Here is a 72,089-nt window from a genome sequence, read left to right on the forward strand (position 1 = left end):
GGGAGGGGACGGTGGGGAGGAGCTGGGTGGGGAGGGGCTGGGTGGGGAGGGTAGGGCTGGGTGGGGGGTGGGAGGGGTGGGGCTGGGTGGGGAGGGTGGGGCTGGGTGGGGAGGGAGGGTGGGGAAGGGCTGGGTGGGGGGGGGGTGGGGAGGGGCTGGTCACCCCGTGGTGCCCTTATAAAAATCAACGTTTAACCTACTCACGCCGGCTTGTGCCCGCCCTCACAGTCGGGCTTATTTGCGGAATACACCACGCCGCCGTTGACCCTGGCCATTGACCGAGCAACCCAACGTTCCTACCAGCTCCCTCCGCAGGAATGTGTTCTCGATCCAGTTGGTGGGATCGACCCCCCCCCCCCACCCACTGCTCTACTGCCACCTGCTGGCTACCCGCAAACAGTGCCGGAGTGCTTGTTTGCGAGCACCTATTTATTGTTATTACACGCTTTTATTTAACTCACTCTGTTGTTGTAGTTGTTGTTGTTGTCGTTGTTGTTGTTGTATCCTCAAATATTGTAACTCAATTTTTACCCACTTCCCAATGTGGTATCGACTGCAAACTTGGTATACTTATGTCATACTGGTGACAATATTATATACTATCATTAAAAAAAAACATATATTTTGAAACATTCATTTTAATATGTTATGTTTCGGCTTGGGTCTAATTGTCCACGCTCAACTGACGTTGGCTGTAATTGGCCACGGTCCCTTACGTTGTGGCAAGCTTCGGGGCCACTTCCTGGAGTCGTGGAGTTCTTCCATTACTAGTACATTTCATTAAAGCGTGTTTTAAAAAAAGTTTTTTAAAACATGACTTATGCACTATATATATACCAGTGTTCTTCACTGACTACATATATATAACCCGTTGGCGACTCTGGTCTCATTCCACGAAACGTCGCCCACATCAGAGACGATCGAAACATCGCAGTCGATCAGAGGTGAGAGGGCACAACCCTGTATCACCTGCCCTTACATGGGCCTTCTGATGCGTTCGCGTCACCCGAGGTCACGTGTCACCCAAGGTCACGTGTCACTCGAGGTCACGTGTCACTCGAGGTCACGCCCCACCCGAGGTCACGCCCCACCCGAGGTCACGTGTCACTCGAGGTCACGCCCCACCAGAGGTCACGCGTCACTCGAGGTCACGTGTCACTCGAGGTCACGTGTCACCCGAGGTCACGTGTCACCCGAGGTCACGCCCCAACCGAGGTCACGCTCTACCCCTGGTCACGTGCCACCCGAGGTCACGCGTCACTCGAGGTCACGCGTCACTCGAGGTCACGTGTCACTCGAGGTCACGTGTCACTCGAGGTCACGCCCACCCGAGGTCACGTGTCACCCGAGGTCACGTGTCACTCGAGGTCACGTGCCACCCGAGGTCACGCTCCACCCGAGGTCACGTGTCACTCGAGGTCACGCCCCACGCGAGGTCACGTGTCACTCGAGGTCACGTGCACGCTGTGCAACTGCCCTTTGCGCTGCCGGTACATGCAGCTCAATCCATGCGTTTGGAGTATTTGGCCGCTGTAAATGTCCACGCGAAGATAAGCCGCTTCATTGTGATAGCCAAGTCGCTTCTGACAAAAGAGGGGACCTTACATGGTCAAATACATTTTTTTAATGCCATACCGTCTTTGTCTCTCTCTGTCTGTCTCTCTCCTCAACAGGTTTCATCTGGCAGTGACTGCGCCGTGACTGACCCGGACGATTTCCAGTAGCTCAGTGCCTGAAAGAAAAGAAGAAGAAAAAAAATCACGACACTCAGTGACCGAGAACTGCTTCTCCTTTCTGGGAACCGCCGATGGGTTTACTTTTTTTCTGTTGCACAATTTGCAAAAGGCCGAGTTCCTCGTGAACAATTTTTTTAAAATTCAAAACCTGTCACAAGACGATGGATAATCCTGGCCAGTGACAGATTACGAGCCCGTCGGCGCCTCGCCACATCTCTCCGGGCGAGCTAATCCGCCTGCCCCGCTTGCCTGGCTGGCTTTCCTGCCCGCCTGTCCGCCCGCCTGCCTGGCCACAACTTTTTTGCGGCCTTTGGTTCCTGAGCGGTCGCGGGTGTTGGCGGGCGACTGTTGTTGTTGTTGTGCGGTGAGCGGTTTGGTGAGCCGTGAGAGGGAGAGAGTGGTTGGGAAGGGGGAGGGAGGGGAGGCAGTGGTGAGCGATGGCGGTGAGCAGCGGTGAGCGTTAAGCGGGCCCGGTGATTGTCGGCGAACGGTGGCTGGGGTGGGTGGGTGTGGGTGGTGAGTCGAGCGACAGCGACGATGGCACGGCGAGCGGTGCCGGCAAACGATGACGGTGGGCGGCGGTGGCAGGCGGTGAGCGGCGGACTGGTGGTCGCTGTCTGGTGAACACCGAGCGGTGGAGGAGGGCCGCTTGGCATCGCCGGTGAGTGGCGGTGGCCGCCGGAAGAAAAAAAAAAACGTTTTATTTTATTTTTTTATTTTACATCAGGTTAGGCCCACTGAGCTCTCCCTACATAGCAAATTTTTTTTCTCTCCCAAAAGTGACCTCTGGCCATCAGCAAAAAAACCGAAAGCTCCGTCGAAGCGGGCTCGACCGTCGCGCGGAAAGCTCGCGGACGCTCGGAACCTCGCGATGCCGACCGCAGACACGGCGGGAGAAACCGCGCGGCCGCCACGCGAAGAGGGAGAACGCGCGACCTCCCGCACACCGGGCGAGGGAGATAACATCTCGACGATGGGACGTCCGCTCGGCACCTCGGCGCCGTCGCACCGCCGAGCGCCGGCGCTGCTCGTGGCTCTGGTGGCGCTGGCGGCGCTGTGCCAGCATCCGGCCGCCGCCTGCCCCCGGCAGTGCACCTGCTACGTGCCCACGGACGTCCACTGCACGTTCCGCTACCTGGCGGCCGTGCCGGATGGGTTGTCCGCCGGAGTGGAGAGGATCAACCTGGGGTGAGGTGGGGGGAGGTGGGGGGAGGGCTCGCGCAGGGTGGTGGTGGTGGGGGAGGGGGGGGTGCGACCGACTCGTTCGCTCCCTCGCTCGCTCACCCACCCACCCGCTCACCCAGTCACTCACCCACCTACTCACCCACCCACCGACCTGCTCATTCACCCACTCGCTCACCTACCCACTCTCTCATTCACCCACTCAGTCATTCACCCACCCTCTCACCTACCCACTCACTTATTCACCCACTCGCTCACCTACCCACCCACTCAGTCACCCACCTAATCAGTCACCCAACCACCCGCTCGCTCATTCACCCACTCACTTATTCACCCACTCACTTATTCACCCACTCGCTCACCTACCCACCCACTCAGTCACCCACCTAATCAGTCACCCACCCACCCGCTCGCTCATTCACCCACTCGATCGCCTACCCACTCTCTCATTCACCCACCCACTCAGTCACCCACCCACCCGCTCACTCACTCGCTCACTCACTCATTCACCCACTCACTCAGTACTCACTCACCCACCCACTCACTCACTTGCTCACTCATTCACCAACTCGATCGCCTACCCACTCTCTCATTCACCCACCCACTCAGTCACCCACCCACCCGCTCGCTCATTCACCCACTCGATCACCTACCCACCCACTCAATCGCCCACCCACTCAGTCACCCACCCACCCGTTCGCTCATTCACCCACCCGATCGCCTACCCACTCTCTCATTCACCCACCCACTCAGTCACCCACCCACCCGCTCACTCACTCGCTCGCTCACTCATTCACCCACTCACTCACCGACCCACTCATTCAGTACTCACCCACCCACTCACCCACCCCCATTTAATCATTTGGTGAACATCTGAACCAGTGCAGGCCCTTCCCTAGCTCGACCCAGCCTTGAAACGAGCACCTGGTCCAGTGAGTAAACGTCAGCACTGGGGAGACAAAGGCGGCCGGGCCTGGTGCCGGCCACCCAACCCCCCTCGTGTGTGCCACAGTGCCGGCCCTTCGTGGGTGCTGTCACTCGCCAAGCAGCACTTGCCCAATCGGCCTATGAGAGGCTATACGGTGGCGGGGGGGGATCTTTATCTTTAGATTTGAAGCTTTCGTGACTGCAAGGATTCATATTCTTGGGGTTCTTTTGGTAAAGTCACGTAGGTAAAAAAATTAAAATTTAAATTAATAAAAGTAAAAAAAATCACGACGTTTCGGAGGCAACACAAGCTTCCGTCTTCAGGTGGAACCGTCACAGCACGCTCGCTGTATCAACCAGTATATATACGGGGTTGGATCTCTTGGAATTTCTCATTTACTTGATACAGCGAGCGTGCTGTGACGATTCCACCTGAAGACGGAAGCTTGTGTTGCCTCCGAAACGTAATTTTTTATTTTATTTTACTTTTATAAATTTTAATTTTTTACCTACGTGACTTTACCGAAAAAACCCAAGAACATTTTTATCTTTGCCTTGTACGCGTGTTCGCCGCATGCAGCTACAACAGCATCGCGCAGCTCGGAGCCGAGTCGTTCGCCAACCTGGGCGCTCTGGAGCTCCTCATGCTGCACAGCAACAACATCCAGAGCCTGCCCGCCAACGTCTTCAAGGACCTCGGGTCCATGCAGGTAACCCCGACCTCGCCGCTGACGATCGTCGTCCTCCTCCTGAGCGTCGGCATCGTGAGCCGCGGTCAGTCCGCCGCTGGGTGATGGTCTCCCCAAGCCGTCGCCGCCGGTGCTGCCGCTTGTGGTGGTTCCCGGCTGCAGAGTGAAGGGTCCATCCTGGACGTTGAGGGTCCATCCTCGATGTTAAGGATCCATCCATGAGGTTACAGATCCATCCTTAAGGTTAAGGATCCATCCATGAGGTTACAGATCCATCCTCGAGGTTAAGGATCCATCCATGAGGTTACAGATCCATCCTTGAGGTTAAGGATCCATCCTCGAGGTTAAGGATCTATCCATGAGGCTACAGATCCATCCTTGAGGTTAAGGGTCCATCCTCGATGCTAAGGATCCATCCATGAGGTTACAGATCCATCCTTGAGGTTAAGGATCCATCCTCGATGTTAAGGAGGATCCATCCTGCTACTGCTGCTGCTTCTGGCTCGCCATCGAACAAAGACGACAGTCTCCGTGTCGTGCGGCGCTTTCAGGCGCGCTTCTGCGTCCGTCTGGAATGCTCCTCATTCCGATATCAGGAAAGCATTGGGAGCTCTGAACTTAAAACATCGTCATCCAGATTGATAAGATCATTTTATTATCACCGCTTTTCTGCGTTGAGTTTGTTGTCCGTCCCCCTGAACACCTCCGATTATCCGCGGCAGGTCTACGTCACGGCGCGAAAGGAGTTCAACATACTACGCATGCATTCCATGCGGAAAGACAATGCATGCAATAATGCTTGCAGAGGCCTTCATCCAGCAGTGGCTGACGATGATGCTGACGATGACGACGTGAATGATGAACGTTTTGCGTGCGGCGGGAAATATAGAGAAGGTGACGCATAGCGTTATTTAGTTATTCTTTAACACCGGCATGGAAACGTTTTAATGGTTTAATTGTTTACAATAGTGTTGTATAAATTAGTCGTATTTTTACTTTTTTCCTTTGACTTATACTAACCACCACCCGCCCGCCAACCCCCCCCCACTCCCCCGCCCTCCCCCCCTGCCCCACCGCCCCCGCCCACCCACCCCGCTCCGCCCACCGCCACCAGGTCCTGAAGATGAGCTACAACAAGGTGAAGGTGATCAACCGCGAGACGTTCCACGGCATGGGCGCCATCGTCCGCCTCCACCTGGACCACAACAAGATCGAGTTCGTGCACCCGGACGCCTTCGGGGGCCTCTCCACGCTGCGCTTGCTGCACCTGGAGGGCAACCTCCTGCGCCAGCTGCACCCCAACACCTTTGTCACCTTCTTCCTGCTGGACCACGTGCGCGTCTCCGCCATCCGGCACCTGCACCTGTCGGACAACGCCCTCGAGTCGTTGCCGCGCGACATGATGGCCTACCTGGGCGGGCTGGAGAGCCTCTACCTGCACGGCAACCCGTGGGCCTGCGACTGCTCGCTGCTGTGGCTCCTCGAGTGGGAGAGGGCGCACGAAGGTCAGGGTCGCGAGGTTGTGGCGATCGCCGCCCCCGGTAACCCAAGAGGGCGACGGGAGGAACGTAGCGACCGTCGCCCCGGTAACCCAAGAGGGCGACGGGAGGAACGTAGCAACCGTCGCCCCCGGTAACCCAAGAGGGCGACGGGAGGAATGTAGCGACCTTCGCCCTGGTAACCCAAGAGGGCGACGGGAGGAACGTAGCGACCGTCGCCCCGGTAACCCAAGAGGGCGACGGGAGGAACGTAGCAACCGTCGCCCCCGGTAACCCAAGAGGGCGACGGGAGGAATGTAGCGACCTTCGCCCTGGTAACCCAAGAGGGTGACGGGAGGAACGTAGCAACCGTCGCCCCCGGTAACCCAAGAGGGTGACGGGAGGAACATAGCGACCATCGCCCCGGTAACCCCTGGGGCGACCGAAGGGTGCAGACTACGGTGAATCGTTGTTTAACATGCTAGTAGTAGTAGAGCGGGGTGCCGCGATGGCTAGGAGATGTTAACTACCTCGCCTGGTATACAGGAGGTTGTGGGTTCGATCCCGACCCTGACACCTGCTGTATATTCGGAGTTTGCGGTGTCTCTCTTATCATCATGGTAGCTAGGAGATGTTAACTACCTCGCCTGGTACACAGGAGGATCGTGGGTTCGATCCCGACCCTCTGACAACTGCTGTATATTTGGAGTCCTCCGGTTTTTCCCTCCCAGTTTAGAATTAACATCACGTTTTTAAAGTATTTGGCTGCTATAAATTCCCATGCAATGATGATAAGCCACTTCGTTGAGGTCTCATTCATGTTAGCCAGGTTCGCCCGATGTAGCTTGGTGGGCCTTACCTGGTAAAATTAAATACTTTTAGTTTCAGTAGAAGCGTTCCTAACAAGTGTGGCTTTGAGCGGAAGCAAAATTTCCCATTAATGATGTAGTAACGATAGAGTTTGGCGAGCTACGGTGTACTACTACGCACACCGCGCAGTGAGATGCCAGGACAAATAACTGAGGCTATGCCGCAGCGTTAATGTATCACTCTGCATTATCGTGTCACTGTTGTCACTCAGATGTGCAGCTCAAGAAAGTAGTTCGTCGTCCACTCAGAAACCGCATTGTAACGGCACGCGTTCTGCATTATCTGGCATGCCCTTCTCTATTGTTGAAAAACGTGGACCTCCCCCAAAATGGAACATCTTCGCCAGTTGGAAACATTCACGCTGGCCTGCCTATGATCCATCCTGGGTTTAACCAGGCTGGATTGTGTGAGGAGCTCACAAATCCTTGAAAGATCTGGGCAAAGTCCCATCGGTGAGCTACTCGGTCAGGCAAGGCTGCATTGACTGTGTCATGTAGCCGCACGCCCAACCACCGCATGCCTAGACAGCTTTTGTTTGGCCGAATCGAGGGGGCTAAATTAACCCGGCACAGGCTAGAGAAGAAGTATGTAATACAAGAGGATGTGGAGCCGCATTTACTTGTCGATGACTGGTACGCTTCAACACACCGGTGGGCTAAAGCAGTGAACTATTTGTCTTTTGTCAACGTGACACTTTTTTTGCTGATTGGCCATGTCGGGTGGTGGAGGGTTACGACACATTTATAAATAACGTGATATAAACCCAAAAACGTTGATTATGAATGGTACCAGTGGTCTCAAGATTGAAGGATGCCGCTACTAGGCAGTTGGAGGCAGTCACCCTCCAGCAACAACGGAGGGCAGAAGAGTGACGTTCACAACAATGAGCGGAGCGCTGGGCAGCTAAAATACAGCAAGTTGGCGCATTAGGGGGCATAGGTGGCGCATCTGCCAGTCATCTCAGTCAGTCAACCCATGCCACCTGGGTCTGTCTTGTGATGTCCTCTCAATAGGCGTTTGACACGTCTCGTGACCTTAAAGTTCACATAGCCTGGCACAAGCGTCACAACTTAGTGGTGAATGGCGGCTGTTGTTGTTGTTGTTGCTGCGTATATCCATCCGTGCTGCTCCTCACTAACAGCAACTTGCTCCAGCAGTCTGTTAAGGCTATACGGGGGGGGGGTGGTGGGATTTTTGTCTTTGTGTTGGAGCAGATGTGGTGAAGTGCAAGCGCGACCGGGCTTACCGGGGCGGCCGTCTCTGCGCCACGTGCGCCAGCCCGCCCGCCCGTGCCAACCAGGAGCTGCTCGGCAACGCCTCGCGGCTGTCCTGCAACCGCCCGGCGATCCGCTCGCCTCTCAAGCTGCGCAACAGCACCCTGTGGGAGGGCTCGGAGGGCGAGCGGGGAGCGCCGCCGCCACCGCCCCCCATCGACCTGCGGCGGCCCATCGGCAGCGTCGTGCTCAACGTGTCCGACGAGAACGGGAACCGCGCCGACCTGGCGTGCAACGTGCAGCGCCCGCGCGAAGGCAGAGGTGACGCCGGCGCCGGCGTCCCCCTGCCCCGGTGGGAGGTCGCGGACGGCGTCCTGTCCGCGAACCTCACCTACGCGACTTCCTTGGCCTGCGAGCTGGGGCCCGAGGAGATGCGGACGCTGTGGAAGATCGTCGCCTTCTACAGCGAAGCGCCACTCCGCCTCGCCAGGGAGATCATGCTGAGTAAGGAGCCCCACCTGAGCTTTCGCTACAAGCAGGCGGCGCCCGACGGCGAGTCGCGGCACTTCACCGGCGTAAGGGCGGCCGTCACGGCCTCGCCCTCGTGGCTCATGCAGGATGCCATCGAGCTGCGGCTCGACCGCAGGCGGACGACGCTCAAGACGCTCTACCTGGCCTTCACGGCAGAGGTGAGCGATGCCCGCCATCTCCCGGGCCAGGCGGATCGCAACGGTTGGGCCATGATCAGCCGCGACCGGGACGCTGGCACGGAGGCCGTGGCGCTGTCGGGCGGCGCCTTCGAGCTCGACTGCCGCGCCTTCGGCTTCCCCAAGCCGACCGTGCGCTGGATTCTGCCGGACGGCACCTTCCTGTCGGCGCTCGAAGGCGACGACGGCGGCGCTGACCGCGGCCGGGGCGACGGCCGCCCCTCCCGGGTGACGGCGTCGGCGGACGGGCGGCTCGCGGTACGGGCGGCGGTCGCCGCGGACGCCGGGACCTACCGCTGCGTGGCGACGGCGAGGGAGGACCACGACGTGCTGGCAGTGCGCGTCGAGGTGCTCGACTTCTCGTCGGGCCGCGACGTCAACGGCGCGGTCATCGCCAAGCACGCTGGTGACGCCTTAGCCCTGCCGTGCGTGGCGAGTGGCGCGCCCGACCCCTCCGTTCGGTGGATCCTCCCCGACGGGACGGCGCTGGGCAGGTCGAACGCCGGCGGCGGGCAGGCCAGCGGCGGGGCCCGCGTGTCGGCCAACGGCACGCTGACCGTCGAGGAGGTGGGCGACGGCGGCTACTACCACTGCGTTGCCGTCAACTCGCACGGCGTCGATCTGCTCACGCACCGGGTGGTCGTGAAGCACCGGCTGAGGCCGCCGCCCCTGCCGGCGCGCGGCCGGAGCACAAAGGCCCGCATCGAGCTGCTGCTGCCGGGCGGCGGCGTTGGGGCCGGCAGGGAGGCGGCGGTCGCGCCGGACGAGGGCTCCGGGGGGGCGGGAGAAGCGATCGACGAGGACGACGGCGGCAAAGGCAGAGCTTCGGCCGCCGTGGCCGCGGCCGCAACGACGACGGCGACGAGGGCGAGGCGGCCGCACGCACGGCCCGCCGGCGCCGCGGCACGGGTCCCGGCGGGGAGGCCGTTCCGCAAGGGGGCGGCGGCGGCGGCTGCCGGGCACAGGGCTCAGACGGTGGAGGGGAGGCGAGGGGGGTCACGGGAGGAGGGGGAGAAGGACGAGAATGAGGATGAGGAGGAGTCTGCAGCGAGGGTGAATGGGAGACGGACTCAGACGAGGCCATTCCGGGAGGGGACGTCGGCTGCCTCCGGCGGACGCAGGGCCCAGACCACAGCGGAGAGGCGACGGGGGTCAGAGGAGACCTCCCAAGAGTCCGGCAGCTCACGGAACGAGAAGCATGATGAAGAAAGAGGAGAAGGGGAGGAGGAGGAGAAGGAGGAGCAGGTGGAAGAGCAGAAGGCGGACGAGTCCGGGGGAAGAGCAAACGGCAGACGGACTCAGGCAAGGCCGTTCCGGAAGGGGACATCAGCTGCGATGGGTGGGCGCAAGGCTCAAATGGTGGAGGAGAGGCGAGCCGCATCACGGGAGGCTTCAAGGGGTAAGAAAAATGAGGAGGAGAATGCAGAGGATGGGGAGGATTCTGGAGGGAGGGCGAACGGGAGACGGATTCCGGCGAGGCCTTTCCTGAAGGGGACATCAACTGCCGTGGGCGGGCGCAGGCCCCAGACCGTGGAAGAGACCCCAGCAGAGGCCTCCCCAGAGTCTAGCAGCTCGCAGAACAGGAACGAAGAGGAGGAGAAGGAGGAGGAGGAAAAGGAGTCCGTAAGGAGTTCGAACAGGAGACGGATTCCGACAAGGCCGTTCCGAAAAGGGACAGCGGTTCCCGGTCGGTACCGGGCGCAGCCCGCCGAAGAGGAGGAGGAGAGGCGGAAGCCCCTCCAAGAGGGTAGAGGGAGCTCAAGGAAGGAGGAGATTGGGAAGGACGAAAATGCAGAGGAGGAGGAGAAGGAGGAAGAGGAGGGAGAGGAGGAGGAGTTTGTAAGGAGGGAGAATGGGAGACGGATTCCGACGAGGCCGTTCCGAAAGGGGGCGGCGGTTTCGGGTCGGCACCGGGCCCAACCCGCCGAGGAAGAGGAGGAGGAGAGGCAGAAGCCGCTCCAAGAGGGTAGAGGGAGCTCCAGGAAGGAGGAGATTGGGAAGGACGAAGATGCAGAGGAGGAGATGGAGGAGAAGGAGGAGGAGAAGGAGTCTGCAGGGAGGTCGAGTGGCCGCACGGATTCCGGGAATGAGCAGCGGACGCCCGGCAGGCGCTGGGGCGCTGGCGGTGGTGCTGGCGGTGGCGGCTCACGGATCAGCCAGCAGATCGGGCGGCTGGACCCGAAGAAGTGGGCAGAGATCCTGTCGCGCGTGCGCAACCGGAACGTGGCGCGGGCGCGGACCACGAGCGCACCGGGGCCCGCGACGACGGCGGGGGCGCCGCCGACGGCGGCCGTCACGCCCGGCGGGGCCACGACGAGCGAGCCGTGGCAGCTCGTGGAGTCTGAGTCGTCAGAGCGGGAGGAGTCGGAGGAGTCGGAGAGCGAGGAGAAGCGGGAGGAGGAGCGGGAGGAGGAGACGGTGGAGGAGCAGGAGGAGGGGCAGGAGGAGGAGAGGGTGGAGGAGAGGGTGGAGGAGACGGTGGAGGAGTCAGAGGAGTTTGAGAGCGAGGAGGAGCGGGAGGAGGAGCGGGAGGAGGAGACGGTGGAGGAGCAGAAGGAGGAGCAGGAGGAGGGGCAGGAGGAGAAGAGGGTGGAGGAACAGGAGGAGGAGCAGGAGGCGCAGGAGGAACAGGAGGAGGACCAGGAGGATGAGTCTTCAGCTTCCGGGCCTCTTAGAAACCTGGACCTGTCACAGGAAGAACTGCTGGACGCCGGAACGCTGACGCGAGCGGCGCTGCCGGCGTCCGTGCTGGAGATGTTCGAGTCGGAACACGGTGGCCGTGATGGCACCGGGGATGGGGCAGAGCGAGAGGAGTCCACGAGCGTGGACGGACTTGAGGAGGAGGTGGAGGAGGTCGAGGAGAAGGAATCAGAGCGAGGGGAGTCTGCGAGCGTGGATGAACTTGAGGAGGAGGTGGAGGAGGAGGTGGAGGAAGAGGTGACGGAGGAGGTGAAGGAATCAGAGCGAGTTCATTCCCCTAAGGAGCACGGTGGAGGTTCGTCGTCACAAGAGACAACGGCCGATGAGGACCGATCTGAGGATGGAGGTGGTGAAGAGAGACCTTCTTCTAAAGATGAAGATGAGGAAGAGACACTTTCCTCCTCCGAGGATGATGATACAAATTGGCGATCCCTTGAGGTTGAAGATAACGAACAGGCTCGTTCCTCTGATGATGATGATGATGATGAAAACGAAGAAAGGCATTCCACTGAGGTTGACGAAGAGGATGGTGATGATGATGATGATGAGATTCGTTCCTCTAAAAATGAAGGCGAGGAAGAGGGACATAAAGAAGATGATGATGATGATGATGACAATGATAATGAAGAGGATCAATCCTCTGAAGTTGAGGATGACAACGCCATGGCCCACCGCTCATCATCACGAGACAGCGTTGACCGTGACGGAGCTTCTCGTCATGACGTCACCACCACCGTCGTGCAATCGCCCACGGCAAAGACAATGACGGCACCACCAACGGATGATAGCGACGAGTTGGATTACGATTTACCGGGCTCGGAAAACGATGATGATGATGATGATGACGACAAAGATGATGTTTATGAAGATGGAAAACAACCATCGGAAAACGATGATGATGACGAAGATGGAAAACAATCATCGGAAAATGATGAAGATGATGATGATGAAGATGGAAAACAACCATCGGAAAACGATGATGATGACGAAGATGTAAAACAACCATCGGAAAACGATGATGATGATGATGATGACGAAGATAGAAAACAATTGTCGGAAAACGATGACGATGACGAAGATGGAAAACAACCATCGGAAAATTATGACGATGACGATGACGAAAATAGAAAACAACCATCGGAAAATGATGACGATGATGATGATGAAGATGTAAAACAACCATTGGAAAACGATGATGATGACGAGGATGGAAAACAATTGTCAGAAAACGATGACGATGACAAAGATGGAAAACAACCATCGGAAAATGATGACGATGACGAAAATAGAAAACAACCATCAAAAAATGATGACGATGATAATGATGAAGATGAAAAACAACCGTTGGAAAATTATGACGATGATGATGACGAAGATGGAAAACAACCGTCGGAAAATGATGACGATGACGATGATGATGGAAAACATCCATCAGAAAATGATGATGATGAAGATGATGATGATGATGATGGAAAACAACAATTGAAAAACGATGACAATGATGATGTCGATGATGTTAAACAACCATCAGAAAATTATGACGATGATGGAAAACAACCATCGGAAAATGATGACGATGATGATGGAAAACAGCAATCGAAAAACGATGACAATGGTGATTACGATGATGGAAAACAATTGTCAGAAAACGATGACGATGACGAAGATGGAAAACATCCATCGGAAAATGATGACGATGATGATGTCGATGATGTAAAACAACCATCAGAAAATTATGACGATGATGGAAAACAACCATCAGAAAATGATGACGATGACGAAGATGGAAAACAACAATCGGAAAACGATGACAATGATGATGTCGATGATGGAAAACAACCATCAGAATATGATGACAATGATGACAAACAACCATCGGAAAATGATGACGATGATGATGATGATGGAAAACAACAATCGAAAAACGATGACAATGATGATGTCGATGATGAAAAACAACCATCAGAAAATGATGACAATGATGGAAAACAACCATCAGAAAGTGATGATTACGATGATGATAGAAAACAACCATCAGAGAACGATGATGATGATGACGATGGCAATGATGATAACAACGACGAGGAAAATCAAACATCAGAAATTGATGATACAGATACAAAAGGAACCTCAGAAAGTGAAGAAACAGCCGAAGAGTCACAACCTCGCTATGAAACCACTCCAGACTTCACATCAGCGCCAGCATGGCCGGAGTCTGGGCTACCGGCCAAACCACAGGGGGGCACCTGGCACAAGTCGGGCACTTCTCGAGAAGGAGAGGAGGAGGAGGAGGAGGACAAGGAGGTGGAAGAAGAAGAGAGAGTGGAGGGGGAGGATGACGACGAGGTGGGAGAAGACCAGCCGACAGACTCGGCCGCGGAGCAGACAGGCGATGAAGGAAGCGACGAAGGAGGCGATAGGGGCACCCACCGCACGGAGCCCACGACGGCCGCTGCTGAAACCGTGGACGCGTGGCCGGACACGGCGGAGCCGACGGCCACCAAACCCGCCGAGCACGACTCGCCCGTGGTCACCCAAGCGGCCTCCTCCCCCGAGCGGCCCACAGCCTCTCCGGAGCGTGCGACGGCCGCCGGAGGCCGCTGGCCCTTCGCCGGGCGGCGGCGGCGGCCTCCCCAGCGGTGGAGGTTTCAGGAGGCAGGGGAGAGAAGCAATCACTTCGGCGATGCTCGCCGGCTGCCCGCGCCTGGGTCCGGTCCTCGGAGGGGAGGCTACGCGGGCCGAATGGGACCGGGTGACAACCGGGAAGGCGGAGGCCAGAACATCGGACCGATTGCCGTAGCGACAGCGAAGACGACGACGATGGCGGCGACGACGGCGAAACCGGAAGGTCCTGATCTGGCGGTCACGCTGGCGGACGAGACGATCGGAGCGCCGGAGGCCACGGCCGACGTACCACCGGAGGGTCTGGGGGAGGGTGGTGCCGACGCGGACGCAACGAGGGCAGGCGGCCGTGCGGTGGCGGCAGAGACGACGGAGAGCCAACGTGCGGAGGACACGCTCAGATCGCCCGGATCTGACGCCGTGGAGCCTCCAGAATTGACTCGCCTGGCGGAGGAGGAGTCGGGCAATCGCTGGGAAGGGCCGGGACGGCACCGCGAGGCCGATGGCGGATATGGTGAAGTGGTGAGTCGCGGCGGCGGCGTCGGTGGTGGTGACGGTGAGGATGGCAATGCCAGGGGAGTTCCCCAGGAACCTGACGGTGGTCGTGGCAATGACCATAGAGCAACCGCCTCGTCCACCATTGAAGAAATGTTTTCCGTTGATAATCACAACGACGGAGATAACAATCGTAGAAATGATGACAGAGGTAACGATCGAGGTGGTGATGGTGACGACGACAATGACGACAATCGTAAACAAGATGAAGAGTTCGAACAAGAGGAGGATGTAGAGTCATCTGAGATTCGGACCCCAGTTCACGAATCGACGAGGCGCGGCGGCTCCATCGTGGATGAAATCTTCACGGCGGCTGGGCGCAGTGGAAACGGCGGCGTTGGGGCGCTGCCAGCCGGCACATCGCGTGACCCGGAGGAGGAGACCGAGGCCGGGACGGTGGAGGCAGCCGAACCTGGCGCTGGTGTCACAGACGTCACCGAAACACTCGATGGGGAGGCAACGGCGTCAGAAGTGCCTTCGGAAAGCTGGAGACCCCGACCCAATGCCTACGGAGAGGTTGGAACGAAGGAGCCGCACCGCATGGAGCAGCCACGCGGAGGTCAACCCGAGGTCGGCGCTCACCCCCACCGACAAGGTCCCGGAGGAGAGCCGCCCGTTTCCGGTGGCTCCCCGGAGGGAACCCAACGCTCTAGAGGGCCGGATGAGAAGACGGGGCATGTAGAGTCCGCAGGGACGAGGCCCCCACCGCCACACCGCTCAGAAGGGGCCCAGCAAGGTCGCCGCCGAGGCCCCGGGGGAACCGGCGTTGCTCCCGATTCGCGCGGCGGAGAAACCTCAGGCGGAGGCACTGACCATGGAGCCGATGTTCCGGGAAGACCTCCTCATCCTCCTCATCCTCATCATCCTCTTCCTGCCGGCAGGGTTGCCGTCCCGGAACGGCAGCGGCCACGCTTGGGACAAGGGCCCCACGCGGGACGGCGCCGCATCTCGGCACGACCGACGCCGCCTGGCGTGGGCGAGGGGGGCGGCCGCACAGAAACTCCCGCTTCTGTCGCCGGGGCCGGGCGGCCCTCGTTCCACGACGGAACCGTCAGCGGTGCCACCAAGTGGCATCCTCCACGCTCGCACGAGCCGACAGCCAGCGGCGGCAGCCCGGAAGCATCCGCCGGAGTGCCTGAGTTGCGCAAGCCCTCGCCGGTGCCTGGCACGCTTCCCAACGGCGCTTCGAGCGGCCGCGCCGCGGAATCCGAGCAGAACCGCCTTGGGCCGTGGCCGTGGCCTCCTCGCGCCCAACCAGGCCCGGCGAGCAGCAACCCGCAGAGGCCCGCGCAGGTGCCGGCGAGCCCTTCCATGGGCCGTGACGGGGCCACCCCGCTCAACCGGTCGAGGGCCGGCGGGCGACGCCCGTGGGATGGACCGGGACCGAACGGGCAGTTGCGGCCCGCAGAAGGACTGGTGCCGCGGCGCGTGCCGGGTCGGTTGGGGCCGGAGGAGCGAGTTCACGGGGTCGGGAGTCACGGCAGTGGCGGCGGGGTCGGGCCCGCGATGCACGTTGCCCGGGCAGGCGACAGCCGCGACTCGCACGCGGAGGGGGTGACGTCGGCCGCAGAGGGCGTCCCGGGCTTTGGCGGCGGGCTGCACGCTGCATCGCCCGATCGTGTGGGCGGAAGCCAAGTGGGGCAGGCGACTCGGCGCGGAGAAAATCGGGAAGACCCGGCGCTGGAAACCTTGGAGCAGGTGGCTCCTCCTGCCCTGGTGCCACCTTTGCGGAGGCAACCGGTGGATCATCCGCACTCCGCGGGGACGACGGCAACGTTGGCGGACCCCGGGCGCCCAAGCGAACGCGTTGGGCAGCCGCCAGCAGGGCCCGTCCTTCCAGAGAGGCCCGTGAGCCCATCGTCTGGGATGGCCCCGGGGAGGTGGCCGGCGGTCGACCCAAGGCCTCGGCCGCCCCGGCCCGGCATGGGGCGAGGCCCGGACGTGGCCTCCTCGGGACAATCCGGGACCGTCCCCCGTTCCGGACTCGCGATCGCCGTGCCATTGGAAACGACGCGAGGTGGCGGTGGTGGGGGGCAACGCGGGGAAGCCGGTGAACCGGCACCGGGCTGGCCCTCTCCGCCGGGGCCAGGAGCCGAAGTTCCACCGCCGGGGCGCGGCGACGGCACGCCCGATGACCGTGCCGGGCGCACCGACAACTCCATCGCCTCCACTTGGGGAAGGCCGCACGGCATCCCCGCCGCCACCACGCAGAGGCCGCCCGGAAGGGAGCTGAACCGGCCGCAGGCACCGGGCGCGGTGGGCACCGGAGTCCTTTGGGGGCGGCAACCAATGCCACACGGCGCGGCCACGGAGAAGCCGCGGGTGGCGAAGACCACGACGCAGAGGCCGACGACGCTCAAGCCCGTCCACAACTACCGCTGGGACCATGCGCTGAGCCGCTACGTGCCTGTCTACCTCACGCCGAAACCGCCGCCACCGGCGCTGCGGCCGTGGCCCTTCTACGCGACGGTTCGGCCTCCGGCGGCGGGAGCCGGCGGCGTCGGCGGCCGCGCCACGAACCGCCCAGAAATCACGGCTTTCACCGCCAAGCCGAGTGGTACCACGACAACGGCGGCGGCGGCGGCGCCGACGGAGAGCCCGCACGGACGCTCCAAGGTCACCGTCAACTCCATCGTCATCCCCGGCTGGCCGTCGGGGGTCAAGCACCGAGGCTCCATCGTCATCCACCGCACGCCCGGCCGCTTCGGCTCCCGGAGTGGTCAGTTGCACGTGAGCAGCAGCAGCAGCAGTAGCGGCGGCGGCGGCGCTGGCGGCTACAACTACAACACGAACAACGGCGTCAGGCCCGGAGTCTCGATAATCGTCCACAGCGCCGTGGTAGGCCACAGGCCCACGCAGGCGCCGGCACAAGCTGCTGCCGGCGGTGGTGGCGGTGGTGTCGCGACGGGAGCCAGGACAACGGCGAGGTCACCCTTCGCCGGGAGGAGGGTGCCCGAGTGGCGGCCATTTGGGCGGCCGTACCGGGGTCCGACCGGAGCCAGCACGACTGTCGCGGCCGCCACTACCGCCACCACCGCCGCCACGTTGCCACCACCGCCCCAGCGCCACTATCCGATGTTCGACAACAAGGTGAGCTTGCGGGGTGACGAGCGGGTGAGTGGGAGGGGGGTGAATCGGTGAGCCGGTGTTAATTTATTAATTTCAAAAATTTCGTGCACCTTTTTTTATTTCTTTACATAATTTATGAGGGATTCTGCACCACAACCACCACATCTCACACCCCCCTCTCTCCTCGCCTGCTCCCCAAAATCTCTCCTCTCTACACTCTGTACCCCCCCTCCTCTATATCCTCTCTCTCCCCCATCTTTCTCTCTTCTACCATCGCTCTTTCTCTCCCCCTCCATCTCCATCTCCACCCCCCTGCTCTCCTCTCTCTCCCACTCCATCACTCTCTCCCCCATTCTCTCTCTTTTTTTACGATCAGAGGAAGCAAGGAGATGCTCGGTGTAGTCGGCACTTTGCTTCGTTCATCATTTCGTTAATGCTTTGCTTGATGTAACCCCCCCTCCCCTTTTTAAATTAGAGATTTCACAATAGATTTCACGCTCTCTCTCTCTCTTTCTAAAGCTCCAGCAGCCGCCACGGGAGCGAGGAGGGGACCGCCAGGGCCCGTCCGGCGTCGTTCCTCCCGACGTCGTTCCACCCGCGGCGAATGCGGTGCCGCAAGCCAGCGCTCCGCAGAAACCGCGAATCATCACCGGCGGCGGCGCGGGCGGCACCGTCACCGTCACCGTCGCGGCCGATGCAGACCTCTACGTGGACTGCCAAGTGGAGGGCAACCCCCCACCTACTGTCACCTGGATGAAGGTGTCCACAGGTGCGGGAATGGAGGGGGACGGAGGGAGGGGCTTGGGGGAGTGGCAGGGGGGAGGAGCGGGTGGTGGTGGTGGTGGTGTAGGAGGTGATGATGGAGGAAGCTGATAGATTATAGAGTTGGAGGAGGTTATGGAGGTGGTGGTGGTAGAGATGGCGGTGGTGGTGATAGAGGAGAAAGTAGAGGATGTGGAAGTGATAGATGTGGCGGTGGTGGTGGTGGTGGTGATAATATAGATGGAAGTGGTGGTGGAGGAGGTGGTGGTGGAGGCAATGGAGGAGGAAGTGAAGGAGGTGATAGAGATGGTGGCAGAGATGGAGGTGGTTGTGGAGGTAGTGGAGGTTATGGAGGAGGAAGTGGAGGAGGTTATAGAGGTGGACCACCGCTCACTCCGTGCGATTCACGCGTGGGCGGCTATGCCGATCCGAGCACCGTCCTCTTCCGTTCCGTCACGAGATGACGTCATAACCACCGCCCCCCCCCCACCACCACCACCCTACGGCAGGCGCCGTCATCAAGGCCAACTCCCGGCATGGCTCGCGCTTCGAGGTGTTCGGCAACGGCACGCTGGCGATCCGCGGCGCCGTGCTGCAGGACCGCGGCCAGTATGTGTGCACGGCGGCGAGCGCCCTGGGGGCCGCCCGGCTGGCGGTGGCCGTCGCCGTCAGCGCTCAGCCGCCGCGCATCCTCGTCGCCGCTCGCCACCGCGACGTCACCGCGCCGCTCGGCTCCATCGCCGAGTTGGCATGCCCCGCCGAGGGGCGGCCGGCGCCCCAGCGGGCCTGGGTGCTGCCCGACCGGACGGTGTTGCGCGGCGCGGCGGCGGGGTCAGCGGCCGTGCCGGCGACCGGAGGTGAGAGGCAGGAACCGGGAAGGGCGGGGGGGGGCACCGCCTTCCGTGAAAAATCCGTCAAAATCGTCCCGAGTGGACGCTGGTTGGCGTAAATCGGCAAACGCAGTTGATGGCAGATTGTAAATGTTTCCGCGGCTTTGCTCTCCAACATGCCGCCGGTGTGCTGAAGTTGCAACTAATTGGTACGTTTGTACTCACGTGGCAAAGCCCTTGCCCATTGGCTTTGTCGGGTTTCGGTGGGTTTAAACGACGCGTTTATATTCACGCGATGAACAGGGACTCCTCTACTGACGAACGAGTTAGGTCTGTTTGTAAGTCGATTTGTTCGTGAGTCCAACTTTACTCCTGTAAATTTCAAACGTGTTGTTATGACATGTGAACTAAACACGGGGAATAGCTTTAAAAGTTGTAAAATGTCCTGGTTCTTCACATTCTGCAGATGTAGATGTCATTAGTTATTCACGTTCTGCAAATGTAGATGCCACTGGTTCTTCACGTTCTATAGATGTAGATGCCACTGGTTCTTCACGTTCTGTAGATGTAGATGCCACTGGTTCTTCACCTTCTGCAGATGTAAATGTCACTGGTTCTTCACGTTCTATAGATGTAGATGCCACTGGTTCTTCACGTTCTGCAGATGTAGATGCCACTGGTTCTTCATGTTCTGGAGATGTAGACGCCACTGGTTCTTCGTGTTCTGCAGATGTAGATGCCACTGGTTCTTCATGTTCTGCAGATGTAGATGTTCCTGGTTCTTCATGTTCTGCAGATGTACATGCCACTGGTTCTTCACGTTCTATAGATGTAGATGCCACTGGTTCTTCACGTTCTGTAGATGTAGATGCCACTGGTTCTTCATGTTCTGTAGATGTAGATGCCACTAGTTCTTCATGCTCTGCAGATGTAGATGCCACTGGTTCTTCATGTTTTGCAGATGTAGATGCTACTGGCTCTTCACGTTCTGCAGATGTAGATGCCACTGGTTCGTCACGTTCTGTAGATGTAGATGCCACTGGTTCTTCACGTTCTGTAGATGTAGATGCCACTGGTTCTTCATGTTCTGCAGATGTAGATGCCACTGGTTCTTCACGTTCTGCAGATGTAGATGCTACTGTGCTGTTCACCTATTGGCATCCTCTGGTCTAACACTGTTTGAGACTAGGCTCTAAAAAAAGTTGTGTCTGGTGTGGCCCAGTCAGTTTCAAAGACAATGCATCATCATAGACTACCAGATCATGTGTTTGTTTGCATGTTCACCACAGGTACGTGTGGTTAATGCGGACATGATTCCTTGCAAAAGGCTTCGGTTTGCTGTTTTAACACCTTAACTGTTTTATTGCCATAAAGGGTAAAACTGATTCTCTTACAACAACAATAATGATCTTCTTGGTTCTTTCGGTAAAGTCACGTAGAATGGGAATAATAAAATAATAAAAATAAAACATAATAAAATATATTATTTCGGTAAAGTCACGTAGAATGGAAATAATAAAATAAAACATAATAAAATTATATATTTTATAATGTTTTATTTTTATTATTTTATTATTTCCATTCTACGTGACTTTACCGAGACAACCAAGAAGGTGAATCCCTGCAGTCACAAAAGCTTTAAATCGAAACAATAATGATTCTTACAACTCGCAATATTCATCGTCGCCGCCGTCTGCCTGCCTGGGCACCAGCTGGTGGGCGCGCCAGCCTGGACGCCAACGGCACGCTTCGCATCACCGACATCGCCTTCGCCGACCGGGGCCCCTACAAGTGCGTCGCGAGCAACTCGGCCGGCGCTGACACGGCCACGGTGCGCCTCCACGTCCTCGGCCTGCCCCCCAGCATGCTGCAGGGCCGCCGCTCTGACGTGACGGCTCGTGCCGGCGCAGCCCTGGCCCTGCACTGCGCGGCGCGCGGTACCCCGGCGCCGTCGCTGCGCTGGGTGCTAGCGGGCGGCGCCCAGATCCGCCCGTCGCAGTACCTGGATGGGCGCCTCTTCGTCTACCCCAACGGCACGCTGCTGGTGAAGAGCGTCGTGCCGGCCGATGCCGGCGCCTTCGAGTGCCTCGCCACCAACTCGCTGGGCGCCGACCGCAGCGTCTTCGTCGTCACCGTCGAGCAGGAGTACCGGCGGCCGTTACCGGATGATGTTCCGGCGCCGCCGCCGTCGCGGCAGCAGCAGCAGCCGCCGCTACCGGCGATCGGCCGGCAGGCCGCGGAGGAAGGCCGGGCGGCCAGGCCCGGCGCGGCCAGGATCGTGGCATCGACGCCGCGGCGCATGCAGGTCAGCTACGGCGCCACGCTGCAGCTGGCGTGCAACGCGAGCGGGACGCCCGCGCCCCGCATCCTCTGGAGGCTCCCGTCGAAGAAGTTTGTGGACATCTACTCGCGGTGAGCGGGGAGGCCTTGAGCACGTGGGTGGGTGTGGGTGGGTGTGGATGAGCGGTTGTGTGAGTATGCTGGTGAGTGGTTGTGTGTGTGGGTGTGTGGGTGAGTGGTTATCTGAGTGTGTGGGTGAGCAGTTGTGTGAGTGTGGGTGAGCGGTTGTGTGAGTGTGTGGGTATGTTGGTGAGCAGTTGTGTGAGTGTGGGTGAGCGGTTGTGTGTGTGTTGGTGAGTGGTTGTGTGCTCGCTAACAGCACTTGCCCCTACAGTCTGTTAAGGCTATACGGGGGATCTTTGTTTTTGTTTTTGTGTGGGTATGTTGGTGAGTGGTTGTGTGTGTGGGCGTGTGGGCGAGTAGTTGTGTTTGTGTGGGTACGTGGTTGTGTGTGAATGCTTGTGTGTCTGTGGGTGAACGATTGTGTGAGTGTGTGGGAGAGTGGTTGTGTTGTATGGGTGTGTGTGTGTGGTTGTGGGGAGCGGTGGTGTCGTGGTTACCGCGCCGCGTTACAAACCCGGCGACCCGAGTTTGACTCCCACTCACGGCCAACACCAGTGGCGGCTATCTGAACCGACCCTGGGCCTCCCCCGAGGTTGACTCGGCCTAGTACCTGGCGCGGCCAGGTGTCGTGTATGTGCGTTGAACTTCTTTCGCACCGTACGTAGCCAACTGTGCTAATCGGAGGTGCAGGGGAGGGACAATGAACCAAAAACACCAACAAGCAGTTCTCAAGAAATAACTTTTAGACGATAATTTAAAACTGCACAGCTCCCAGTGGCTTCCGAACATCGGAAGGAAGAGAGCGTTCCAGACGGCCGCAGAAGCGCGTCTGAAAGCGCCGCGCGATGCGCCGACCGCCATCTTTGTTCGACGGCCGGCAGCCAAAAGCTGCCACTGCCGCTGCGGTGGTGCCAGCCACCCGCGCCCCTTCCTGTGCCCTTCCCATCTTCTAAGCCAGCGGTCCACAACCTTTTGGTCACCAGGGACCGGTTGTGTGGAAGGCAATTTTTTCACGGACCAGGGGGGGGGGGGGGGGGGGGTTCATCATTGGGTCTTTCTCCCTTTCAAAGAAGCGGCGACGTTTGTTGTCTTACTCATTGTGGCTACTCGGGGTTAGCAGCTTGTGGGCTCACCAGAACCGTGACTGAGACAAGTCCGCAGTGCAGGAAAGAGGCACGGACGGAAGTGGTCAATAAAATAATGGGGGCGGGCCCCCGTTCTAAGCAACTGCTGCTCGCTAACTTCCGGCTCTCACCGCTCTGCACCCCACCCCTTCCCCACGGCCCACCGCCACCACCACCACCACCGCCACCACCGCCGCCGCCACCGCCGCCGTGACCGCCGCAGCTCAGACGAGCGCACGCGCGTGCTCACCGACGGCTCGCTGGTGGTGGCGGGCGCCAGCGAGGCGGACGCAGGCGACTACCTGTGCCTGGCGCGCAACTCCCTGGGCGACGACGCCGCCGCCACCAAGGTGGAGGTGCTGCTGCGGCCGGCGCGCATCGACGGCAAGGGGCCCAGCGGGGACCGGCGGGTGCGCTACGGCGGCGACTTCCAGTTCGACTGCGTCGCGTCGGGCGTGCCCAACCCCGAGATCTCGTGGAAGATGCCGGACGGCACCCTGGTGAACGGCGTCGCCGCCGGCGGAGGAGGAGGAGCAGGAGGCGGGGGCGGCGGGGAGCGCAGCAAGCGCTTCGTGCTGTTCGACAACGGGACGCTGTTCTTCGACAAGATGGGCGTGCGTGACCAGGGTGACTACACCTGCTACGCGGAGAACAAGGTCGGGCGCGACGAGATGGTCGTGCGGGTGCTGGTGGAGACGCGGGCCGCACGCATCGAGCACAAGGTCTGTGCACCGCTCATTCCTTCGCTGTTAAACGACGGACAGAACTCCTTTACGTTTTAATGAATCTATCGGGTTTTTAAAATTGTAATTTCTATTGCGTACATTTTATATTTTTTTCGTTCGATTATATTATTTAATGTCTTATTATTTATTTGATTTTAGCAGGTAAGGCCCGAGGAGTAAAACAGATTCTCTTTCAGAAGTGACCCTGAGCCATGACTTGTTTGCCAAGAGACAAAAGCTTCGTGTTCTTACTAAAATAATAATTGTTAAACTATTTGACGGATTTTTTTAATTCTCCCAGGTAAGGCCCCACTGAGCTGCACAGCGACCTGTCCATCGCAAACATTCATAGCAGCCAACTACTGCAAATGTCAACGGCGCAACACGACAATTTACGACGATGTATTAATTATGACGATTAATTGCGACGATCAATTATGATTACTTGCGACGATTAATTACGACGAATGAATTGCAACGAATGAATTGCGACGATTAACTACGGCGATTAATCTCTACGATTAATTACGACGAATGAATGAATGCCGAGCGGCGGTGGTGCCCGCGTCCCTTCCGCAGGAGAGGAACGCGCTGGTGCAGGCCTCGTCAGGCTCGACAGCCCTCCTCGAGTGCCTGGTGTCCGGCGAGCCGGCGCCACGCCTCGCCTGGTCGACTCCCAACGGCGAAGTCCTCCTTGCCCCCTCCTCGTCCACCTCCTCCTCCTCGTCCTCGTCCCCGCGCCTCCACGTGCTCACCGACGGCTCGCTGGAGATCCGGGCGGCGCGCCGTCGCGACGCGGGCGACTACACCTGCTCGGTGCGCAACGCCGCCGGCTCGGACGCTCGCACGGTGCGCCTGGCGGTTCGCGACCTGCCGCCGGCCATCAACGGCCTGGCGGGCGAGGCGCTGGCGGAGCCGCGGCGCGAGGCCGTGCTGGCGCACGCGCGCAAGCTCCTCGACTGCCGGGCCGAGCTACGGCCGCCCCCAGACGGCCGCGAAGACGGCGACGCGCGGCCGCCTCCTCGCGTCGCCTGGGCGGCGCCCGGCGGCGTCGTTCTGCAGGCGCCGTACCACGGCGGCCGGCTGGCGGTGCACGCCAACGGCACGCTGGAGATCCGCAACGCCCGGCCCTCCGACTCGGCCGACTTCGTGTGTGTGGCCCGCTCCGGCGACGCCGAGAGCCGCCTGACCGTCCGGCTGGAGGTCGTCGAAGCCCTCGAGGCGCCGTCGTTCCCCTCGGTTGGCGGCGGCGGCGGCGACGACGAGACGGTCGCGGTGGAGCCGGGCCGGCGCTCGGCGCTGCTCAACTGCTCCGCCGAGGGCTCGCCGCGGCCCCGGGTGGCGTGGACGCTGCCGGGGGGCGCTCGCCTCGCGCCGGGACGGAACGCCGGGCGCTTCTCGGCGGGGGAGGATGGCACTCTGCGGCTCTCCGAGCCCGGCGCGGGCGACGCGGGCCGCTACCGGTGCGCGGCCACCAACGCGGCTGGCGCCGCCGAGCGCTCCCTGCGCCTCGAATTTGGCACGCGACCCCGGATCTCGCCGTCGGCGTCCCGCCCCGGCGGGCTGGTGCGCGTCGTCGGCGGTGAGTCGACGACGCTCGACTGCGCCGCCTCCGGCGACCCTCCGCCGGTGGTCTCCTGGACGCTGCCCGGCGGCGCGGTGCTGGAGGGGGCGGCCGCCGCCGCCGTCCGGCACGCTGGCCGCTTCTCGCTGCTCCCCAACGGCTCGCTCGTGGTGAGCGGCGCCACGGTGCACGACCGCGGCAACTACGTGTGCCGGGCCCGCAGCCGCCTCGGCGAGGACTCGCAGCTGGTGCCGGTCGTCGTCATCGCCTACCCGCCAAGAATCACCGCGGGGCCACCGCGGACGTACCACGCCCGGCCCGGCACGTCCCTGCAGCTGTCGTGCCTCGCCATCGGAATCCCGCGGCCCGACATCACGTGGGAGTTGCCGGACCGCACGCGTCTTTCCGCGGTGGCGGCGCCGGCGGGCGGCGGCGGTGGCGCCGCTGGAGCGTCCGCGGCGAGACGGGCGGCAGGGGGGAAGTTCCTGGTGCTGCCGCAGGGCGCCCTGGTGATCCCGAGCGCCGGGCCGCGCGACAGCGGCGTCTACCGCTGCACGGCGCGCAACCTGCTGGGGAGCGACGTCAAGGCGACGTACCTCTACGTGCTGTGAGCCGCCCATGCCGGCGGCGGCGGCGGACGTGGTGATGGTGGTGGTGGTGGTGATGGTGGTGATGGTGGTGGCTGAGTAGGGGGGGCACAGCTGGTGCATCTGCCGGTCGTCTCGGTCGGTCAACACAACGGGCACCTTCAGGGTCTGTGCCCGTGACCGCCTCCTGTCCTGGCGGTCGGCAGCGACAGCCTTCGGACACTTCACGCGGCGGCCTCGAAGCGCATGCACCTAGCCTGGCACAGGCGCCACTGTGACGTCACCGCCAACTGAGCGACGAGTGGTGGGTATTGGTTTTGTTGGTGGTGGCGGCGGCGGTGGCGGTGGTGTTCGGTGATTCACTTTTGCCGAGTCTGTCTGGGTCGGACGATGTTTCTGCGACCGGCCCACCACGGTCCGGTATAACGTCTCGCCACGCACATGGGGTCTAGGGTTTTCGCCCTGCCTACCAGCAACTCAGAAGACGCTGTCGGGCGCGAGACTGAAACCTGGTGGTGGATTCCGAGGTGGCGACATTGCGATGAACTTCCCGCGTGCCCGTAGAGGAGTGGGGCTGCGATGACGTTGGCGATGTCGGTGATGGTGGAGCAATCGGTGTGTGATGATGATGATGATGATTTTACATTGAACACCTTAGCTACCATGGCAGATGATTGATGGGAATATATGTTGTCCACGTTGCCATGATCATAAAACAACGACGACGATTATGATGACGATGATGATCGCATTGAGAGTAGCGATGAAGACAATGATGATGATTGAACACTGCACAGAATTCTGGATGGTGATGATGATGATGACGATCACGTGATGATCAGTGTAGACATTGATTGAATCAGTGACGATGATGATGATCATGGTGGTGATTATGGAAACACTACACAGAAATTTGGATGATGATGGCGACGATGATGGCGATCACGTGATGGTCAGTGAAGACATTGATGGAATCAGTGATGATGATGACGGTGGTGGTGGTAATTATGGGAACACTACACAGAAATTTGGATGATGATGACGATGGCCATCACGTGATGGTAAGTGAAGACATTGATTGAATCAGTGACGATGATGATGAGGGTGGTGGTGATTATGGGAACACTACGCAGAAATTTGAATGATGATGACGATGGCGATCACGTGATGGTCAGTGAAGACATTGATTGAATCAGTGATGATGATGATGGTGGTGGTGGTGATTATGGGAACACGACACAGAAATTTGGATGATGTTGACGACCATGATGGCGATCACGTGATGGTCAGTGAAGACATTGATTGAATCAGTGATGATGATGACGGTGGTGGTGATTATGGGAACACTACACAGACATTTGGATGATGATGACGATGATGGCGATCACGTGATGGTCAGTGGATACATTGATGGAATCAGTGATGATGATGGTGATTATGGGAACACTACACAGAAATTTGGATGATGATGAGGGCGAGCAGGTGATGTTGGTCTGTACACGCATTGATGGGAACCAGTGGTGACGATGCTGCCCATGACAACACGATTAAACATGATCGCCATGAAGAGCACACACTGTGGACCGAAGCCGTGGCTCTGAAATGCTGACGATTCGCTTGACGAATGAACAACAACAACAACGACAACAACAACAACAACGCCACGGACATCCTCGACACGAGCAAAGAGTTGACGATTGAAAATCAATAACACGCTCATCACGAACAATTACTTAATTAGGGGCCGTCCATAAATGACGTCACGCACCTAAGGGGGGGGGGGGGGGGGTTAGACATTTGTGACGATGTGTGACGAGGGGGGGGGTGGTTGAGAAATGTGTCGTCACATCAAAATGCACAACTTTGAATAAACATAGACAACACGTTCTACTTAATTGAATATACTTTGTAATAAATGTTTTCTCCTACAACATCAGAGTGAAGCGCCGCATTAAACACGCACTACAATGACAATAGTTTAAAGCGATCTGAAGCATGTTTTATTTTCAAAAAGGATATATGGTTTTGGGAGGGGGGGGCAAAGCTTTGTGACGTCATATTTGAGTGGGGGTCTGACTTTTTGTGACGCCGTGTGACGAAGGGGGGGGGGGGATCGTCAAAAATCGTCCAAAATCACGTGACGTCATTTATGGACGGCCCCTTATGTGGTGAAAGGGGCCCACGGTCGAGTCGGAGGACGCTGCTTTGGCAAGATAGGGTCCTGCTCCGTCGGGAATGTTCCAGCAACACCAAGTTACATTGTTGCGTGGTCTGTTTACGCTGTGGGAGGGAAACGGGAGAAGCCAGAAACCCCCGTCCCCACCAGATTTTTGTAGAACAGGGCGAGAGAATACGCGTAAACAACTCCACGTGTCATTCTACACGTAAACAACTCCACGTGTCATTCTACACGTAAACAACTCCACGTGTCATTCTTCACACAAACAACTCCACGTGTCATTCTACACGCAAACAACTCCACGTGTCATTCTACACGTAAACAACTCCACGTGTCATTCTACACGCAAACAACTCCACGTGTCATTCTACACACAAACAACTCCACGTGTCATTCTTCACGTAAACAACTCCACGTGTCATTCTACACGTAAACAACTCCACGTGTCATTCTACACGTAAACAACTCCACGTGTCATTCTACACGCAAACAACTCCACGTGTCATTCTACACACAAACAACTCCACGTGTCATTCTTCACGTAAACAACTCCACGTGTCATTCTACACGCAAACAACTCCACGTGTCATTCTACACACAAACAACTCCACGTGTCATTCTTCACGTAAACAACTCCACGTGTCATTCTACACGCAAACAACTCCACGTGTCATTCTACACACAAACAACTCCACGTGTCATTCTACACGCAAACAACTCCACGTGTCATTCTACACGCAAACAACTCCACGTGTCATTCTACACACAAACAACTCCACGTGTCATTCTTCACGTAAACAACTCCACGTGTCATTCTACACGCAAACAACTCCACGTGTCATTCTACACACAAACAACTCCACGTGTCATTCTTCACGTAAACAACTCCACGTGTCATTCTACACGCAAACAACTCCACGTGTCATTCTACACACAACAACACCACGTGTCATTACACGCAAAGGCAATTCCACGTGTCATTTCTACACAGCAAACAACTCCACGTGTCATTCTACACACAAACAACTCCACGTGTCATTCTACACGCAAACAACTCCACGTGTCATTCTACACGCAAACAACTCCACGTGTCATTCTACACACAAACAACTCCACGTGTCATTCTTCACGTAAACAACTCCACGTGTCATTCTACACGCAAACAACTCCACGTGTCATTCTACACACAAACAACTCCACGTGTCATTCTACACACAAACAACTCCACGTGTTATTCTACACGCAAACAACTCCACGTGTCATTCTACACACAAACAACTCCACGTGTCATTCTTCACGTAAACAACTCCACGTGTCATTCTACACACAAACAACTCCACGTGTCATTCTACACACAAACAACACCACGTGTCATTCTACACACAAACAACTCCACGTGTCATTCTACACGCAAACAACTCCACGTGTCATTCTACACACAAACAACTCCACGTGTCATTCTTCACGTAAACAACTCCACGTGTCATTCTACACGCAAACAACTCCACGTGTCATTCTACACACAAACAACTCCACGTGTCATTCTACACACAAACAACTCCACGTGTTATTCTACACGCAAACAACTCCACGTGTCATTCTACACACAAACAACTCCACGTGTCATTCTTCACATAAACAACTCCACGTGTCATTCTACACGCAAACAACTCCACGTGTCATTCTACACACAAACAACTCCACGTGTCATTCTACACACAAACAACACCACGTGTCATTCTACACACAGGCAATTCCACGTGTCATTCTACACACAAACAACTCCACGTGTCATTCTACACACAAACAACTCCACTTGTCATTCTACACGTAAACAACTCCACGTGTCATTCTACACGTAAACAACTCCACGTGTGATTCTACACACAAACAACTCCACGTGTCATTCTACACACAAACAACTCCACGTGTGATTCTACACGCAAACAACTCCACGTGTCATTCTACACACAAACAACTCCACGTGTCATTCTACACGTAAACAACTCCACGTGTCATTCTTCACGTAAACAACTCCACGTGTCATTCTACACGCAAACAACTCCACGTGTCATTCTACACACAAACAACTCTACGTGTCATTCTACACGTAAACAACTCCACGTGTCATTCTACACACCAACAACTCCACGTGTCATTCTACACACAAACAACTCCACGTGTGATTCTACACGCAAACAACTCCACGTGTCATTCTACACGTAAACAACTCCCACGTGTCATTCTACACACAAACAAATCCACGCAGAAACTAAAAACGTGTTGCCCACATCGGGAGTCGAACCCAGGCGGCTCTTGTTGTGGTGGCGCCAACGCCTCCCCTGCCACCCGGATGTTGATGTCACGTCCACAGCATTTGTGGTCGATGAGGATGATGATGATGGCGATGGTGAGTGTGATTGTGATGATGCTGATGGTGAGTGTGCTTGTGACGATGGTGATGGTGAGTGTGATTGTGCTGATGTTGATGGTGATTGTGATGATGGTGAGTGTGATTGTAATGATGGTGATGATCGGTTTGATTGTGATTGTGCTGATGGTGAGGATTAGTATGATTGTGATGATAGTGATGATGGTGATGGTCGATATGATTTTGATAGTGATGAAGGTAATGATCACTATTGTTGCGATGATGATGATGGTAATGATTGGTATGATTATGATGGTGCTGGTGATGATGGTGATGATGATGACATCATCACATTTAGTAATTCACAAGGGGCACTTATTGACGCGCGGAGCGACGAGCCGAGTGACGTGGGGAGTGACGAGCCTAGTGACGCGCGGAGTCACGTGGGGAGTGACGCACTGAGTCACGTGGGGAATGACGCGGGGAGTGACGTGGGGAGTGACGCGCGGAGTCACGTGGGGAATGACGCAGGGAGTGACGTGGGGAGTGACGCGCGGAGTCACGTGTGGAATGACGCGGGGAGTGACGTGGGGAGTGACGCGCGGAATCACGTGGGGAATGACGCGGGGAGTGACGCGTCACGGTCTTTTGTAATGACAGCGATGAGAAGACGTTTGCCTGTCACAGCAAGTCCGGGTTTAACGCACTCGCTGGTAGCGTCCCGCGTTATAACGGCGCGTGCGTTATAACAACGCGTGCGTTAAAACGGCGCGTGCGTTATAACGGCGCATGTCCCGCATTATAACGGCGCGTGCGTTATAACGGCGCGTGCGTTATAACGGCGCGTGCGTTATAACGGTGCGTGCGTTATAACGGTGCGTGCGTTATAACGGCGCATGTCCCGCGTTATAACGGTGCGTGCGTTATAACGGTGCGTGCGTTATAACGGTGCGTGCGTTATAACGGCGCGTGCGTTATAACGGCAGCGTGCGTTATAACGGCGCGTGTCCTGCGTTATAACGGTGCGTGCGTTATAACGGCGCGTGCGTTATAACGGTGCGTGCGTTATAACGGTGTGTGCGTTATAACGGCGCGTGCATTATAACGGCGCGTGCGTTATAACGGCGCGTGCGTTATAACGGCGCACGTCCCGCGTTATAACGGTGCGTGCGTTCCGCGTCGCGCACCAAGTGTCCCCGCACGGGAGAAAGTGGCCGCGGCGACAACGCGTTAACGGTGCGAACGCCGCGCGCGCTAAGCGATCACTTGCCGTAGGTAACCTGTAATAAAACACATTTTTTGATACACACACACGCACATATATAACAACGCATATGTTTTTTGACCTTAATAACGAACGGCGATTGCTGATGATGATGATGGTATTCATTATAACAATTATTGTAATAGTACGTGCCTTTAGAAAATGTTAATCGCTGGGAATCTGACGTTCTGCGTCGTGCACGTGGCAAGGCGCTGGTTGTTCTACAGAATCTCGCTCTCTGCTACCGGTCACCCTCTGCACTGCGACATCACGGTCGAACCTTCTTCCCCCCCCCCCCCCCCCCCCCACTTCGTTCCTCCTCATCCCCTCCTCCCACTGTTGTCAATCTACGGACAACAACAACAACATCAGCTTGTCACTGCCGTAAATCTACCAACAACAACAACAACTTGTGGAAAATTCCTCTGCGCGTCACTCGTATCTCGGTGGTGGTGGCGGTGGTGGTGGTGGCGTTGGCGGTTGTGGAGGTGGTGGTGGTGGTGGCGGAGGCGGTGGTGGTGGCGGTGGTGGTGGTGGAGGCGGTGGTGGTGGCGGTGGTGGTGGAGGTGATGGCGGTGGTGGCGGTGGTAGTGGCGGTGGTGACGGTGTTGGTGGTGGTGGTGGCGGTGGTGGCGGCGGCGGAGGCTGTGGTGGTGGCGGTGGTGGTAGCGGTGATGGTGGCGGTGGCGGTGGTAGTGGCGGTGGTGACGGTGTTGGTGGTGGTGGCGGTAGTGGTGGCGGAGGCTGTGGTGGTGGCGGTGGTGGTAGCGGTGGTGGTGGAAGTGGCGGTGGTGACGGTGTTGGTGGTGGTGGCGGTGGTGGTGGCGGAGGCGGAGGCTGTGGTGGTGGTGGTGGTGGAGGCGGTGATGGTGGTGGTGGCGGTGGTGGAGGTGGTGGAGGTGGTGACGGTGGTGGCGGTGCTGCCGCTCGACAACCCCGTGTCTCTCTATCGAGGCCCATGGAGTTGGAACGTCTGACAACGCGACGCAGGAAGGGTTGCGCTCGGAGAGACGGTTGGAGCAATAAATATAAATATATTTTGCTTATTTTCTTCCATCGCCGTTGTGATCGTTCGTAAATCAGAGACCGCCACGGTGTCTGAGAAGATGTTAACTCCCTCGCCTGGTGTGCAGGAGGTCGTGGGTTCGATCCCGACCCTGACGCCTGTATAAAAAATAAACTATTAAACTATTTTTTTTTTGTATATACCAGGCAAGGGCCCACTGAGCTATGTAACTCTTTTTCAGAAGCGACCTTGTTTTCACAAATTATAGCTCAACAAATTGGCTCATCGCGTAACTAAATTTGCTAAATACATGTTTCTAAATGTGGAGGGAAAACTGGAAGAAGCGGGGAACAATCCACATGACTTAAAGCTTTCGTGACTGCAGGGATTCATCTTCTTGATTCTTCCGGTAAAGTCACGTAGAAGGGAAATAATAAAATAAAAAGAAAACATAATAAAATACAATTCTCACGACGTTTCGGCCACAACGCAAGCAGCCGTCCTCAGGTGAAGAACAGGTCTGTCGGAAAAACAGCGTCTGAATGAAACACCACCAGGTTTGGAGCGTATATTTAAGCTGGGTTAGAGGGGGAATATACGCTCCAAGCCTGGTGGTGTTTCATTCAGACGCTGTCTTTCCGACAGACCTGTTCTTCACCTGAGGACGGCTACTTGCGTTGTGGCCGAAACGTCGTGAGAATTATTTTATTATGTTTTATTTTTATTATTTTATTATTTCCCTTCTACGTGACTTTACCGAAAGAACCAAGAAGATGAATCCACACGACCACAGGCAGAACGTGCAAACTTCAAATATACCGGCGTTGGTGATGGGGGTTAAACCCACAGCCTTCTTGTATACCAAGCGAGGCAGTTAACATTTCTCCACCGCGTCGTAAACTTTGCAGTTGGCAAGTTTCCCTCTCTCCGCGTGGTCGCGTGCATTTTTAAATCCTTTATATTAAGTTCGCTTGCTTGCTTGCGTGCTTGCGTGCTTGCTTGCTTGCTTACGACCGTGCAAATCTTTCAGTCGTTTTTTAACCCACTTCCCGTGATCCAATCGAGCTGACATTTTTCACACAGACTCGTTGTGCGAGACAATGAATTTTCGTGAAAATTTTTTTCCCAAATTTTACACTGTTTAGGGAACATTTTTTTAAATATTTAATTAAAAATTGCTTAATGCTGGCAGCCAATCATCTGACCCATAGGTGGCAGCCATCTCAAGCCAGAGGACGAGAGGACTCTAGCCGCCACGCATATAAAGGATTTAGAGTGAAAAACTTTGTTTTTACGGGTTAATTTTTAAATCCTTTATATTAAGTTCACTTGCTTGCTTGCTTGCGCGCTTACGACCGTGCAAATCTTTCGGTCGTTTTTTAACCCACTTCCCGTGATCCAATTGAGCTGACAATTTGCACACAGACTCGTTGTGCGTGACAATTTATTTTCGTGAAAAAAAACATTTCCAAAATTTTCCACTTTTTAGGAATTTTTTTAATATTTAATTTAAAATACCAATGTGATAAAAATGAAACTCTTACTCAAGAAAAACATAAATGAATAATAAAATAAAACCGATGCCACGCATATAAAGGATTTATAGTGAAAAACTTAGTTTTTACGGGTTAATTTTTCTCCGTTGCCTCTGGTTTCCCTCCCCCACCCTTCACATTTACAGTTAAACATCACACGTTGAGAGAGAGTGTTTGTCTGCAACTTCAAATGTCCACGTGATGATGATGATGATGACGACTACGACAAGCCGCCCCATTTTGCTGAACTATCACGAGTGACGGCTTCTGACGAACTCAAAGAGCTAACCGGCAACTCAGTTGGGGCCTTGCCTGGTTAGATATAAATTAACCCGTAAAAACAAAGTTTTTCACTATAAATCCTTTATATGCGTGGCGGCTAGAGTCCTCTTGTCCTCTGGATTGAGATGGCTGCCACCTATGGGTCAGATGATTGTCTGCCAGCATTAAGCAATTGGCAACTAAATATTTAAAAAAAATTCCCTAAACAGTGTAAAATTTTTGAAAAAAATTTTCACGAAAATTTATTATCTCGCACAATGAGTCTGTGTGCAAAATGTCAGCTCGATTGGATCACGGGAAGTGGGTTAAAAAACGACCGAAAGATTTGCACGGTCGTAAGCAAGCAAGCAAGCACGCAAGCAAGCAAGCAAGCGAACTTAATATTAATAGATTTAAAAAATTGGTGAACAAAATTGTTCGGATAAACAGACGACCCGCGTATTCGTGTCTCCCCAGAGAACATTTCGAAATATAACCAATCGGCACCATCAGTGTTTCATCATCATCAGCAGCAGCAGTAGAGACAGGGCTTTGCTTGAATCATCTGGTCTCTATGTCAGTCTTTGGGTCTCTGTGTGAATCTATGGGTCTCTGTGTGAGTCTATGGGTCTTCGTGTGAATCTATGGGTCTCTGTGTGAGTCTATGGGTCTCTGTGTGAATCTATGGGTCTCTGTGTGAGTCTATGGGTCTTCGTGTGAATCTATGGGTCTCTGTGTGAGTCTATGGGTCTCTGTGTGAGTCTATGGGTCTCTGTGTGAATCTATGGGTCTCTGTGTGAATCTATGGGTCTTCGTGTGAATCTATGGGTCTCTGTGTGAGTCTATGGGTCTCTGTGAGAATCTATGGGTCTCTGTGTGAGTCTATGGGTCTTCGTGTGAATCTATGGGTCTCTGTGTGAGTCTATGGGTCTCTGTGTGAGTCTATGGGTCTCTGTTTGAATCTATGGGTCTCTGTGTGAGTCTATGGGTCTCCGTGTGAATCTATGGGTCTCTGTGTGAGTCTATGGGTCTCTGTGTGAATCTATGGGTCTCTGTGTGAATCTATGGGTCTCTGTGTGAGTCTATGGGTCTCTGTGTGAATCTATGGGTCTCTGTGTGAGTCTATGGGTCTCTGTGTGAGTCTATGGGTCTCCGTGTGAGTCTATGGGTCTCTGTGTGAGTCTTTGGGTCTCTGTGTGAATCTATGGGTCTCTGTGTGAGTCTATGGGTCTCTCAGCGAGTCTATGGGTCTCTATGCAAGTCTATGAGTCTCCTTGTGGGTATCTGGGTCTCTATGTGAGTCTATGGGTCGATGAGGACCTTCCGCCATTGTCACCTGACATGAAGCTCGTCACGCGTTCGAAGCTCCCAAATAATCCGGAGTGATAATTTCACTCTGTAACACGATTTTTGTCCATGGGTAATAAAGTGTTATTTCCTAATTGCTTATGCCTCAAAGGTAGAGAAAGTGGCTATTACCCCCCACAAACTTTGCTTTTGTGACCAGGACTTTACGTGAAGGAATGACACACATGGGCATGTTTACTCATTGAAAGTAGGTAACTTTCAAAATGTCACCGTCCTGACGGTTAAATTTCGATTTAAAGCTTTCGTGACTGCAGGGATTCATCTTCTTGGTTCTTTCGGTAAAGTCACGTAAAAGGGAAGTAATAAAATGATAAAAATAAAACATAATAAAATAATTCTCACGACGTTTCGGCCACAACGCAAGCAGCCGTCCTCAGGTGAAGAACAGGTCTGTCGGGAAGACAGCGTCTGAATGTTATTTCCTATGAATGTTATTTCCTAATTCAGACGCTGTCTTCTCGACAGACCTGTTCTTCACCTGAGGACGGCTGCTTGCGTTGTGGCCGAAACGTCGTGAGAATTATTTTATTATGTTTTATGTTTATTATTTTATTACTTCCCTTCTACGTGACTTTACCGAAAGAACCAATAAAATTATCACCGTCCTGGTTACAAAAACAAAGTTTGTGGGTAATAATAGCCTTTCTCTGTACCTTTTGAGGCATACGCAATTAGGAAATAACACTTATACTCAGTTTAACACGTAGGCTTTCGCGACCAATGTTATTCATAATCAACGTTTTTGGGTTTAGATCGCGTTTATTTATAAATGTGTCGTAACCCTCCACCACCCGACACGGCCAATCAGTAAAAATGTGTCACGTTGACAAAGACAAATAGTTCACTGCTTTAGCCCACCGGTGTGTTGAAGCCACAACATTTACAATTTGAGTACGACGCTTCGCGAATTGCCCGATGATGCTGGTTGCAATTACCAGCGAAACGTCGTACTCAAATTGTAAATGTTGTGGCTTCAACACACCGGTGGGCTAAAGCAGTGAACTATTTGTCTTTGTCAACGTGACACATTTTTACTGATTGGCCGTGTCGGGTGGTGGAGGGTTACGACACATTTATAAATAAACGCGATCTAAACCCAAAAACGTTGATTATGAACACTTATACTACCCAGGAACAAAAATAAAACATTTGTTACACAGTGATATATCGCCTCGATATTAACACCATCACTCGCATGTCGTTCTGTTTATTTTGTTGTTGTTGTTGTTGCTGTTGTTGTTGCTGCGGTAGTGAAAGTTTAGCCATCTTCTTGGTTACCGAAAGAACCAAGAAGATGAATCCCTGCAGTCACGAAAGCTTTAAATCGAAAGTTTAGCCACTCATCGCGTTCAAGGCCGGGACTAATCTCACTCTCTCTCTCTGTGTTTGTAACTCTTGCACGGTGTCTGTACATACCAAGTCGCTTTGTATGTCTGCAATAATAATTAGCTGTTTTCTATTAAAACATATGGATCATCATGTTGCTGTTGGTTTTGTTTCATCATCGTAATTTATCGTCGTTGTTGTTGTTGTTGTAACAAGTGGTTTGTGAATTCGATTTTTTTACAGCGTGGCTTAACGGTCAGGATACACAGAGTTACTATTTTAAACAAATCACATCGGGTGATTTAACTCATTTTAACACAAGCATCAAACCGACTTCCATTGTTAACATCAATGCAGGCATGAATGATCCGTTGAAATTAATTCGGGACTTTTGTTTTCGCCATTGTGATGTTTGTGCGATGCCAATGTGATGCCAGTAACAGATTCCTGCTGCGGAGGGAGCTGGTAGGAACGTCGGGTTGCTCGGTCAATGGCCTGCAGGGTCAACGGCGGCGTGGTGTATTCCGCAAATATGGCCGACTGTGAGGGCGGGCACAAGCCGGCGTGAGTAGGTTAAACGTTGAGTTTTATAAGGGCACCACGGGGTGACCAGCCCCTCCCCACCCAGCCCCACCCCTCCCACCCCCCACCCAGCCCCACCCTCCCCACCCACCCCCTCCTCACCCTCTCCACCCAGCCCCTCCCCACTCAGCCCCTCACCACCTTCCCCAGCCAGCCCCTCCCCACCCTCCCTACCCAGCCCCTCCCCACACTCCCCACCCAGCCCCTCCCCACCCTCCCCACCCAGCCCCTCCCCACCCTCCCTACCCAGCCCCTCCCCACCCTCCCCACCCAGCCCCTCCCCACCCTCCCTACCCAGCCCCTCCCCACCCTCCCCACCCAGCCCCTCCCCACCCTCCCCACCCAGCCCCTCCCCACCCTCCCTACCTAGCCCCTCCCCACCCTCCCCACCCAGCCCCTCCCCACCCTCACCTCCCCACCCTCCCCTCCCCACCCGGCCCCTCCCCACCCAGCCCCTCCCCACCCTCCCTACCTAGCCCCTCCCCACCCTCCCCACCCAGCCCCTCCCCACCCTCCCCTCCCCACCCTCCCCTCCCCACCCGGCCCCTCCCCACCCAGCCCCACTCTCCACGACGGACGGACGGACACACTAATCCCCTGTGGGCTGGTGTAACCAGGAGGTTCCTACCAGTATAACCCAGGTGTGATGCTACTGCCATGTCAGTGCGATGTTATAACCGCGGCAATGTTGATACCGCGGGGGGAGGGGAGAGGGTCCAAAGGCAGCCAACGCTGACGATGGCGCTGAGAGAGAGATGCTGCGGCTGAGAGATAATTGCGTAAAATTATCATCCACGGATTTCGATGGCAATTATGTTGTCGGTGGGGAGGGAGAGTGGTGTGGTGGGGGGGGGGATTATCTCGAACCGGTCCTGGGCTTCACCCTAGGTGTGTGGTAAACATCGCCACTTCACGTGGCCTCAACATGCACCTAGCCTGGCACGAGCGCCTTGGTGACGTCACCGCCACTTAGTGGCGAACGGCGGTCGTTGTTGTTGTTGGTGTTGTGGGGAGCGGTGGCGCAATGGTTAGCGCGCTGCGCTACGAACCGAGTTCCATTCCCGCTCACGCACAACAACAGCGGCGAATATTTGAACCGGTTCTGGGCATCCTCTAGGTCGACTCGGCCTCAAAAATGTACCTAATGCGGTGTGTAGTAAACATCGCCACTGGGGGAGACAAAGGCGGCCGGGCGTGGGGCTGGCCACCCAACTCTTTGTGTGCCGTGCCGGCCTTCATAGGTGCTCAGTAATAGCTCTTTCCCCGACAGTGGTGAGGCTATACGGGGATCTTTGTCTTTGTCATAAGTGCTGCTTGCTAACAGCACTTCCCCAACAGTATGTTAAGGCTATACGGGGGATCTTTATCTTTATATGTGTGTATGTGTCTATATATGTGTGTATGTGTGTGTATGTGTGTGTATGTGTATATATGTGTGTATGTGTGTATGTGTATATATGTGTGTGTATGTGTATATATGTGTGTATGTGTGTATGTGTATATATGTGTGTGTATGTGTGTGTATGTGTGTGTACGTGTATATGTGTGTGTGTATGTCTTTGTATGTGTGTGTATGTGTGTGTATATATGTGTGTGTATGTGTGGGGAGCGGTAGGTGCAGCGGTTAGCGCGCTGCGCTATGAACCCAGCGACACGAGTTCGATTCCCGCTCACGGCCAACACCAGTGACGATTATCTGAACCGGTCCCGGGCCTCCCCTAGGTCGACTCAGCCTCAAATGAGTACCTGGTGCGGTGTGTAAACATCGCCACTAGGGAGACAAAGGCGGTCGGGCGTGGTGCTGGCCACCCACCCCCTCGTGTACCGTTCCGGCCTTCATAGGTGCTCGCTAACAGCACTTGCCCCTACAGTCTGTTAAGGCTATACAGGGGATCTTTGTCTTTGTCTATCTTTGTCTATCTTTGTGTATGTGTATATATATGTGTGTGTATGTATGTGTGTATGTATATATGTGTGTGTATGTATATATATGTGTGTGTATGTGTATATGTGTGTAGCCAGCAGCAGCCACCTCTGAAGGCCGGCACTGTGACTAGCGAGGCCGTGGGTGGCTAGCACTACTCCCGGCCGTCTTTGTCTCCCCACGTCTCCCCACGTCGCACCGGGGTACTCATTTGAGGCTGAGTCTACCCTCAGGGAAGAGCCCAGGACCGGTTCAGATAATCGTCACCGGTGTTGCTTGCGGTCATGGGCAGGAATCGATCTTAGCTCTGGCCAGAGCCTCCTGTGTGCGTGTGGTTTGGTCACTGTGGGGCTTACATTCTGCATTGGGTCTCGGCACAGATTAACTAACTTTTGTCAAGGCGCTCTTCCCCCCTCCATCCCAGCTTAAATAGACGCTCCAAGCCTGGGGCTTGTCATTCAGACTCTGTCTCCTCGACAGACCTGTTCTCCACCCGAGGACGGCTACTTGCGTTGTGGCCGAAACGTCGTGAGAATTATTTTATTATGTTTTATTTTTTTATTATTTCCATTCTACGTGACTTTACGGAAAGAACCAAGAAGATGAATCCCTGCAGTCACGAAAGCTTTAAATCGAAATTTAACTAACTTTGTTTGAATTTTACCAGCTAAGGCCCACTGAAGCTATGAAGCTCTGTTTGTTTTCTTTGCAAGAAACGACTTGGCGACTTGGCCACAAGTAACAGTTCGACGAATTGGCCTTATTGGGTGGAACACGTATAGCAGCCAAAAACTCTGAACGTGTGATGTGAATTATAAACGTGGGAGGGGGAAAATAGCCGGAGAATCCTGAGATAAAATCCACGCGACCGCAGAGAGAGACACGCAAACTCCAAATATAGAGCAGGTGTCAGGGTCGGGCTCGAACCCACGACCTCCTGCATACCAGGCGAGGTAGTTAACATCACCTAGCCACCGTGATGATGATTATGAGAGAGAGAGACACGCAAACTCCAAATATACAGCAGCAGGCGTCAGGGTCGGGATCGAACTCACGACCTCTTCTGCATACCAGGCGAGGTCGTTAACATCTCCTAGCCCCCGTGATGATGATGAGAGAAAGACACGCAAACTCCAAATATACAGCAGCAGGCGTCAGGGTCGGGATCGAACTCACGACCTCCTCTGCATACCAGGCGATGTAGTTAACATCTCCTAGCCCCCGTGATGATGATGAGAGAGAGAGACACGCAAACTCCAAATATACAGCAGCAGGCATCAGGGTCAGGATCGAACCCACGACCTCCTGTACACCAGGCGAGGTAGTTAACATCTCCTAGCCCCCGTGATGATGATGAGAGAGAGAGAGACACGCAAACTCCAAATATACAGCAGCAGGCGTCAGGGTCGGGATCGAACCCACGACCTCCTGTACACCAGGCGAGGTAGTTAACATCTCCTAGCCACCGTGATTATGATGAGAGAGAGAAAGACACGCAAACTCCAAATAGACAGCAGCAGGTATCAGGGTCGAGATCGAACCCACGACCTCCTGTACACCAGGCGAGGTAGTTAACATCTCCTAGCCACCGTGATGATGATGAGAGAAAGAGACACGCAAACTCCAAATATACAGCAGCAGGCATCAGGGTCAGGATCGAACCCACGACCTCCTCTGCATACCAGGCGAGGTAGTTAACATCTCCTAGCCACCGTGATGATGATGATGAGAGAAAGACACGCAAACTCCAAATATACAGCAGCAGGCATCAGGGTCGGGATCGAACCCACGACCTCCTGTACACCAGGCGAGGTAGTTAACATCTCTTAGCCACCGTGATGATGATTAGAGAAAGACACGCAAACTCCAAATATACAGCAGCAGGCATCAGGGTCAGGATCGAACCCACGACCTCCTGCATACCAGGCGAGGTAGTTAACATCTCCTAGCCACCCAGAGGCCACAATAAATTCCCCCCTGAGGATCTGTCGCCGCGTCTGTCCCGTTCGTCCTGTCTGTCAGCCTGCCTGGCTGTCTGTGTGACTTATACGCAGCACGCGATTAATAGCACCGGGCGCCAATTAGGCCGCTCTGACGAAACTTGGGAATGGAGGGCGGAGTAGGAGGGGGGGAGGGTTTGCGGTGGGGGGGGGGGTCAAAAGTCAAGGATGTAAATAATGTCCCAATGTCATCTTTCACGACGGTGATGACGACCAAAAAGGGAGAAAAATATGCGGGCAGGCGCGTTGTGTCCGGCTGCTGCTCGGTCATTGACGCGCATTTACAACTGTGGGACTGAAGTCAAAGAATATGAATAAACTCTTCTTGGTTCTTTCGGTAAAGTCACGTAGAATGGAAATAATAAAATAATAAAAATAAAACATCATTAAATAATTCTCACGACGTTTCGGCCACAACGCAAGCAGCCGTCCTCAGGTGGTCTGTCATTCAGACGCTGTCTTCTCGACAGACCTGCTCTCCACCTGAGGACGGCTGCTTGCGTTGTGGCCGAAACGTCGTGAGAATTATTTTATTATGTTTTATTTTTATTATTTTATTATTTCCATTCTACGTGACTTTACCGAAAGAACCAAGAAGATGACTCCCTGCAGTCACGAAAGCTTTAAATCGAAACGAATAAACTCCCGAACAAAGTGTTTTTTTTAAACAACGGTTTTTACTCACAACTTCGTTTAACTTACGGTCGAGAAAGTACGCCTGCTCCCACATCAACGCTTACTCGAATTAGTTGATCACTTTATAAATTAATCTTCAATGTACAACTTGTGTTTGTGTGCGGAGTGAGTGAGGGTGCCCCAAACTCGTTGACACGGAGCAGGCGAGCCTGAGACGCGTGGAGCAACGGGGACTTGAATTCACCACGCCCGGCCGCCTTTGTCTCCCCAGTGGCGATGTTCACACACCACAGCAGTTACTCGTTTTAGGCTGAGTCGACCTAGGGGAGGCCCAGGACGGGTTCAAATAATCGTCACCGGTGGTGGCCGTGAGCGGGAATCGAACTCGGGTCGCCGAGTTCGTAGCGCAGCGCGCTAACCGCTACACCACCGCTCCCCCCACACACATAGACACACACAGACACACACACAGAGACACACACAGGACAGACATACACAGAGACACGAACACAGAGACACAGAGACACACACAGAGATACACACAGAGACACACACTGGACACAGACACACACAGAGACACACACACACAAAGACACACAGAGACACACACACAAAGACACACAGGAAGACACACAGAGACACACACACACACAAAGACACACAGAGACACACATAAAGACACACAGGAAGACTCACAGAGACACACACACACACAAAGACACACAGGAAGACGCACAGACACACACACACACAAAGACACACAGAGACACACACACAAAGACACACAGGAAGACACACAGAGACACGCACACACACAAAGACACACAAACACACAGAGACACACAGAAAGACACAGACACAAAGACACACAGGAAGACACACGGGCACACACACACAGACACACACACACGAACACACACACACCGGCACACACACAGACACACACACAGACACACACACACAGACACACACAGACACACACACAGACACACACACGGGCACACACACACGGACACACACACAGACACACACACACAGACACACACAGACACACACACACAGACACACACACGGGCACAACAACAACAACAACAACCGCCATTCGCCACTAAGTGGCGGTGACGTCACCACGATGCTTGTGCCAGGCCAAGTGCACCTTGAGGCCACGTGAAGTGTCGAAAGCCCGCTGGCAGGAGGTCACGGGGCAGACCCAGGTGCCACTGGTCGACTGACCGAGATGACCGAGATGACTGGCTGATGCACCACCTGTGCCCCCTACTGTGCCAACTTGCTGTGCTTTAGCCACCCGGCGCTCCGCTCGTTGTTGTGAGCGTCGCTCCTCCGCCCTCCGTTGTTGTTGGAGGGCGACTGCCTCCAACTGCCCAGTAGCGTCCTTCACGAGCCTCCTCCACTGAGGCCGATCTTGACACCGCTGGTACCAGTCATCGGCAAGTCCACTCAGCTCCACGTCCTCCTGTACCACATCACTCCATCTCTTCTCCAGCCCGTGCCGCGCCCGTCTAGCCCCCTCGATCCGGCCGAACAAAAGCTGTTTAGGCATGCGGTGGCTGGGCATGCGGGCTACATGACCCAGCCAACGCAGCCTTGCCTGCCGGAGGAGCTCACTGATGGGACTTTGCCCAGATCTTTCAAGGATTTGTGAGCTCCTCACACAATCCAGCCTGGTTAAACCCAGGATGGATCGTATGTTTAATTCGTGGTTTAGTGGTAATGAATTGAAGGTGGAGGGGTTACCAGCCCCTCACACCCGTCCAGAGCCCCCGTTTAGCCACTGTGGTGGTCACAGACGCCATGAGGGGAGAGGCCAATGGGCATTGGCCCTCCCCCCACAGCACTGCCCACGACAGTGTTGCCCGTCCGGCACCGCGAGGAGGTAGGAGGTTGTTTTGCCGGACACACACACACAGACACACACACACAGACACACACAGACACATACACGGGCACACTCTTACCCACTCGCTCGCTCACCAACCCATTCAACCCACCCACCCACTCATTCGCCCAATCAAAGGCAAAGATCCCCCGTATAGCCTGTAACGGACTGTTGGGGCAAGTGCTGCTAGCGAATAGCAGCACCCATGAATGCTGGCAGGGTACACGATGGTTGTGGGCGGACAACAGAGCGCCCGGCCGCCTTTGTCTCCCCGGTGCTGATGTTTTCTATATACACACACGCGCACACTGCGCCAGTTACATATTCAAGGCTGAGTCGAACTAGGGTAGACCCAGGACCACGTCGGAACCAGAATGTCGGGGTCGCAGGGTTCGTAGCGCAGCGCGCTAACCGCTGCGCCACCGCTCACCTAACCCAGACACAAACAAAGATCCCCACACCCTATAGCCTCAGCAGACTTGTGGGGCAAGTGCTATTAGCGGAAGGGGGTAGAGGGGGGGGTAGGTAACACGAGGGGGGCGGGGGGGGGGGTGGGGTATCCAGCACCACGCCAGGCCGCCTTTGTCTCCCCCAGTGGCGATGTTTACGACTGCACCACCACACCAGGTACTCATTTCAGGCAGCCCGAGTGAGAGAGACGCACACGCGCGCGCTCCTTGAGCCCCTTTGATGACGGAATGAGAACCAGAAGTTGTTTCACTGCAAGTCACTGCCATCCACGCACAAAGACAAAGATCCCCCTCCGCCCCGTATAGCCTCAGCAGACCGTTGGGGCAAGTGCGGTTTAACGAGCAACTATGAAGGCACACGAGGGGGTGGGTGGGTGGGTGGCATGGGCGGCCACTGAGAATTCAGTGAGAGCGAGAGAGACACACACATAGAGCCAGGGGCTTGAACACAGCTGGTCAATGGTTCTGGTTCAAGTGACTCCGACACGGCCACTGTGAACTCAGTGGGAGTGAGAGAGACACACACACAGACCCAGGGCTAGAACACAGGTGGTTAATGGTTCTGGTTCAAGTGACTCCGACACGGCCACTGAGAACTCAGTGAGAGCGAGAGAGACACACATAGAGCCAGGGGCTTGAACACAGCTGGTCAATGGTTCAGGGTTAAGTGTCTCCGACGCGGCCACTGAGAACTCAGTGGGAGTGAGAGAGACACACACACAGACCCAGGGCTAGAACACAGGATGTCAATGGCTCAGGGTTAAGTGTCTCCGACACGGCCACTGAGAACTCAGTGGGAGTGAGAGAGAGACAGACACACACACAGAACCGGGGCTTGAACACAGGATGTCAATGGTTCAGGGTCAAGTGTCTCCGACATGGCCACTGATAACCCAGTGGAAGAGAGAGAGTCACAGACACAGACCCAGGGCTTGAACACAGGATGTCAATGGTTCTGGTTCAAGTGACTCCGACACGGCCACCGTGAACGCAGTGGGAGTGAGAGAGACAGAGACACAAACACAGACCCAGGGGCTTGAACACAGTTGGTCAATGGGTCTGGGTCAAGTGTCTCCGACACGGCCACTGAGGACCCAGTTGGAGTGAGAGAGACACACACAGACCCAGGGCTTGAACACAGGATGTCAATGGTTCTGGTTCAAGTGACTCCGACACGGCCACTGTGAAACTCAGTGGGAGTGAGAGAGACACACACACAGACCCAGGGCTTGAACACAGGATGTCAATGGTTCTGGTTCAAGTGACTCCGACACGGCCACTGAGAACTCAGTGGGAGTGAGAGAGACAGAGACACACGCACAGACTCAGGGCTTGAACACAGGATGTCAATGGTTCTGGTTCAAGTGACTCCGACACGGCCACTGAGAACTCAGTGGGAGTGAGAGAGACAGAGACACACGCACAGACTCAGGGCTTGAACACAGGATGTCAATGGTTCTGGTTCAAGTGACTCCGACACGGCCACTGTGAAACTCAGTGGGAGTGAGAGAGACAGACACACACACGAAACGCCAGGGCCTGAACCTTGGATCTCAGCGATCCCAATGTAAAGTTAACTCTGACACGGCCACGTGTTTAGCCACCATCTGGCCTGCTCATTCAATTGATACCATCCCAACACCACCACAACCACCACCCCCGCAACCTCCAAGGACAAAGATCCCCCGTGTAGCCTTCACAGGCTGTAGGGGCAAGTGCGGCTAACGAGCACCTATGAAGGCAGGCACGGCACACGAGGGGGGGGGGGGTTGGCTAGCACCAAACCCGGCCGCCTTTGTCTCCCCCAGTGGCGATGTTTACTACACACCGCATCAGGTACTTTTTTGAGGCCGAGTCGACCTAGAGGATGCCCAGGACCGGTTCAAATATTCGCCGCTGTTATCGTGCGTGAGCGGGAATGGAACTCGGTTCGTCGCGCAGCGCGCTAACTATTGCGCCACCGCTCACCACACCACCACCAACAACAACCGCCATTCGCCACTAAGTGGCGGTGACGTCACCAAGGCGCTCGTGCCAGGCTAGGTGCATGTTGAGGCCACGTGAAGTGTCGAACGACCGCTGGCAGGAGGTTACGGGACAGACCCAGCAGGAGCCATGGGTCGACTGACTGAGATGACTCACTACCACAACCACCACAACCACAACCACCACAACCCACAACCACCACAACCACCACCACAACCACCACCACGACAACTACCACCACAACTACCACCACCGCCACAACCACGACAACTACCACCCCCACTACAACCACCGCCACAACCACCACCAGAATCACCACCACAACCACCAACAACCACTACCACAACCACAGCAACCACAACCCAAACCTCGGTTAGACCAAAAGTAACTCAGCAGCCCCCCGCCACACCCTACCACACCACACCCTACCACACCACACCCTACCACACCACACCCCACCACACCACTCCCACCACACCCCACCACACCACACCCTACCACACCACACCCTACCCCACCACACCCCACCACACCCCACCACACCCACCACACCACACCACACCCTACCCCACCACACCCTACCACACCCTACTACACCACACCCTACCACACCCCACCACACCCCACCACACCACACCCCACCACACCACACCCTACCACACCACCCCCTACCACCCCCACCACACCCCACCACACCCTACCACACCCTACCACACCACCCCCTACCACACCCACCACACCCCACACACCCTACCACACCCTACCACACCCACCACACCCCACCACACCACACCCACCACACCCCCACACCCCACCACACCCACCACACCACACCACACCCTACCACACCACACTACCCACCCTACCACACCACACACCTACCACACCACCCCCTACCACACCCACCACACCCCACCACACTCTACCACACCACACCCACCACACCCCACCCACCACACCCACCACACACCACACCACACCCTACCACACCACCCCCTACCACACCCACCACCACCCACACCCTACCACACCACCCCACCACACCCCACCACACCACACCCTACCACACCCTACTACAGCCCACCACCACACCCCACCACACCCCACCACACCACACCCTACCACACCCTACGACACCACACCCTACCACACCACACCCTACCACACCACACCCACCACACCCCACCACACCACACCCTACCACACCACACCCTACCACACCCTACTACAGCACACCCTACCACACCCTACTACAGCACACCCTACCACACCCCACCACACCCCACCACACCACACCCTACCACACCCTACGACACCACACCCTACCACACCACACCCTACCACACCACATCACACCCTACCACACCACACCCTACCACACCCTACCACACCACACCACACCCTACCACACCCTACCCTACCACACCACATCCCACCACACCACACCCCACCCCACCCTACCACACCACTCCCTACCACACCACACCACTCCCTACCCCACCACACCCCACCACACCCTATCACACCACACTCTACATGCTGGGACTCGTGCTGGTGGTGGTGCTCAGGTGGCGGGGGCTGTGGGGAGGGGGTAGGTGGCTGGGGGGGGGGGCTGTGGGGAGGGGGGAGGTGGCTGGGGGGGGCTGGGGGGGAGGGGGGGCTGGGGGGGAGGGGGGGGCTGGGGGTGGCTGGGGGGAGGGGGGGCAGGAGGGGGGGCTGGGAGGGGGAGACGTCTTGCGAGGAGTTTTTTCCGCGGCCTCTCCCCCCGGAGTCTCACGATAATTGAAGGCAAACGCGGAGGAGGCGTCGTTTGAAGCGTCCGAGCGGCTGCCAAGAACGAGCGAAATTGAACCCCCCCCCCACTTCCCCCCCCCCCCCACTAACCCCCCCACTAACCCCCCCCCCACACACTCCACCCACGCCAGTGACCTCACCGAAGCGAGATGTTCTTGATTCCTGCCAGACACTTAGTAACTCCCCCACCATCGCACTACAACCACCATCCCACTACCACCACCAGCTGCTACACCAGCACTACCACCACCACCACACCACCATCCCACTACAACCACCATCCCACTACCACCACCAGCTGCTACACCAGCACTACCACCACCACTACACCACCATCCCACTACAACCACCATCCCACTACCACCACCAGCTGCTACACCAGCACTACCACCACCACCACCACTACACCACCATCCCACTACAACCACCACCACACCACCACCAGCTACTACACCAGCACTACCACCACCACCACCACCACCACACCACCACCATCCCACTACAACCACCACCACACCACCACCAGCTGCTACACCAGAACCACCACCACACCATCACCACTCCACCACCACCACCATCACACCACCACCATCACATCACCAGCTACACCACCAACCCACCACACCATCACCACCACCAAACCACCACAATACCACCACCACACCACCGCCACGACACCACCACACCACCACCATACCAGCTACCCCACCACACCACCACCACACCATCACCACCACCATACCACCACCAGCTACACCACTACCCCATCACCACCACCATCACCACCACCATACCACCACCAGCTACACCACCACCACCACACCATATCACCACCACACCACCACCACACCACCACCACACCACCACCACACCACCACCACCAAACCACCACCACACCACCACACCACCACCACACCACCACCACCATCACACCACACGGTGGAGTTTGCCCAGGACACGGGACCCCCTCCCAGCCTATGGACGTACTGTCCCCCCAGAGGGTCGACTCAGCCTTAAATACGTACCTGGACAACGACTGAACAATGCCTTCCGTAATACCGCCGTCCAACCCGGCACCGCAGCCCGACACGGACAATGAGTGAGGGGTTGTGACACCGTCAACAGATCGTGGCCAATTCGTTGTCACGGGGTAGGCCTCGGCAAGGCAAGGTAAAAGTTAAATGGTAAAAAGCAATGAGCCTACCTTTACCCTACCCTTTACCTTACTCCTTGGCATGTCGACACCTTAACATTTTACCGTTACCCTTTTACCCGGTAAAAATGGTAAATTACCTTAACTTCCGAGGCCTAGTCACGGGTACAGCTCAGAGGTCGCAAACGGGTTTTGATCCCTTACCCGTACCCGTACCCGGCCGCACCAGGGTCACAAACGGGTACCCATACCTGGACGTACCCGTACCCTACCCGTACCCAGCCGGCTACGGGTAGGGTACGGGTATCGGGTACCTGATTGCGACCTCTGGGATGAAGCCATGTTGCAGGCGCGGGTGGGTTGATTCTAGGAACTTGAATTGTGAGAAGAGACAAGACGTTGGGAAATGAGTGACAAACGGTGACTCACCAGTGACTCACGGCCTACCCGTACCCGTACCCGGCCGCACCAGGGTCGCAAACGGGTACCCGTACCCGGCCGGGTACGGGTAGCCGGGTATCGGGTAGGGTACGGGTATCGGGTACCCGGTTGCGACCTCTGGTACAGCTCTGACCGGTGCATTGGAGGGCAAATCCACAGTTGCCAACAGAGCATGCCGATTCGTCACGAGTTGTGGATTCAGATTTTGTTTTGAGCCCTCGTCTCAAAACGGTGTTAGACCAGAGGACGCCAAAAGGCGGACCTACAAAAGGCCTACCGTTTTGAGACTAGGGGGTCATCCATAAATGACGTCACGCACCTGGGGGGGTGTCAGACATTTGTGACGATGTGTGACGAGGGGGGGGGGCGGTTGAGAAATGTGACGTCACATCAAAATGCGCAACTTTAATAAAAATAGACAACACATTCTACTTAATTAAATAGACTTTTTAATAAATGTTTTCTCCTACAACATCAGAGTGCAGCGCCACATTAAATACGCACTACTATGACAATAATTTAAAGCGATTTGAAGCATGTTTTATATTTTTTTTGGGGGGGGGGGGGCAAAGCTTTGTGACGTCATATTTGAGGGGGGTCTGACTTTTTGTGACGCCGTGTGACGAGGGGGGGGGGGGTCAAAAATCGTCCAAAATCGCGTGACGTCATTTATGGACGGCCCCGAGGTTCAAAAGAAAGCTGTCTCTGGTGTGGACCAATCAGTTTCAAGGACAATGCATATATTATCAGAGTACGTTTTTTGTTTGCATTCTGACCACAAGCCTTGTGGCTAATGCAGACGTGATTCCTTGTAAAAAGGTTTCAGTTTGGTGTTTTAACATCTTAACACATACATTTTTATTTAAAGCTTTCGTGACTGCTGGGATTCATATTCTTAGTTATTTCGGTAAAGTCGCGTAGAAGGGAAACAATAAAATAATAAAAATATAAAAAAAAATTCTCACGACGTTTCGAATACAACGTATGCAATCATCATCAGGTGTGAAATCCACAGCAAGAAATTTTTTCTAATTTTTTTTTTCCTTGCTGTGAGCGTGTGAGTGAGCGTGTGAGTGAGCGTGAGCGTGTGTGTGTGTCTGTGAGTGTGTGAGCGTGTGTGTGTGAGTGTTAGCGTGTGAGCGTGTGAGTGTTAGTGTGTTAGTGTGTGAGTGTTGGTGTGTTAGTGAGTGAGAGCGTGTGCGTGTGAGAGTGAGGAAGTGAGTGTGGGGAGCGGTGGCGCAGTGGTTAGCGCGCTGCGTTATTAATTCACCAACCCGAGTAAAATTTCCCACTCACGGCCAACACCAGCTACGAGTATCTGAACCGATCCTGGGCATCCCTTGGGTCGACTCAGCCTTAAGTGAGCACTGTTGCACGGTGCGTACAAGCATCGGAACCGGTGAGACAAAGGCGGCCGGGCGTGGTGCTGGCCACCCACCCCCTCGTGTGCCGTGCCAGCCTTCATATCCGCTGCTGTTCGCCCACAGCACTTGCCCCAAACGGTCTATCGAGGCTACACGGGGGATCTTCGTCTTTGCAGGCGAGCGATGCTCACAACAACGAGCCGAGGAGGCCAGGTGGCTAAATCACGACGAGGTGTTCACCGTCAAGAGAAGCGATGTCTGTCGTCTCGTGCGCCTAATCCCCGAACACCTGGGGGGGGAGGTCGTCTGTTCCACGTGGGCCTTCTGCCAGCAGCAGCAACGTGTCATCCCGAACGAGTCAATTGCGCGCGATCGTTCAGGGGCTTTGGGGAAGTTTGGCGCGCGCGTGACATTGTGGGCGCGGTTTGTTTATTTATTTAACCCAAGGCGGAGGGAGAACGCAGACAAAGACAAAGGTCCCCCGTATAGCCTTGCACAGGCTGCTGGGGGCAAGTGCTGTTAGCGAGCAGCACCTGTGAAGGCCGGCACCGTGGCACGCGAGGGGGTGGGGGTAGCGGCAGCACTGCGCCTTTGGGTTCGATGCCGACCCTGATGCCTGCTGAGAAGTGGGGGGGAAGAAGTGGGGGGGGAGAAGTGGGGGGGGGGGGGAAGAAGTGGGGGGGGAAGAAGTGGGGGGGGGGAAGAAGTGGGGGGGGAAGAAGTGGGGGGGGAAGAAGTGGGGGGGGAAGAAGTGGGGGGGGAAGAAGTGGGGGGGGAAGAAGTGGGGGGGGAAGAAGTGGGGGGGGGAGAAGTGGGGGGGGGGGAGAAGTGGGGGAGGGGGGAAGAAGTGGGGGGGGGAGGGGGGGGGAAGAAGTGGGGGGGGGGGAAGTGGGGGGGGGGAGAAGGGGGGGGGGGGGGAGAAGTGGGGGGGGAGGGGGGGGGGAAGAAGAGGGGGGAGAGGGGGGGGAAGAAGTGGGGGGGGGGGGAAGAAGTGGGGGGGGGGGTGGAAGTGGGGGGGGGGGAGACGCGGGGGGTGGGGGGGAGAAGTGGGGGGAGGGGGGGGGCGGTGCTCAGTTTATTAATGATAAAGTATTTCATTGTATTTTGTCGTTGCAAAACCCGTCACTGTTTAGAAATCGCCGTTCCACTTCAGCCAAATCAAAGTTGCAAAGGCGGCCACCCTCTTTCTTCCACAGACAGGCGAAACCTTTCTTTCGAAACGTGTGGGCGAAATTAAATGAAAATAAAAAATATATATACATCATTAAAAACACACACACACACCGAGCGCGCTTTTCCAAGAAAACATTTCAGCCACTTTAATTTCACACGCGCGCGCGAGAGAGAAAAATGTATAATAACCTACACCCACCTTCCCTCCCAACACAGCAGTTTTGATAGCTGGAATTCGGATCTCGAATGTTGACTGAACGCTCACAAAGGCCCTCTCTGTAATGTGGCCCCGCGTGGCTTTCCTGAGCCTTCGACTCATGGCGTCGAGAGGCGCTGGACGTGGCACGTGGCCGCGCGACCAATCACCGCACGGTTCTGCAGCAGCAGCAGCAGCCATCAACAACCACCACCACCACCGCCGCCGTCGATTCGTCTCTTGCAATGGTCCAACTCTGCTATGGAATGCCCTAACTCCCGTCATCCTTACTCACTCACTCATACACTCACTCATATACTCACTCACTCATGCACTCACTCACTCATATACTCACTCACTCACCCACTCACTCATACACTCACTCACTCACCCACTCACTCATACACTCACACACTCACTCACTCATATACTCACTCATACACTCACTCACTCAAACACTCACTCACACACTCACTCACTCATATACTCACTCATACACTCACTCCCGTCATCCTTACTCACTCACTCACTCATACACTCACTCATATACTCACTCACTCATACACTCACTCACTCACTCATATACTCACTCATACACTCACTCAAACACTCACTCAATCACACACTCACTCATATACTCACTCATACACTCACTCACTCATACACTCACTAACACACTCACTCACTCACTCATATACTCACTCATACACTCATCCACTCACTCATATACTCACACACTCACTCATACACTCACTCACTCATACACTCACTCACTCGCACACTCACTCACTCATATAATAACTCATATATTCACTCACCCACTCACTCACTCATATACTCACTCACTCATATACTCACTTACTCATATACTCACTCATAAACTCACCCACTCATACACTCACCCACTAACTCATACACTCACTCACTCATACACTCACCCAGTCTCATGCTCATTTCACTCACCCACCCACTCACTCATACACTCACTCATCTACTCACTCACCCACTCACTCACTCACTCACCCACTCACTCATTCATACACTCACCACTCATACACGTACCCACTCACTCATCTACTCACTCACCCACTCACTCACCCACTCACTCATTCATACACTCACCCACTCACTCATACACTCACCCAGTCTCATGCGCACTCACTCACCCGCTCACTCATACGGCTTATCTTTCACAAAATAATGTTTTCGTCTTTAAAGATTCCACGGCACGTATTCTTTTGACAGATTCATCAACAATTCCTTTCACCCTCTTAATTAATTCATAATCGCGACGATAATACCAGACACGATATTAACTTCAAGAATAAACAATTAAAATGTGTTCATGCCAGCGTTAGCATCGACGTACTAACCCCGTATGTCCTGACAAATTTGGGCCACCCTGCATATATTTACATGAATGTCGTTTTCCCAGCCACCATCTGGAGATAAAGGACTTAACATAAACACAGAACCCATGCTTCTTGACATCACGCCAGAGACGCAGCAGCGGAGGATCAACTCCGCGTCGGCGTTCGAATCGTTGGGATGAGCGAGCGAGCGAGCGGGTGGGTGGGTGAAGAAGGAGCGGTGGCGCAGCGGTTAGCACAGCTGCGCAGTAAACCTGCCTGAGCCCCGGTTCGATTCCGGGCCTGGGACAACTTTTTGGCTCGCCGCCGGGCAAAGACGGTGGTCACCGCGTCGAGCGTCCGTCTGGAACGCTCTCTTCCTTTCCGACGTTAGGAACGCCGCTGGGTGCTGTGATGCACTTTTAAATCATCGTCGTCGTCTCGATTGGCAAACTCACTTCTTCAGAAACTGCTTTTTGCGTTTCATTTTTTATCTTTCCCCTCCCAGGCCCGCGCCTCCGATGAGCGCGGTGGGCTACGTACGGCGCGAAAGAAGTTCAACGTTACGCACGATGCACACGAACACCCATAGAGCTCGCACGGAGAGACACACAGATGCATCACACGCAGAGCCGTGGACCCACACGCTTCATCGCGCGGCGCTTTCAGATGCCATTCTGCGGCCGTCTGGAACGCTCTCTTCCTTCCGATGTTACTGAAGCCTCTGGGAGCTGTTGATGCACTTTGAACTTCAGACTTACAAACTCATTTCTTTAGAAGCGCGTTTCGTGTTTGGTTTGCTCCGCTCACCCCCCACGCAGCTCCGATGAACGCGGTTGGCTACGTACGGCGCGAAAGAAGTTCAACGCACGCACGATGCACACGAACACCCATAGAGCTCGCACGGAGAGACACACAGATGCATCACACGCAGAGCCGTGGACCCACACGCTGCATGCCATTCTTTTAGATGCCATTCTGCGGCCGTCTGGAACGCTCCCCTTCCTTCCGATGTTACGGAAGCCTCTGGAAGCTGTTGATGCACTTTGAACTTCAGACTTACAAACTCCTTTCTTTAGAAGCGCGTTTCGTGTTTGGTTTGCTCCGCTCACCCCCCACGCAGCTCCGATGAGCGCGGTTGGCTACGTACGGCGCGGAAGAAGTTCAACGCACGCGTACATGCAAGTCCCGGGTCGCACCGCCACGATCCCCTCCCTTCGGCAAACCCTGCACCGACCGGCGTGGTGAAGTATGGACGAACAACCACCCCCTTACTCTTAGTTTTTTCGGTAAAGTCACGTAGGTAAAACAATGAAATTAAAATTAATAAAAATAAAATGATAAAAATCACGACGTTTCGGAGGCAACACAAGTCTCCGTCGTCAGGTGGGACCATCACAGCCATATTTGCTGTATCAGCATCAAGTGATACAGCAAATTTGGCTTTTTATTTTATTTTTATTAATTTTAATTTCATTGTTTTACCTACGTGACTTTCAAGTGATACAGCAAATCTGGCTGTGACGGTCCCACCTGATGACGGAGACTTGTGTTGCCTCCGAAACGTCGTGATTTTTATTATTTTATTAATTTGAATTTCATTTTTTAACTACGTGACTTTACCGAAAAAACTAAGAGTATGAATCCTTGCAGTCACGAAAGCTTCAAATCTAGGACCACCCCCTTCCAATGTGTCGCTGGCTTGTGGGACACCCTGTAGAGATCGTCTGGTTGTGCACGGTGCAACCTTCACTTGCCCGCGATGTCCACCGTGACAAGAGTTGGCTGCACGGAGGCTTTCAACCAGAGGTCGCAACCGGGTACCCGATACCCGGCTACCCGTACCCGGCCGGGTACGGGTACCCGTTTGCGACCCTGGTGCGGCCGGGTACGGGTAGACCGTGAGTCACTGGTGAGTAACCATCTGTCACTCATTTCCCAACGTCTTGTCTCTTCTCACAATTCAAGTTCCTAGAATCAACCCACCCGCGCCTGCAACATGGCTTCATCCCAGAGGTCGCAACCGGGTAGTCGGTACCCGTACCCTACCCGTACCCGGCCGGGTACGGGTACCCGTTTGCGACCCTGGTGCGGCGGGGTACGGGTAGGCCGTGAATCACTGGTGAGTAACCGTTTGTCACTCATTTCGGGTACGGAACGGGTACCAGTACCCGGTCGGGTACGGGTACCCGTTTGCGACCCTGGTGCGACCGGGTACGGGTACGGGTAAGGAATCAAAACCCGTTTGCGACCTCTGCTTTCAACCGCTAGCCGTGGCACCTTTGGCAATGACGTGGGGCAATGCTCATGACCAGATGACCTTTGGGGAAGGTCAAGGGAAACCGGGAGCGCTGTCTAGACTTTTATAAATGTCTAAATTCACTTTCCATTCGTCTATTACATTTTTTTGGGCGGCGGGGGGGGGGGTGTGTGGGAGTAGAGTTGGGGGGGGGGGGGGTAGAGTGGTGGGGGGGTGTAGAGTAGGGGGGAGGTGTGGTGGGATAGAGTGGAGGAGGGAAAGAGTGGGGGGGTAGATGGGGGGGGGGGAAATGAGGGGGGGGGGGGTAGAGTGGGCGGGAATAGTTGTGGGAGGTTGATTGGGGGAGTTGGGGGGGAGAGTTTGGGGGCGACGTTGGAAAATGAAAAGCGAAATCTGGGCAGCTTCATGTGTGCCTTTGTTTTAGTCCAAAATATGCAGCAGCCTCTGTGTGTTCGTGTGCGTGTGTAGTCTGAATTATGTGTGTGTGGTGTGAATTGTGTGTGTGTGTCGTCTGAATTGTGTGTGTGTGTGGTGTGAATTGTGTGTGTGAATTGTGTGTGTGTAGTCTGAATTGTGTGTGTATGAATTGTGTGTGTGTGTCGTCTGAATTGTGTGTGTGTGGTGTGAATTGTGTGTGTGTAGTGTGAATTGTGTGTGTAGTGTAAATTGTGTGTGTGTAGTGTGAATTGTGTGTGTGTAGTCTGCATTGTGTGTGTGTGTGTAATCTGAATTGTGTGTGTGTAGTGTGAATTGTGTGTGTAGTCTGAATTGTGTGTGTGTCGTCTGAATTGTGTGTGTGTGTAGTCTGAATTGTATGTGTGTGTAGTCTTAATTGTGTGTGTGTCGTCTGAATTGTGTGTGTGTGGATGTGAATTGTGTGTGTGTAGTGTAAATTGTGTGTGTGTAGTGTGAATTGTGTGCGTGTGTAGTGTGAATTGTGTGTGTGTAATGTGAAATGTGTGTGTGTAGTGTGAATTGTGTGTGTGTGAATTGTGTGTGTGTAGTCTGAATTGTGTGTGTGTAGTGTGAATTGTGTGTGTGTAGTCTGAATTGTGTGTGTGTAGTGTGAATTGTGTGTAGTGTGAATTGTGTGTGTGTAGTCTGAATTTTGTGTAGTGTGAATTGTGTGTGTGTGTAGTCTGAATTGTGTGTGTGTAGTGTGAATTGTGTGTGTGTAGTCTGAATTGTGTGTGTGTGAATTGTGTGTGTGTAGTGTGAATTGTGTGTGTGTGAATTGTGTGTGTGTGAATTGTGTGTGTGTAGTGTGAATTGTGTGTGTAGTCTGAATTGTGTGTGTGTAGTGTGAATTGTGTGTGTAGTCTGAATTGTGTGTGTGTGTGAATTGTGTGTGTGTGAATTGTGTGTGTGTAGTGTGAATTGTGTGTGTAGTGTGAATTGTGTGTGTAGTCTGAATTGTGTGTGTGTGTGGATTGTGTGTGTGTGAATTGTGTGTGTGTAGTCTGAATTGTGTGTGTGTTTCAATTGTGTGTGTGTGTAGTGTGAATTGTGTGTGTGTAGTGTGAATTGTGCGTGTAGTGTGAATTGTGTGTGTAGTCTGAATTGTGTGTGTGTGTGGATTGTGTGTGTGAATTGTGTGTGTGTGTGTGAAATGTGTGTGTAGTGTGAATTGTGTGTGTGTGGTGTGAATTGTGTGTGTGTGAATTGTGTGTGTGTGAATTGTGTGTGTGTGAATTGTGTGTGTGTAGTCTGAATTGTGTGTGTGTAGTCTGCATTGTGTGTGTGTGAATTGTGTGTGTGTGTAGTGTGAATTGTATGTGTGTGTAGTGTGAAATGTGTGTGTGTGTAGTGTGAATTGTGTGTGTGTGTAGTGTGAATTGTGTGTGTGTAGTCTGAATTGTGTGTGTGTGGTGTGAATTGTATGTGTGTGTAGTGTGAAATGTGTGTGTGTGTGTAGTGTGAATTGTATGTGTGTGTAGTGTGAAATGTGTGTGTGTGTAGTGTGAATTGTGTGTGTATGAATTGTGTGTGTGTGTGTGTCGTCTGAACCCGGTGCTTTGTGTAACCATCGCCACGTGGGGAAAGACAAAGGCGGCCGGGCGTGCTCCTGGCCACCACCCCCTCGTGTGTTGTGCCGGCACTTGCCCCCGTTCGTCGGCGTGTCAAGGGCGAGCCTAGACGGGCGACCTTTGCCTTTGGCTGCGGCACGGATCGCGGCTCATGGCGAACAAGCAGCGAGCAGATGTCGGTCTCGCGAGATCAAAACGGTGGGGGGGTCAGTGGGGGGGGGGTGGGGAGGGTGTGTCGGTGGGGGGGTCAGTGGGGGGGGGGTGGGGAGGGTGTGTCGGTGGGCGGGTCAGTGGGGGGGGGGTAGGGAGGGTGTGTCGGTGGGGGGGGGTGTCGGTGGGGGGTCAGTGGGGGGTGTCGGTGGGGGGGGTGTCTATGTGGGGTCAGTGGGGGGGGGGTGTCGGTGGGGGGTGTCGGTGGGGGGGTGTCAGTGGGGGGGGGGGGTGTCGGTGGGGGGGGGGTGTCGGTGGGGGGGTGGAGGGGGTGTCGGTGGGGGGGGGGGTCAGTGGGGGGGGGGGAGTCAGTGGGTGGGGGGGACACCCTTAAAACAAAGCGCATCTGCTGGGCAGCTTCACATCGACTTCGAGGGGAGGGCTCCCCCCACGCCCCCACCCGCATCCTCCATCGGGTGCTCCAAATATTTGATTTCATTTTTGGGGGGGGGGGTTTGCTCGGTGTGCAGCCTTCACAGTGTGACAGCCCCCCCCAACCCCCCCCCCCCTCTGCACGTTGACTCATCAAGAACACACACACACGCACGTACACACGTGTGTGTGCGTGTGTGTGTATAATTTGTTGTTGTTGTTGTCAAATCATTCCATCGCCGTCGTCGTCGTCACCGCCGTCAAAGTGTCGTTGTCCGGCGTGGTGCTTTTGGTGATTCCCGGATCGGTCACTCGGGGGTCACGCCGGGAGCCGATGACTCGTGAAGAGACCCACAGACTCACACAGAGACTCACACAGAGACCCACAGACTCACACACAGACTCACGCAGAGACTCACAGACTCACGCAGAGACCCACAGACTCACACAGAGACTCACAGACTCACGCAGAGACCCACAGACTCACACAGAAACTCACAGACTCACGCAGAGACCCACAGACTCACACAGAGACTCACAGACTCACACAGAGACCCACAGACTCACACAGACTCACGCATAGACTCACCGACTCACGCAGAGACTCACAGACTCACACAGAGACTCACACAGAGACTCACAGACTCACACAGAGACTCACGCAGAGACTCACAGACTCACACAGAGACTCACGCAGAGACTCACAGACTCACACAGAGACTCACGCATAGACTCACAGACTCACAGACTCACACAGAGACCCACAGACTCACACAGAGACTCACGCATAGACTCACAGACTCACACAGAGACCCACAGACTCACACAGAGACTCACGCAGAGACTCACAGACTCACACAGAGACCCACAGACTCACACAGAGACCCACAGACTCACACAGAGACTCACGCATAGACTCACAGACTCACACAGAGACCCACAGACTCACACAGAGACTCACGCAGAGACTCACAGACTCACACAGAGACCCACAGACTCACACAGAGACCCACAGACTCACACAGGGACTCACAGACTCACGCAGAGACCCACAGACTCACACAGAGACTCGCAGACTCACACAGAGACCCACAGACTCACACAGACTCACGCATAGACTCACCGACTCACGCAGAGACTCACAGACTCACACAGAGACTCACGCAGAGACTCACAGACTCACACAGAGACTCACGCAGAGACTCACAGACTCACACAGAGACTCACGCATAGACTCACAGACTCACAGACTCACACAGAGACTCACAGACTCACACAGAGACTCACACAGAGACTCACAGACTCACACAGAGACTCACAGACTCACACAGAGACTCACGCATAGACTCACAGACTCACGCAGAGACTCACAGACTCACACAGAGACTCACACAGAGACTCACAGACTCACACAGAGACTCACGCAGAGACTCACAGACTCACACAGAGACTCACACAGAGACTCACAGACTCACACAGAGACTCACGCAGAGACTCACAGACTCACACAGAGACTCACACAGAGACTCACAGACTCACACAGAGACTCACACAGAGACTCACAGACTCACACAGAGACTCACACAGAGACTCACAGACTCACACAGAGACTCACGCAGAGACTCACAGACTCACACAGAGACTCACACAGAGACTCACAGACTCACACAGAGACTCACGCAGAGACTCACAGACTCACACAGAGACTCACGCAGAGACTCACAGACTCACGCAGAGACACACAGACTCACACACAGACTTACACAGAGACTCACAGACTCACACAGAGACTCACGCAGAGACTCACAGACTCACGCAGAGACTCACAGACTCACACAGAGACCCACAGACTCACACAGAGACTCACGCAGAGACTCACAGACTCACACAGAGACTCACGCATAGACTCACAGACTCACGCAGAGACTCACAGACTCACACAGAGACCCACACAGAGACTCACAGACTCACACAGAGACTCACGCAGAGACTCACAGACTCACGCAGAGACACACAGACTCACACAGAGACTCACACAGAGACTCACAGACTCACACAGAGACTCACGCAGAGACTCACAGACTCACACAGAGACTCACGCAGAGACTCACAGACTCACGCAGAGACACACAGAATCACACACAGACTTACACAGAGACTCACAGACTCACACAGAGACTCATGCAGAGACTCACAGACTCACACAGAGACTCACGCAGAGACTCACAGACTCACACAGAGACTCACGCAGAGACTCACAGACTCACACAGAAACTCACAGACTCACACAGAGACTCACAGACTCACACAGAGACTCATAGACTCACGCAGAGGCTCATAGACTCACACAGAGACCCACAGACTCACACAGAGACTCACAGACTCACACAGAGACTCACAGACTCACACAGAGACTCATAGACTCACACAGAGACTCACAGACTCACACAGAGACTCACAGACTCACACAGAGACTCGCAGACTCACACAGAGACCCACAGACTCACACAGAGACCCACAGACTCGCACAGAAACCCATAGACTCACACAGAAACCCACAGACTCACACAGAGACGCACAGACTCACACAGAGACCCACAGACTTACACAAAGACCCACAGACTCACACAAAGACTCACAGACTCACACAGAGACTCACAGACTCACACAGAAACCCACAGACGTACACAGAGACCCATACACAGCGCTCACACAGAGACTCACAGACCTAGACACCCACAAGTTCACACAGAAACGCAATTAAATCACGCATCACGATGCGTGATTAAACCGCCGCGTAGCAAATTGTAGCGAGCTGATGATGATGTCAACGACAGCACCACCCATCACAATCCAGCACAGTGTCCGTTTGGGTTTTCACCTCAATTTGGCAACATTTCTGTGTGTGTCTGTGTTTGTGTCTGTGTGTGTGTCTGTGTGTGTGTCTGTGTGTGTCTGTGTGTGTCTATGTGTATCTCTGTGTGTGTGTATGTGTGTGTGTCTGTGGCTAAACGGGGGCTCTGGACGGGTGCGAGGGGCTGGTAACCCCTCCACCTTCAATTAACCACCAGTAAACTACAAACTAAACATAAACCGGTAACTAATAAGCTTGTGCCGGAGGCCCCGGGGGGTCAGGCTTTTATGACGTCTCCTGGCCAAACCCCATTTGGCGGAGCCAGGAGATTGAATTTTCACCCTCGGGGCTCCTCCAGAAACAACAAAAAACCATTGCGGATGGCCACGTGGAATGTTCGAACACTCACTGCGGAGGAGAGGCTGCCACTCCTCTGTCGGGAGCTGGACCGGTACCGCCTGGATCTCTGTGGCATTCAGGAGGTCCGGTGGACCGGTTCTGGCTCCTGCCACCATGAGGGGTGGACAGTCCTCTACTCGGGGCAGGAGACTGCCAAACAACAGGGTGTGGCTCTTCTTCTGAACAAAAGAATGAAGGGGGCGTGGGAGCGTGGCGGTGAGGTGTGGGAAGCTGTAAGCCCCAGGATACTTTGGGCTCGCCTTCCCATCAACCAGAGGCGAGGAGTGGTGGTCGTGGTTACTTATGCCCCCACCGAAGACGAACATCCGTGGAGGGATGCAAGCAAAGCCGATGAGTCAGACGCTTTCTATGACCTCCTGTCACAGGTGCTGGCTAAAGTGGCCACTCGGGACAGAGTCATCTTGTTGGGTGACTTCAATGCCCGAGTTGGTCATGATGCTGACACCTGGTCTGGAGTGATTGGAAGGCATGGGCCAGATCAGCTCAATAATAACGGTAGGAGGCTGCTAGATTTTTGTGCAGCCCATGGGCTTGTAATTACCAACACGCTCTTCCGGCATCGGCGCATCCACACAACATCATGGATACATGCCGGGTCCAAGCAAGAACATCTGCTGGACTACATAGTGACGGACCAGCGGAATGCGAGCCCATGTCCTTGACACCAGGACCTACCGTGGAGCTGATCTGCCCTCTGACCATCGACTAGTCATCTGTAAGATGCGCCTGCCTTTCTTCCACTCCGGTGGTGGGTGTACACCCAGGATCCCATTCCAACCAAAAGTGGCCTGGTCTCAGTTAGCTGATGAAAGTTGCAAGCGAGAATTTCATCATCGCTTGCAGCTGGGGTTGGCATCGTCCCCCACTCCACCTGATGTCGAGGGTAAATGGGCGAGGTTTAAGACTGTGACTCATGCAGCTGCAATGGCTGCTTTGGGTACGCGGTCCAGACCTCCCCAGAAACCCTGGCTGACAGAGGAGGTGTTCAGGTTAATTGAGAAAAAGCGACAAGGCCCACTCTCATCGCCTACAGCATCCCACGTCAGAGAATGAGGAGGTTTACCGCAGCCTTCGCTCGGAAGTTCGGAGAGCCGTAAGGCGCTTGTAAGGATGGGTGGTGGTCGCGGGTTGCTGAGGAGATGGAGTCTGCCTCAGTGGCCCGTGATCACAAATCACTATTTAACTCCATCAAAAAAGTAACCTGCAGCGCCACACCTATTACCATCATTAGAGGAAAAAACGGTGATCCAATCTCCGACCCCCAGGAACAGGTTTGCAGATTTGCTGAGCATTTCTGTGAGGTCCTGGGGGAGGGAAATTCTCTCAGCCAGGAAAACATCATGGCACAAAGTGGGGATAACCCTGCTGAGGCTGCGGTGCCTCAAATATTGGAAGAGGTCACCCCCTGTGAGTGGCTGGCTGAGGTGCCAGCTGTTGAGGAAGTACTGAGGGCGATCCGGAGTCTGAGACCAGGGAAGGCACCGGGCAGAGATGATCTCCCAAGCGAAATGCTGAGGGAGGGTGGCGTTTGTGCACAGACTGCCCTATATGACATCATAACAACAGTCTGGACCACTGGACGGGTTCCGCAGGACTGGAAGGATGCCCTGGTGGTCCCCCTCTTTAAGAAGGGGGACCGCACAGACTGTAACAACTACAGGGGCATCTCACTCCTCAGTGTGCCGGGTAAGGTCCTGGCAAGGATTATTCAACATCGCCTTGCTAGGCACGCTGAGGAGAGGCTTGCGGAGCCCCAATGCGGTTTCAGGAAAGGGCGGTCCTGCACAGATGCCATATTTTCTGTCCGTCTGCTACAGCAGAGGTGTAGGGAATTCCAAAAAGACCTACATCTCTGCTTTATTGACCTGGTCAAGGCCTATGATACCATCAGTAGGACTGGACTCTGGGTTGTTCTTCGTGCTTTCGGAGTCCCTGACCCTCTGCTCACGATCATTAAGGACCTTCATGATGGTGAGCGGGCCCGGGTAAAACTACGTGGCCGGGAGTCGGAGCCTTTCCCTGTACACCTTGGGGTGCGACAGGGATGTCCTCTGGCTCCCACATTATTTAACATCTATTTTGACCGCGTAGTTCGTGAAGCCTTCAATAGCTGTACCGGGGGAATTTCCATTTGGTACAGATATAATGGGAGGCTGATCGACGCCCGGGTGCGATCAAGGGATGGCTCCCTATTGGTCAACCACGTTATGTATGCCGATGATTTGGTAATAGCTGCTCATTCAGAAGAGGAGTTGGAGGCGCTGCTGCTGAGACTGGAGCGTGCCACTAAGAGGTGGGGCCTTACCATCAGCCCCACCAAAACTAAGCACCTGCCTGGGTATTTTGTACCATCGGACACTCCACCCCCACAACTCCCAATTGGTGATGGGGCAGTTGTGGAGAGAGTGGAGAGTTTCCCATACCTGGGCAGTGTGCTTATGACCGGCTCCAGTCTATCAGCAGAGGTCTCACTCCGAATCAGTCGAGCGGCAATATCTTTTCATCGGTTGCGTAACGCTGTGTGGAAGCTACCTGGTCTGTCGCTCCGCACGAAGCTTCAGGTCTTCTCGGCCACGGTCATTCCCTCCCTTCTCTACGCTTGCGAGACGTGGACCCCCCTGGTGGAGCATCTTCGCCGGTTGGAAACATTTAGGCTGGCCTGCCTACGATCCATCCTGGGTTTAACCAGGCTGGATTGTGTGAGGAGCTCACAAATCCTTGAAAGATCTGGGCAAAGTCCCATCAGTGAGCTCCTCCGGCAGGCAAGGCTGCGTTGGCTGGGTCATGTAGCCCGCATGCCCAGCCACCGCATGCCTAAACAGCTTTTGTTCGGCCGGATCGAGGGGGCTAGACGGGCGCGGCACGGGCTGGAGAAGAGATGGAGTGATGTGGTACAGGAGGACGTGGAGCTGAGTGGACTTGCCGATGACTGGTACCAGCGGTGTCAAGATCGGCCTCAGTGGAGGAGGCTCGTGAAGGACGCTACTGGGCAGTTGGAGGCAGTCGCCCTCCAACAACAACGGAGGGCGGAGGAGCGACGCTCACAACAACGAGCGGAGCGCCGGGTGGCTAAAGCACAGCAAGTTGGCACAGTAGGGGGCACAGGTGGTGCATCAGCCAGTCATCTCGGTCATCTCGGTCAGTCGACCCGTGGCACCTGGGTCTGCCCCGTGACCTCCTGCCAGCGGGCGTTCGACACTTCACGTGGCCTCAAGGTGCACTTGGCCTGGCACAAGCATCGTGGTGACGTCACCGCCACTTAGTGGCGAATGGCGGTTGTTGTTGTTGTTGTTGTTGTCTGTGTGTGTGTCTATGTGTGTCTGTGTGTGTGTGTCTTTGTGTGTCTGTGTGTGTGTCTGTGTGTGTGTCTGTGTGTGTGTCTTTGTGTGTCTGTGTGTGTGTCTGTGTGTGTGTCTGTGTGTGTCTGCGTGTCTGTGTGTGTCTATGTGTGTATCTGTGTGTGTGTATGTGTGTGTGTCTGTGTGTGTGTCTATGTGTGTGTGTGTGTCTTTGTGTGTCTGTGTGTGTGTCTGTGTGTGTGTCTGTGTGTGTGTGTCTTTGTGTGTCTGTGTGTGTGTCTGTGTGTGTGTGTCTGTGTGTGTGTATGTGTGGCATCCTGCACAGATGCCATATTTTCTGTCCGTCTGCTACAGCAGAGGTGTAGGGAATTCCAAAAAGACCTACATCTCTGCTTTATTGACCTGGTCAAGGCCTATGATACCATCAGTAGGCCTGGGCTCTGGGTTGTTCTTCGTGCTTTCGGAGTCCCTGACCCTCTGCTCACGATCATTAAGGACCTTCATGATGGTGAGCGGGCCCGGGTAAAACTACGTGGCCGGGAGTCGGAGCCTTTCCCTGTACACCTTGGGGTGCGACAGGGATGTCCTCTGGCTCCCACATTATTTAACATCTATTTTGACCGCGTAGTTCGTGAAGCCTTCAATAGCTGTACCGGGGGAATTTCCATTTGGTACAGATATAATAGGAGGCTGATCGACGCCCGGGTGCGATCAAGGGATGGCTCCCTATTGGTCAACCACGTTATGTATGCCGATGATTTGGTAATAGCTGCTCACTCAGAGGAGGAGTTGGAGACGCTGCTGCTGAGACTGGAGCGTGCCACTAAGAGGTGGGGCCTTACCATCAGCCCCACCAAAACTAAGCACCTGCCTGGGTATTTTGTACCATCGGACACTCCACCCCCACAACTCCCAATTGGTGATGGGGCAGTTGTGGAGAGAGTGGAGAGTTTCCCATACCTGGGCAGTGTGCTTATGACCGGCTCCAGTCTATCAGCAGAGGTCTCACTCCGAATCAGTCGAGCGGCAATATCTTTTCATCGGTTGCGTAACGCTGTGTGGAAGCTACCTGGTCTGTCGCTCCGCACGAAGCTTCAGGTCTTCTCGGCCACGGTCATTCCCTCCCTTCTCTACGCTTGCGAGACGTGGACCCCCCTGGTGGAGCATCTTCGCCGGTTGGAAACATTTAGGCTGGCCTGCCTACGATCCATCCTGGGTTTAACCAGGCTGGATTGTGTGAGGAGCTCACAAATCCTTGAAAGATCTGGGCAAAGTCCCATCAGTGAGCTCCTCCGGCAGGCAAGGCTGCGTTGGCTGGGTCATGTAGCCCGCATGCCCAGCCACCGCATGCCTAAACAGCTTTTGTTCGGCCGGATCGAGGGGGCTAGACGGGCGCGGCACGGGCTGGAGAAGAGATGGAGTGATGTGGTACAGGAGGACGTGGAGCTGAGTGGACTTGCCGATGACTGGTACCAGCGGTGTCAAGATCGGCCTCAGTGGAGGAGGCTCGTGAAGGACGCTACTGGGCAGTTGGAGGCAGTCGCCCTCCAACAACAACGGAGGGCGGAGGAGCGACGCTCACAACAACGAGCGGAGCGCCGGGTGGCTAAAGCACAGCAAGTTGGCACAGTAGGGGGCACAGGTGGTGCATCAGCCAGTCATCTCATCTCGGTCATCTCGGTCAGTCGACCCGTGGCACCTGGGTCTGCCCCGTGACCTCCTGCCAGCGGGCGTTCGACACTTCACGTGGCCTCAAGGTGCACTTGGCCTGGCACAAGCATCGTGGTGACGTCACCGCCACTTAGTGGCGAATGGCGGTTGTTGTTGTTGTTGTGTATGTGTGTGCAGCGGTTAGCGCGCTGCACTATGAACTCGGCGACACGAGTTCGATTCCCGCTCACGGCAAACACCAGTGACGATTATCTGAACCGGTCCCGGGCCTCCCCTAGGTCGACTCAGCCTTAAATGAGTACCTGGTGCGGTGTGTAAACATCGCCACTAGGGAGACAAAGGCGGTCGGGCGTGGTGCTGGCCACCCACCCCCTCGTGTACCGTTCCGGCCTTCATAGGTGCTCGCTAACAGCACTTGCCCCAACAGTCTGTTAAAGGCTATACGGGGGTTTTTCTTCTTTGTATGTGTGTGAGTAGCGATAGTGTAGCGGTTAGCGCGCTGCGCTATGAACCCGGCGATCCAGGTTCGATTCCCGCTCACGGCCAACACCAGTGACGATTATCTGAACGGGTCCTGGGCCTCCCCTAGGTCGACTCAGCCTCAAATGAGTACCTGGTGCGGTGTGTAAACATCGCCACTGGGGAGACAAAGGCGGCCGGGCGTGGTTGTTGACTACCCACCCCCCTCCTCGCATGCAGTCCCGGACTTCCAGAGGTGCTGCTCGCTAAGAGCACTTGCCCCCCCCAAAAAAGTCTGGCGAGGCTACACGGGGGATCTTTGTCTTGTGTGTGCGCGTGCGTGATTGGTGCCGGCTTCAAAGGCCCCCCCCCACCCCGCGCGTGTTCACCACCTGAGCTCGCAGAGACGTCCAGTGTCATCGCAACGTTGTTGTTTACTTCTACAATGCGACACCATCAACAGCATCACACCATCAATAGCAACAGCATCACCACCATCATCAATAGCAACAGCATCGTCATCATCACCAATAGCAACAGCATCACACCTTCACCAGCATCATCACCACCGCCATCAATCGCATCGTCAGCAACAGCATCAATAGCAACAGCATTACACCATCATCAGCATCAGCAATCGCAACAGCATCATCATCACCATCACTATCATCACCACCACTATTATCATCACCACCAACCAACCACCAACCCCCACCCCCACCACCACTAACCCCCACCACCACCACCAAACACCACCACCCTCTCCACTCGAGCATGCAGCTTTAAATAAACAACACGCTGTCCCTAAAGGCTGCGGGCGAATTCTCTAAACCGGTGGAAATTCCACCGGGCAAACGATGGGGGGAGGGGGGGGGAGAGTTACATTAATAATAAAAATAAAATAAAACATTATAATGAAACCCCTGCACTCATTCCCACTCTCTCACCCTCCCCTCTACAAAAGACCGGCCCATAAACCTGACTGCAAGTCTATATAGTTAATAGTAGTAGTACTTATAACAAGACGGTAAACAATGGAAGTCTTTGTTATAGCAAGTTGTATTACCTGTTGTTGTTGTTTAGATCCCACCGAATCCCAGTCCCAGAACTCGTTTCACGAGAGCGCTGTGTACCGCTCTACACTCTGTGGATTTGCCAAGTTGTGTTGGGTGTGGTGGTTGTTGTTGTTGTAGTTGTGTGGGCAACAGCTGTTGTTTGTTGTTTAACTCTCCTTCTGTACACGTGTGTTCTCGTACGCACATTTTGTCTTCCATGATGCGTTGGAGAAGCCTTCATCCAGTAAGCAGTTTACCATGGATGTCCAGTTCACAATGGAAGTTCAGTTTACCATGGGAGTCCAGTTCACCGTGGAAGTCCAGTTCACCGTGGAAGTCCAGTTCACCATGGGAGCCCAGTTCACCGTGGAAGTCCAGTTCACCATGGAAGTCCAGTTCACCGTGGAAGTCCAGTTCACCATGGGAGTCCAGTTCACCATGGGAGTCCAGTTCACCATGGAAGTCCAGTTCACCGTGGGGATCCAGTTTACTATAGAAGTCCAATTCACCATGGGAGTCCAGTTCATCATGGAAGTCCAGTTCACCATGGGAGTCCAGTTTACCATGGGAGTCCAGTTTACCGTGGATATCCAGTTTACCATGGGAGCCCAGTTTACCATGGGAGTCCAGTTTACCGTGGATGTCCAGTTTACCATGGGAGTCCAGTTTACCATGGGAGTCCAGTTTACCGTGGATGTCCAGTTTACCATGGGAGCCCAGTTTACCATTGGCAGCTCCCCCCCCAGATCATCATGCGAGGCCTTCATCAAGCAGCGGATTGAACATGGCTGACGACAATGCTGCTGCTGGTAATGTGAATGGTTAAGTGTATTTCGTCCTTCCTGCACCTCTACAGCAGTGGTTCTTCACACCATACACTACCCTATACACTACACTACCCTATACACTACCCCATGCACTACACACTGCACTACAATATACACTACAGTATACACTACACTATACACTACCCTACACACGACCATACACAATACCCTATACATTACCCTATACACTACACTACACACTACACTATACACTACACTATACACTACACTATACACTACACTATACACTACTATACACTACACTACTATACACTACACTACACACTACACTATACACTACACTATACACTACACTATACACTACTATACACTACACTACTATACACTACACTATACACTACACTATACACTACACTATACACTACACTACTATACACTACACTACACACTACACTACACACTACCCTATACACTACACTATACACTACACTATACACTACACTACACACGACCATACACAATACCCTACAGTATACACTACCCTACACACTACACACTGCACTACAATACACTACACACTACCCTATACACTACACTATACACTACACTATACACTATACTATACACTACACTATACACTACACTACTATACACTACACTACTATACACTACACAATACCCTACACACTACCCTATACACTACACTATACACTACACTATACACTACACTACCCTATACACTACACACTACAGTGTGATCGCAGCAGGCAAGATCCACGCACATGCGTCGTCAAATCTAGCTCCTCGGTGCTACGAGGTTTGTCATCACGCAACGCATTTTTAAAGTGAATCAATCAATAAAAAAAATGTGTCCGCAGCCCGAATTTTTTGGGCCGTTGTGTTTCTCGAATTAGTTTTTTTTTGTTACATGAAGTAATGCCCCGTTGGATCTGTGTAACTCTTTGTGCGTAAGTGACCTGCATGTCGCAAACGATAGCTCAACGAAGTGAGCTTCTCATCATCCCATCATCACCATCATCACCATCATCACCATCATCATCACCATCATCACCAGCATCATCATCATCATCACCATCATCATCATCACCATCATCACCATCATCACCATCATCATCACCATCATCACCAGCATCATCATCACCATCATCATCACCACCATCACCACGTGGACATTTATAGCAGCAGCCCAAATGCTTTAAACGCGTGACGTCCATTCGGAATGTGGTGGAGGGAAAAACAGAAAGACCCTGGAGAAAAATGCCACGCGACCACGGGGAGAGAGAGAGAGACACGCAAACTGCAAATATACAGCAGCAGGCGTCAGGGTCAGGATCGAACCCACGACCTCATGTACACCATGCGAGGTAGTTAACATCTCCTAGCTACCGTGATGATGATGATGAGAGAGAGAGACACGCAAACTCCAAATATACAGCAGCAGGTGTCAGGGTCGGGATCGAACCCACGACCTCCTGTACACCATGCGAGGTAGTTAACATGTCCTAGCCACCGTGATGATGATGAGAGAGACACGCAAACTCCAAATATACAGCAGCAGCAGGCGTCAGGGTCGGGATCGAACCCACGACCTCCTGTACACCATGCGAGGTAGTTAACATGTCCTAGCCACCGTGATGATGATGAGAGAGACACGCAAACTCCATATATACAACAGGAATCGTCGGTGTTGTGATCGAACCCACGACCTCCTGTACACCAGGCGAGGTAGTTAACATCTCCTCGGCACGCCGTGGCATTCCAGAATTCCTCGGCCGACGTTGACCCTCAGTCTGTCACTGGCCGTAGCCCACGGGCTCTGTCAATCTCTGGACATGAATACCTCGTGGGGAGAGAAAGAGAGATAGAGAAAGCTGGGGGGCGGGGGGCGGGTAAACGACGGGGAGGGTGAAAACAATTAACCCGTAAAAACAAAGTTTTTCACTATAAATCCTTTATATGCGTGGCGGCTAGAGTCCTCTCGTCCTCTGGCTTGAGATGACTGCCACCTATGGGTCAGATGATGGCCTGCCACCTTTAAGCAATTGGTAATTAAATCTATTTTTTTTCCTAAAAAGTGTAAAGTTATGGAAAAAAAATTTTCACGAAAATAAATTGTCACGCACAACGAGTCTGTGTGCAAAATGTCAGCTCGATTGGATCACGGGAAGTGGGTTAAAAAACGACCGAAAGATTTGCACGGTCGTAAGCGCGCAAGCAAGCAAGCGAACTTAATATAAAGGATTTAAAAAGAGGCGACAATTGACAGAATAAATCAATCGTGCGCAGAAACAAACACCTGCGGTCAGTGTGGAGGTGGCCCAACCACTGGGCAGAGGTCGCAAACGGGTTTTGATTCATCTTCTTGGTTCTTTCGGTAAAGTCGCGTAGAAGGGAAATAATAAAATAATAAGACGCTGTCTTCCCGACACACCTGTTCTTCACCTGAGGACGGCTGCTTGCGTTGTGGCCGAAACGTCGTGAGAATTATTTAATTAAATTTTATTTTTATTATTTTATTATTTCCCTTCTACGTGACTTTACCGAAAGAACCAAGAAGATGAATCCCTGCAGTCACGAAATCTTTAAATCGGGTTTTGATTCCTTACCCGTACCCGTACCCGGCCGCACCAGGGT

At 54.7% G+C, this 72,089-nt stretch overlaps 1 protein-coding gene across 1 annotated transcript; it reads left to right on the plus strand.

Annotated features, from left to right (window-relative positions):
• The first annotated feature begins 2,260 nt into the window (after positions 1–2,260).
• Positions 2,261–27,515, plus strand: LOC133357213 (uncharacterized). The gene is made up of 10 exons (XM_061575042.1): positions 2,261–2,924; positions 4,426–4,555; positions 5,649–6,039; positions 8,097–11,205; positions 11,269–17,770; positions 18,269–18,518; positions 19,021–19,368; positions 21,054–21,753; positions 23,092–23,590; positions 24,173–27,515. The coding sequence occupies exons 1-10, from the start codon at positions 2,608–2,610 to the stop codon at positions 25,766–25,768; spliced, it is 13,842 nt and encodes a 4,613-aa protein (XP_061431026.1). The 5' UTR covers positions 2,261–2,607; the 3' UTR covers positions 25,769–27,515.
• The last annotated feature ends 44,574 nt before the right edge of the window (positions 27,516–72,089 follow it).

Source organism: Lethenteron reissneri, chromosome 57, assembly GCF_015708825.2.
Source record: "Lethenteron reissneri isolate LAM-NWPU_2019-01 chromosome 57, ASM1570882v1, whole genome shotgun sequence".
Lineage (NCBI taxonomy): Eukaryota > Metazoa > Chordata > Hyperoartia > Petromyzontiformes > Petromyzontidae > Lethenteron > Lethenteron reissneri.

What these genes read in the sequence shown, in the direction of transcription:
- LOC133357213 (XM_061575042.1), top strand. Translation starts at nt 2,608, where the DNA reads ATGCCGACCGCAGACACGGCGGGAGAAACCGCGCGGCCGCCACGCGAA. An exon ending in GAGGAGAAGCGGGAGGAGGA is followed by an intron (nt 11,206 to 11,268) that starts GCGGGAGGAGGA and finishes GGTGGAGGAGAG; the next exon opens with GGTGGAGGAGACGGTGGAGG. An exon ending in ATCCGATGTTCGACAACAAG is followed by an intron (nt 17,771 to 18,268) that starts GTGAGCTTGCGG and finishes CTCTTTCTAAAG; the next exon opens with CTCCAGCAGCCGCCACGGGA.